The sequence below is a fragment of the Dipodomys merriami genome, unplaced genomic scaffold (genome assembly GCF_024711535.1).
Source record: "Dipodomys merriami isolate MVZ:Mamm:240054 unplaced genomic scaffold, mDipMer1.0.p SCAF_34, whole genome shotgun sequence".
NCBI lineage: Eukaryota > Metazoa > Chordata > Mammalia > Rodentia > Heteromyidae > Dipodomys > Dipodomys merriami.
This window is the reverse complement of record NW_027204937.1, coordinates 11825022-11893712: the sequence shown is the minus strand read 5'-3', so window position 1 is coordinate 11893712 and position 68691 is coordinate 11825022. Positions and strand designations below refer to the sequence as shown.

At 40.7% G+C, this 68691-nt stretch overlaps 3 protein-coding genes and 1 pseudogene across 4 annotated transcripts in view; 2 read left to right on the top strand and 2 right to left on the bottom strand.

Annotated features, from left to right (window-relative positions):
• Positions 1-168, top strand: part of LOC138803374 (cytochrome P450 4A12-like) — a 10466-nt gene extending 10298 nt beyond the window's left edge. For both annotated transcript variants that reach the window (XM_069987300.1, XM_069987299.1), the window contains one exon: positions 1-168. This exon is cut by the window's left edge and continues 398 nt beyond it. The gene's annotated coding sequence lies outside the window, so the exon portion shown is untranslated.
• A 20008-nt stretch (positions 169-20176) lies between these two features.
• LOC138803373 (septin-7-like) lies at positions 20177-21825 on the top strand. The gene is given in 2 exon segments (XM_069987298.1): positions 20177-20806; positions 21062-21825. Coding segments are annotated over 2 exon segments (1272 nt in total). The 5' UTR covers positions 20177-20218; the 3' UTR covers positions 21746-21825.
• An 8997-nt stretch (positions 21826-30822) lies between these two features.
• On the bottom strand, positions 30823-44706 carry LOC138803527 (cytochrome P450 4A4-like). The gene is made up of 9 exons (XM_069987632.1): positions 44585-44706; positions 41043-41116; positions 36141-36335; positions 35629-35735; positions 35354-35544; positions 35120-35253; positions 33797-33861; positions 33570-33646; positions 30823-31075 (listed from the first exon to the last, which is right to left on the bottom strand). The coding sequence occupies exons 1-9, from the start codon at positions 44704-44706 to the stop codon at positions 30907-30909; spliced, it is 1134 nt and encodes a 377-aa protein (XP_069843733.1). The 3' UTR covers positions 30823-30906.
• Positions 44707-48800: 4094 nt separating this feature from the next.
• On the bottom strand, positions 48801-58044 carry LOC138803372 (cytochrome P450 4A6-like; annotated as a pseudogene).
• Between the last annotated feature and the right edge of the window lie 10647 nt (positions 58045-68691).

The window sequence follows — 68691 nt, the reverse complement described above, 5'->3', positions numbered from 1 at the left end:
TGCTTAACACTATTCACATAATCCCTAATCACCTGACTGTCCTCAGACCTATCTGCACCTGAACATAAGGTTTCTCTTTCTGCTGCTTATCTGAGCTGAGCTTATCTACTTATGTATCGGAAGTATTAACTGCTTTATAATAAATTACAATCATGTTTGTGACAGAAATATAGTCTTGTGGTTTTAAAGATCAAAGTTTTAATATGGGTCTCAGAACAAACACAGGATATTGTGGGGCCGTAACTATTAGGGCTGTTGGTGTATCTCTTCTTTATCCCATTTCCAATATTTAAAGCTGCATTTCTGGAGTTTGGGCTGCTTTAATATTCAAATGTGACAGCACCTTCAGGTCTCTCTGCTTCTATGTTTACATTGCTTGTCCATTATAATGGTGATTTTTATTACATTGTGCCCACTGTGATAAAACAGATCATAGTAATTGTCCTCCTACAATTATGACATGTATATTGTGAGAAGCCATTATTCATATTACCTCAGTCTCTACATGATAGCCACCTGACTCTCCATTTGCATTTATCTCTCTCCTGAAAGGTCTCTATCTACCTGACAATTTCTTATATAAGCTCTTCTATCATATCTCTTCCTTGCAATAAATTCACAATATAAAATATACCTGATCAAGAAAGAGGTTCAGAAAGACAGAGAAGATACATCCTTTCTAAAGAAGTTCATGGCATCTGCCTGGAGTGCCAGGGCTCCAGTTGAGTGTTAGTTGGCCCACATGATCCAGGAAACCTCGCCTATGTGACCCCAGATGCCTGGCATCCACTCAGCTGCTGGGGCTAAGTTTGAACAAAGGGCTTGGCTCTAAGATCTCTAAGAATATGCCTCTGGTCCATTCTAAGGCTAACATTTTCTCACATTAATTTTTTTTTTTTTTGGTTGGTCGTGGGGTTTGAACTCTGGGCCTGGCGCTGTCCCTCAGCTTTTCAGCTCAAGGCTAGTGCTCTACCACTTGAGCTACAATGCCACTTCCAGTTTTCTGGTGGTTTATTGGAGATAAGAGTTTCATGGCCTTTCCTGCCCAGGCTGGCTTTGAACTGTGATCCTCAGATCTCAGCCTTCTGAATAGCTAGGAATATCAGCGTGAGCCACCAGCGCCCAGCTTTCACAATTTTTTAAGAAGAGCACCAAGCTAGAGACTGTCTTAAGTGGATCATAAGAGACTTCAGGTGTGGTCTGTCATAAAAGCCTTGGGGATCCTACAGCCCTACATTTCACAACCCCAATAAGAATAAGAGATGTCAGCCTGGCCATGTAATCAGGCAACTGTCAGCTTTCCTCACAGATACAGCTTGAAAATTCCTCATAAATCTCAGAGAATGAACCATGTCTAAAAGGGCTAGAAGAGCTCAAGTGGGCAAATGGGTCTAACTGGTGGATATCAGATCTTAAGCAGCAATTTCCATAGGACACTCCTTGGCAGAGGGTGAAAAAGACAAATATGGTCAATGTATTTGATGTACATACATGAAAACAGAGGTTGGACTCTGATCAAGATGCATTATATGCATGAAGGGACATTTTATTTTATTTATTTATTTTTAAGGGGGTCCGGTTGTAGGGCCTGAACACTGGGCCTGGGCGCTGTCCTTCAGCTCTTCAGCTCAAGGCTAGCGCTCTACCACTTGAGCCACAGTGCCACTTCCGGCTTTTTTCTTTTTTCTTATGTGGTGCTGAGGAATCCAACCCAGGGCCTCATGTGTGTAAGGCAAGCGCTCTACCACTGAGCCACCTTCCCAACCGCTGAACGGACATTTTAGAAAGAACCCTCCTCCTTGTACAACTAATTGATGCTAATTAAAATAACATTAAATATAATTTTTGTGCTGACATCCTGGTTCAATGGGAGAACTCTAGCCTGGCAAACACAAGACACTGAGATCAAACCTCAGTATCAATAATAATAATAATAATATTTTAAAGGAAAATATTAAATATTGTTTAGCAATATCAAGGGAAAAAGGCCAGATTTCTGTCTGTGTGTTCTTGTTTTCAAAAAGTGGTGTTAATTTTAATGGTTTAGCAAGTCACTATCCTTTTGAATTAAAGATAGAACCATATCATTATTTTTATTACTTGTGCTTCTATGTTAAATAAAAGGTACTATAAAAAATTTGAAATATTATGGTAATTAATTTTGGCTTTTGGAACACTGTTTGTATTAATGTTAGAAGTAAAATGTATGATTGCATATTACTTTTGTGTGTGTGTGCCAATATTGGAGCTTGAACTTGGGTCTGGTCACTGTACCTTAGCTTTTATGCTAAAGGCTGTCATTCTACCACTTGAACAACAACAGCTCTACTTTTGGCTCTTTGGTAGTAATTGGTGGTAAGAGTCTCAGAGATTCTTCTCTGGCTGGCTTCAAACTGCAATCTTCAGATCTCATCCTCCTAAGTAGTTAGGGTTACAGGCCTGAACCACTGGCACCTAGTGTCTATAAATTACTTTTTCATCTAATAATTACCTCTGAACAAATTGAACAAACCATTAATGGCAGCAAGCCACATAAGTTGCCTTACCTATGAAAGTTTCATTCTAAGATACCAAGCACATGCTTAAAACCACAGCTGGTATTGAGCTCTGTATCTGCTATACCATATTTGTCCTACACATATACCCTTATGACAGTTTGTAAGTGAAAACAATTACCAAAAAATATACTGAGCCGGGTGCCGGTGGCTCATGTCTATATCCTGACTACTGAAGAGGCTAAGATCTGAGGATCACAGTTCAAAGCCAGTCTGGGCAGGAAGGTCTGTGAGACTCTTACCTCCAACTAATCACAGAAAAAGCTGGAAATGGCGCTGTGGCTCAAAGGGTAGAGTGCTAGCTTTGAGCATAAAGGAGCTCAGGGACAGCACCCAGCCCAGACTTTGAGCTCCAGGACTAGCAATATATATACTGTATAAAAGTTTGATTTGGGAGCCACTGTTAAATAAAACAAGGTAACAAACCAAAGAACCACAGTCAGAACAATCTTCCTCAGAAGTGAGATGACTGCTACATGGTGGTATACATGCTTCATGGATACACTAACCAAAAGGATATTCACATCCTAGCAGGATAGTGCAAGATTTATCATAATATACAGAATGACACTCAATTTAAAACTTGTTTATAGTTGAAATTTTCCACAATATTTTTTAACTGCTGTTAAGTATAGTAGCTGAAACCATAGAAAGCTCAACTATAGAAAATAGGGACTTATGATACACTCAGGAACCTAAAGAACTAGTACTTTAATACACCTTTATTCATCCTCTCTACAAATGTAATTGCTTAGTTTTCAGTAAGGAGAAGCTGATGTGAGTTATTATTAGACAAGGATGTTTTTTATGAAAAGGAAAATAATGCTTGATACACTCATAGAATTCACAAACTTTATAGACCATGATAATGATAATTTCCCTTGTGAAGGTTAAAATGGGTTTGTGACTTTAACTATCACTATTCCACAATATTGCGAAATATGTGAAATTTATGTAATCACCTAATATCAATTAAAAAAAGGAGACAAGAAAAGTGAGAGAAGCGATGGATTAGGAACGACCGGGTGACAATGTTATCAGACACTTTGTACTCATATACTGTTTTGTAGAATGGGAACTTCCTTGTACAACCACTTAAAGATCATTTAAAAAATTTAAAAGAAAATAATGCTTTGATGCAATTCAAATTTAATTTCCACACTTGCCCTCCAAAGCTATTGGCATGGTAACTCTTTTATGGTACATGACAAATACTTCATTGTTCCCCTGGCACTAGGTAAGAGTTCAACCATGTGACAGGTTATTGTTTTTAATTTTAGTATTTTATTGTTATTATAGAGGTAATGTACTGAGGGGTTACAGTTTTATAAGTTGGATAATAAGTATATTTGTTTTTGGACTGCGTCACCCTTTATTTCACTCTAGCCCAGTTTTTCCCTACTATCCCACTCACAACTTGTATAGTTCATTTTCAACCAAGTGTCTAGTGAGTACCATTGCTGCATTTTTCCCTTTTGTCCCTCCATTTCTACCCCCCCGCCCCGCATTCCTCCAAATAGGAGGAAACAAGAGAAAAGGGAAAAGAAACAAAAACAACAAAGAAAAAAATCTCGTTTCCATTTCCTGGAGCTCATTTTGATAAATATTACTTTAAAATTTTTAAATTGTTCTTATAAAGATGATGTGCAGTAGGGTTACAGTTGCATATGTTAGGTTTAAAAATTACATTTCTTTTTGGATAATGTCATCTCTTTCTTCACTTTCTCCCAATTTTTTCCTCCCATCTCAACCCACAAGTTGTATAGTTCATTTTCACAATTGTGTCCAATGAGTGCCATCGGTGCATTTGTTTACCCTTTGTCCCTCCATTTCTGTGGTCCTCCTTATCCTCCTCAAGACAGATAAATGAATAAACAAGACATTACAAAAAAGAAAACAAAAACAGTAAAGAAAAAATCCTCTTATTTCCATTTCCTGGAGTTCATTTTTATATATATTATTATATATGATCAGAGGATTATAGACATTGTGCCTTTGTGTTTTAGGAACATCCTCCTTTGGTCTCATTATGTGTGAATGTCTAGAATCCTGTATTTTAATCATGTTCCTGGTCTATTAGGTCTAGCTTCCACATATGAGGGAAAACATATGCCTTTTGTCTGTCTGAACTCGGCTTACCTCATTTAACATGACTTGTTCTAGGTCAATCCATTTCCTTGAAAATGACATAATATTATTTTTTCTAATAACCATGTAAAATTCCACTGTGTATAGGTACCATAATTATTTTGATCTACTCATCTATTGCATGGCATAAGAAATGTTTCCATAACTTGACTATTGTGATTAGTGCACCAGTGAACATTGGTCAGTAAGTGTCTTTAATGTATCCTGGCTGGGTCATATGGAAGATCTATGTTTAGGTTTTTTTTGTTTGTTTGTTTGTTTTTCAAGGAATCTAGAGAATGTCGCGTAGAGTAGTTGTACTAATTTACCTTCCCACCAACAGTACAATAGGACTCCTTTATTCCCACATTCCCACCAACATTTGCTGTTGTTTGAATTCATGATATTGACCAATCAAACTGAGATAAGATTGGGCTGGGATGTAGCTCAGTGGCAAAGCGCTTGCCTAGCAAGTGCAACGTCCTGGGTTCAATCCCCAGTACCAAAAAAGAAAAGACAAAAAAAAAACAGTTAAAAAAAAAACCCAAACAAACTGAGATAAGATGGAATCTCATAGTTGTTTTGATTTGCATTTTCTTTATGGCCAAGATGTTGAGCATTTTCTTATATGCTTCTTTGACATTCTTACCTCTTTTTCTGAGAAGGCTTTCTTTGGGTTCTTTTTGCTTTTAATGATTGGTTTATTAGCTTAGGGAGGGGTTAGTTTCCTGAGCTGCTTTTATTTTTTGGATATTAGGTCTTTGTCAGATGTTTGGGAATCTATTATTTCTATTACTTTAGATAAATCCATGCTTTCTCTCTGGGGCAATAGATAATATGGACTCAGTTTTCTTTGATACTGTTTATTTTCTTTCTGATTGTAAGGTCTTCTGATGAAGTTGTCTTAGGGTCAGGAGGGACCATGTTGTACCTTTCTAGCAACATGGACTACTGGTCTGCCTTCCAAACCCCAGTGATATTTGATTTTCTGGAGCTAACTGGGTTTCCATTCATGGTTAAGCATCTCTCCACCGTATTTTTTTGGGGGGGAGGGGGGGTCCGGTCGTGGGACCTGAACTCTGGGCCTGGGCGCTGTCCCTCAGCTCTTCAGCTCAAGGCAAGTGCTCTACCACTTGAGCCACAGTGCCACTCCGGCTTTTTTCTTTTTGCTTATGTGGTGCTGAGGAATCGAGCCCAGGGCCTCATGCATGCAAGGCAAGCGCTCTACCACTGAGCCATTTTCCCAGCCCCATCTCTCTATCAATTTTTAACCCATTTATCCTGAAGCTTTCTGGGTTGCTTTCTTCTTCTCATACTGTAGCTGTGGGAATTCAAACATCCTTCTACCTAGTAAATTTTCTTTTTCTCTTGTTTCTGCTAACAGTGTTGAAATTGATTTCACAAGGCTCCCCAGTGTCATTACCTGAGGAATCTGCCATTTCCCGCCCTTGGGTAGGCTATACTGGCTTCAGTTCTAGGTGGGCACAGTAATACAGACTTTAGGCCCATGGTGTTTCAGTAGTATAAGCTGTAGGGGGTCTGTGGGCTTTACCTTACAGTTGAATGCAATGCCTTAAGAAGACAGATTCTCTTAGTTATGAGCATAATGCATATTGGCTCTATGTGGGGGACATCTATTAGTTTCCATAAATTCCATTAAGGTAAGGCAGGGCTGGCACAGCAATGGAAGTAGAGTACTGGTCAGTTTCTAAGGGCTTTGAGTAGCTAAGGCTACGTTGAACCCAGGAAGGTGCAAGCTTTGTGCCCAGCAGTGAAAGTAGTGTGTCTATTCATGTATCAGGGCTGTGTGTGGTCTGTGTCCTTTCAGTAGGTGTGGGTAGGCAGAATACAGCATGCCTAGAGCTCCTCCCTTAGTGTCTGAGGACCATATAGGAGCATAGATGCAGACATAGTTCATGTCTGTTTTCCTTGCTGACATGCACACCACCTAAACTTTCTGGAACACAGAAAGTACTCAGTGGAATGTTATCAGCAAGGCCACTGGCTCCTCTCCACAAACAAGGATCAATCCAAAGAACATTAATTATTACTCAGTTGGAATCACCTTCGAGAGAATAGCCTTTGAGTGTGGGCTACCCAATTGCTTCCCAGGCATGTTGGTGGGAGGGAAGGGCCCTCAACTGCTTCCTGTGGACTTGGTGGGCTGAGATGCTTAGAGAAAGCCATGTGACTGCTTCCTGGTACCTTAGGAAGTTGAGTGGGGTTGACAGTCTGGTATGCATGGGAGGAAAGCCTTACAATGGAGCTGTACCATAGACTTTTGGGCAGTGGAGGACACAGCATGGACTGTGCTTTCTCTGGTGTAATGTAGCAGTATAGATTCTCTGGCAGTTCTGCAAATTGGGCTCACAATCTCTAAGGGCTGCAGGTTTCTTTAGTTACAAATACTTCTGTTTTTTGCAAGTTTAGTGGGGACTACTGGGATCCTCCAACTTATTTATCTTCTATTGTGTGAAGTTTAAGTTTGATCTCATTTAGGAGATGTGATGCTAGATATACTCCATTTTCTTCTTTATAAAGAAGTGCATTTGGGTCTCTTGGCTCTGTGTAGTTTCTATTGCCTGTTACACGCCAGTGCTCTCTCTCAAAGGCTATTCCAGTGGAATAATAATTAATGTTCTTTGGATTTATCCTTGTTTGTGGAGAGAAGCTAGCATTCTTGCTGATGACATTCCACTGAGTACTTACTTTGTTCCAGGAAGACTAGGAGGTGTGCATGTCAGCAAGGAAAACAGACATGAACTCTAACATTAAATGAATTCACAATCTAGCTCCCCAATTGTTCAATATGAATGACTGTTACTATATCCTTATTTTATTGACAAGAAACTAAAGACAGAGAGGTAAAAGTATGCTCATGAAAGGAAAACAGTTACTGAGAGTCCAGGGTGAGATTAAAACTCTTCCCTATTGCACTACAAATAAGCCCTCTCAGCAGCTAATTATACTGAGTTATATGAGGGTAACTTTCAGAGTTCTTTTTTCCTCCTTTCTCATAAATTCTGGGTGATGGAAAAATCTAGAGCAAAGGTAAATGTAACTATTTACACTCTATTCCACTAAACTTTCCCCCAGTTTTCCTTTTTCTAGTTCTTCTTGGTATTTCTCCCCTATCTGGGACTTTGACTCTTGCCCTGTTTGGATCTGTACCAGGTTTTCCTTCAGTACAAAGGTCAAAGAGCTCTGGATTCCTTTTTATGGCTTCTCTCTCTGAAACTTGAGTTTTTTAAGAGTTGAGCTCACAATGTTGTAATAGTATAGTAGTGTGCATGTAACTATGCTCACAGGAGCAAATAAAGATTTCACATTCTTGCCTGCACAACCTATGACATGAGAGTTTTTTTTTTCTTTTTTGTTAGTCGTGGGACTTGAACTCTGGGCCTAGGCGCTGTCCTCAGCAATTCAGCTCAAGGTTAGCGCTCTACTACTTGAGCCATAGCACCACCTCTGGCTTTTTCTGCTTATGTGGTGCTGAGGAATCGAACCCAGGGCCTCATGCATGCAAGGCAAGCACTCTACCACTGAGCCACCTTCCTAACCCTGAGAATTTTTTAAAATCTCATAACATAGATTGGAAAATCTAAGGTAGAAAGAAATTTGGTGCTTGCCTAGGATCACCCAGTTAAGTGGTACAGCCAGATTCTAATCCACACAACCTGTTTCCAAAACTTTGCTATTAACTGTTAATGTAGAGGAGATAAAGATTAAGTTGAATAGCTGGTCACTACCATGGCCCTCAAAATATCCAGAGAGCATTTCCTATTTGCTATGTTTCACCCATTGTTTCCAAGTAGTAGGAAGATGTGACAGAGTATCTACTCCACAAATTGGCACAAATGCAGGCCTCCATATTTAGGGAAGCTCTTGTAAGAGGAGCATGCAAAACTATATGGCTAGATAGAAGTCCTGGTCTTTTCAAGTGACATTCATTGAGAACTTGGAAGGGTATGAGTAAGGCTTGTAAGAAAGCTACATGAAGGGTATAAACTATATTCAGAGAATTAACTCTTAAAAAAAGTTGTGCTTTGCATCATCAAGATTTATTAGCAAAAAAACATCTTTCCCATCCTTTCAGCATAGAGACAGCTCAACTAAGAATCTTGAAAGATTGTAAGGAGGCCTTGTGTGCTAATACTTCTCATGGCACGGAGGAGGTGTGTACCTATTGATGACATCCCACCAACACCAAGTCATTTGGTGTATGAAGCAGGAAGGGAATGAGTAAAACCCTGGCATGGTTGGATCTCTGTCTTGAACAGATCAAGTTTAGTTTGAGGTGCCATGTTTCTTTTCTGCTGTTAATTTTTAAATTTAATTTTCAAATGCTTGTACCAGGGGGTTACCATTTAATGTGTCCATTCATGGGCACAGACACCCCTTCCTTGTTTCCCCTCATCTTTCTTACCCCTTCCCCCTGAATCATATTGAGTTTCCTACTTCCTTTTACACATATGTCCATTGAGTATTATGATTATATTTGTCCTCTTTTCCATTCATACCTCTTCCCACTAACCCTTTTCCTATTCAAATAGTTTCAGCTTCCAGACATGCATTCATTTTGTTAAGTATTTACAGGGTTTACTCCATGCAGTTTTTCTGATTATGTATAGATGCATATGGATGGTATTGTTTAAGAGTGAGTTAATGTTTATTTCCCAGAACTTTCTTGACTCAGTTTGAAGTAAAGAAAAGCAGAGGTGAGGCTGTGGAAAACCAACTAAAAGCTTGAAGCAAATACTCCTGTGTGGGATCACTCCAGGAGCTTCCTGCTTTCTGGTTGTTTTGTTTGCTTGTTTGTTTTGTCGGTTGTGGAGCTTGAACTCTAGGCCTGGGTGCTGTCCCTCAGCTCTTCAGCTTAAGGCTAGCAGTCTATCATTTGAGCCACAGCACAACTTCCGGTTTTCTGGTGGTTTATTGGAGATAAAAGTCTCACAGGGAATTTCCTGCCCAGGCTAGCTTTGAACCATGATCCTCAGGTCTCAGCCTCCTGAGTAGCTAGGATTACAGGCATGAGCCACCAATATCCAGCTTGGTTTATGTTTTTTGGAAGTAAGTTTCATAGTGGCAAAAATCTGCATATTGTTCTCTTTTAAACCTGTATAAAGGCTGAATATCAACCAAGGAGACTTTTTGTATAAATATTTTTATTCAGATATAATGTGTGTGCCATATAATTTATACCCTTGCTTTTTAAAAAGATAGTGAAATACATTAGCAATTTAAACAAATTTTCCTATGTAGTTGATGCATTAATTACAAGTACAATGTTTTATAACTATTATCACTATTTTTGCCCCCTCAATATTTTTTTTCTTCAATCAAAACTTTATTTCATTAGGTAATAATCATCCCCCTTCTCCCTTCTTCTAGTACCTGGTAAGTTTTTTCTTTTTAGATCTATTTTTTAAGGTTTAAAAATTATCTTTAAGTAGTTATACACAGAAGTTGCTATTTAACAAAGCAGCTTATAAATACAGTACATCTTGATTAATGTCACCCCTTAACATTCTCACCTACCCCTCTTCAACGTACACTTTCACACACTTTTTTTAATTTTGTAGGATATACATTGAATTCTTGACTGCATTCTTCCCCTTTTCTTCTTCTTCTTCTTTTTTTTTGGGGGGGGGGCTCCGGTCATGGGGCCTGAACTCTGAGCCTGGGCGCTGTCCCTCAGCTCTTCAGCTCAGGGATAGAGCTCTATCACTTGAGCCACAGTGCCACTTCTGGTTTTCTGAATGGTTTATTGGAGCTAAGAGTCTCATTGACTTTCCTGCCCATACTGGCTTTGAACTGTGATCCTCAGATCTCAGCCTCCTGAGTAGTTAGGATTACAGGTGTGAGCCACCAGTACCCAGCCCACCACATTTTCTTGATCCATTCATCCTTGAGAAGCATCTGGGCTGATTTCTTACCTTGGCTACAGTGAATAATGCTGCAAAGTACATGATTGTACTAATGGCTTTACTGTATCCCCCGTGGTAATTTTTAATCTGTTTTCTATAAGCTATTACTAGCTCTCTGAATTTTTCTATTCTACTACTAATAAGGAGAATCATACAATATTTATCCATTTATTTTTGTGTTTATACTGAAGCTTGAACTCAGTGCCTTGTGCTCTTGCTCAGCTTTCTCGCTCATGGCTGGTGCTCTACTCTACCACTTAAGCCTCACCCCCAGTCCAGCCTACCCCTCCTTTGTTCCTTCCAGGGTTGGAAAAAGGAAGAGGAGTGAGAGAACAAATTGGACCTTAATGTCTAGAAGTGATTAAACTGAAGTATTTGTTTTGAGAATCAATGAAAGAAAATCTTCCCCTCTCAAAATTACTCACATGTATTTTTGCAACCATTAAATATGTATTAGGCAGTATGTCAGTTAATAAGTTACAATGCAGGGAATATAGACATGGATTGGATTTTAAAAGTTCTTTGTCTACATTATCAAATGTTCTAGAGTTATGGCAACTTATCTTATTATTTCAATTTAGTGATGATAAACTAATTACAAACAGGTAGAGATGTGTTCAAAGGAAGATAACCAATGAGATTTCCAAGGATGGATTAGAATCCCTTTTCTATTGGATTCTAAACTTCCTGCTCCATGGGGTTGGGAAGGTGGCTCAGTGGTAGAGCGCTTGTTTTGCATGCATGAGGCCCTGGGTTCCATTCCTCAGCACCACATAAGCAAAAAGAAAAAAGCTGGAAGTGGTGCTGTGGCTCAAGTGGTAGAGCGCTAGCCCTGAGCTGAAGAGATGAGGGACAGTGCCCAGGCCCAGAGTTCAGGCCCCACAACCGGACCAAAAAAAAACAACAAAAAAATCTTCCTGCTCCAGTTGCCTTTGCAATTTTTCTTTTTCTTTTCCTTTCTTTCTTTTTTTTTTTTTTTTTTTTTTTTTTTGTGGGTCGTGGGACCTGAACTCTGGGCCTGGGCACTGTCCTCAGCTCTTCAGCTCAAAGCTAGCACTCTACCACTTGAGCCCCAGGGCCACTTCTGGCTTTTTCTGTTTATGTGGTGCTGAGAAATCGAACCCTGGGGCTCACAGATGTGAGGCAAGCACTCTACCACTGAGCCACCTTCCCAGCCCTGCAATTTTTCTTGGAGTCTGGTCTATCCACTCTCCAGTTAAGACCCAGAGTGATTGTGCTGGTAGATGGAACCCTGGACTTGGATTCATGGGGCTCAGGCTGTTTGTTCCACCTTACTTCACAGGTAGGAAGCAACTTATTCTCTCAATGGCGTTTTCTGTGGGGTGTTATAATAATCCCTTTCCACAATACTTTATAGGTTGTTCCTTCTTTAAATCATTTTATAATTATTTCTTCACTTAACAAGTTTGATGAGTAAAGATTGACAGTGAAATCAGGTGGAGAGTAAACTACATTAAGGCTGCACTGAAAGAATAAAATATAGGCCAGGAAAGGAAAAGTACTTTGTATCCTCAGTATTGATATACATTTATCTGAATTAGGGAAAGGAAGGGAAACAACATAATAGTGAGTCAAAGGACAAAAAGTGAACCAATGCAACAGTGATACTCACAAGACAATATGTTGGAAGTGAACTGTACAACTTGAGGGTATGCGGAGAGGGAAAATTTGGAGAAAAATGAGGGAGGGGTAACAAGTTCAACAAGAAATGTACTCACTACCTTATGTATGTAACTGTAACCCCTCCATACATCAACTTGACAATAAAAGTAAATTTAAAAAATAGAATAGAATAATGACATCTTAAAAGATGAATAGAAGTCACCAAGGTGAAGTGTATAGCTAAAAGAATGGTGACCGACACAGTCATGTGGAGCAAGGAGAGGGGACATAGTCAATCTCCAAGTTCTTAACTCTGATTTCGTTCATGATTATCTCTCCAGGGTCAAATCCAATATGCCAAATGCAGATCGCTTAGAAGGGAAAAGGTGATTATAGGAGGAGTTCCTTTGAAGCCAGACTTTCCCAAACGTTATGAGCTTGTTCCCAACCTGAACTCTCACCTAGTCAAATACTTTTGTCAGTGTCCCTTTGTTTTACCTTTGAATCACCTAACATTACACAACCCATGTTGCAGAATTGTTTTTTACCCTCATGGTATCTCTATTCATGTAAAAACTGAAGGGTAAAGGGGCATGGAAGTATTTTATCACAATCTTTCTCCACTTTACCCTTGTTTGAAGGTTACTTTCTGTCATCCAATATGTGTTTAAAGAATGAATAACTGGTAGAAATAATGAGTTGATGCCCTGATATTAACTTCTACAGTATCCATAACAGGGACTCTTGGACTTCGACTCTTGCCCCCACAGAAGTCAGCACACACTACTTCCTTTTGTACCAAAATATAAAACAGATGATCTGCCGAATCTTCAGATTTGCCAAATCCTCAGCAAAAATGTCCTTACTGCAAAGGTCTATGGTAGCAGTCTGGCTTTGGTTTCTGGTTGTAACCATTTATTTCCCTTCCTGAATCCTGATCTCTTCTTTATACTTCGGTTCATAATGAAATAGTCTGTTCAGCACACTGAGCAAATAACTTGATGTGTTCTTCTCACTGCTAGTAGTTTGCTTTCTTTCTGCTAATCTTGAGAGAATGCTTTTTTTTAAAAGGTTCCTGCTTTGGCCAGGTGCCTTAGCCCTTGTTAATTACATCTTAGTTCCATACATCATTTTGCCTGAACATTTTAATTAAGACATCCTGTTAGAAGCTCCTTAGATTTTAATTATACCCTGTTAATTGAGCCACATCTTTTTGCATCTTGTGAGTCTCTCTCTGCTCAGCCAATGTGAGCAGAGGGGCAGGGCCTGCTAGGTTAGGGATGAAAAGGGTATAGCCTGCCTGCTGTGTGTGGTTGCTTGTCAGATTTTTAATCCATGGTGTGCCCTTTTGCAGAAGTAAACTTTGCCTTCCTGAGTTCTTTTTTTTTTTTTTTTGCCAGTCATGGGGCCTGAACTCTGGGCCTGGGCGCTGTCCCTCAGCTCTTCAGCTCAAGGCTAGCGCTCTACCACTAGAGCCACAGCGCCACTTCCGGCTTTTCTTTTTTCTGTTTATGTGGTGCTGAGGAATCGAACCCAGGGCCTCAGGCTTGCAAGGCATGCACTCTACCGCTGAGCTACCTTCCCAGCCCCATTCCTGAGTTCTTTTTGAGTTGTCCTTACCCTATGCGGCACTCCAACATTGGAGCTATTTCTAATATCACAACAGTACAAAATGTTATTGTTGGTTGTTTTTGGTTTTTGTTTTAGTTCAGGAAAATCAAACTCCAGGAAACAGATACTTGAAAAGGGCAGAGAGGGGCCAAGGGGAAATGGGTAAACAAATGAACATGAGAAGAGGGGGGAGAATCAGTCAAGAATCCAGTGCCTATCCTACAAAATTAAGAAGAATGAGGGATGGGTAAGGGAGAAATGAGTGAGAATGTTGGATAAGGTGGCACTCACCAAGATATATCCATGAACTGCTTTGTTAAATGGAAAGTCCTCTTAATGATAACAAAAATTTAAAAATAAATTAAATATTTAAATACAGATTGGAAATCAAACATTGAAAGAGGTTATGTGTTTGTACAGGTTCTATGGTTATACCCTAGCTAGTAAGAGGTACAACCAGGATTCTAACCCAGATAGTCTGGCTCAAGAGACTTTGCTGTTATTGTAATAAAGATGAAGATTAGGTTGAGCCTTTAGTGCAGGTGGAAACACAAAAAAAATTTGAGGAGAATTTGATATTTACTGTTTTATCCGGTGTTTCCAAGTAGCTAGAAGATTTGGCAGATCATCTGCTTTATATTTTGGCACAAAAGAAAGACATATCCAAGAGATCCCTATGAGAAGACATGTGGCTAACCTCATGAACAGATGCAACAATCTTTTCAAATATTTTTCATGGAAAATTTGTAAGGATATGAGTCATCTTTACAAGACAGTGATAAAAACAGAGTACAGAACTATATATGAAGGGCTGGGAAGGTGGCTCAGTGGTAGAGCACTTGCTTTGCATGCGCAAGGCCCTGGGTTCGATTCCTCAGTATCACATAAGCAAACAGAAAAAAGCCGGAAGTGGGCACTGTGGCTCAAGTGGTAGAGCGCTAGCCTTGAGCTGAAGAGCTGAGGGACAGTGCCCAGGCCCAGAGTTCAGGCTCCACGACCGGAAACCCCCCCCAAAAAAAGAACTATATATGAAATCAAAAATTGTTATTGACACTATCAAGATGGTATCCAAGGGGCTGGGAAGTTGGCTCAGTGGTAGAGCGTTTGCCTTGCATGCCTGAGGCCCTGGGTTCGATTCCTCAGCACCACATAAGAAAAAAGCCGGAAGTGGTGCTGTAGCTCAAGTGGTAGAGCGCTAGCCTTGAGCTGAAGAGCTGAGGGACAGTGCCCAGGCCCAGAGTTCAGGCCCCACAACTGGACCCCCTCCCCCCAAAAAAAGATGGTATCCAACACCTTTCACATCCATTTTGTATCCATCCATGTACCCTAATTCAATAATCCTGAAATGTTGAAAAGTGGGCACTTTGTGTCCTAAAATATTTAAACCAATTTCTGGGTTATAATAGCCTACATAGACTATATAAAAATAATAAAATTGAGTCAAAAATTGATCTCCTCCAACAATGACAACCTCAGAACCAGATATATTCATTGTTGTATTTCACCAAATCTTTAACAATTAATGTCATTTGTTTATTCCAAAGAGTTTAATGAGATGTAACTCTTCTGAACTCATTCTCTAATATCCTGTTATTCAAAATCAGAACTGAATTCAACAGCAGCAGCAGGAGCAGCTCGGGCAACTATTACCAAAAAATAAAATTACAACCAAAAATCTCAAATTAACATACATCTAAAATTTCAAGAAAATGCTAGAATATAGAATATGGTACAATATCAGATAGATCATTCACTGTGCTAAAGTTACTTTTTGTCGGTCATGAGGCTTGAACTCTGGGCCTGAGTGCTGTCCCTCAGCTCTTCAGTTCAAGGTGAGTGCTCTACCACTTGAGCCACAGCGCTACTTCTGGTTTTTTTTGGTGGTTAATTGGAGATTAGAGTCTCACGGACTTTCCTTCCAGGTTGGCTTTGAACCTTGATCCTCAGATTTTAGCCTCCTGAATAGCTAGGATTACAAGTGTGAGCCACTGATGCCCAGCTGCTAAAGTTACTTTTATACCAAAAATCCAAGGATTATTCAATATATGCAATCAATAAAAATAATATTCAGAATTGATGGAAAACCTAAAACCTTTCACAACAAACAAAAGCAAAAAGAATTCATGAACATTAAGCCAGCACTACAAAGGATACTAAGAGAAAAAAAAAACTATCTGAAGAAGATAAAGTCAATGAAACACAGCATTGAATAAAAATCACTAGAAGACTACTTTAGTACACACAAGAAGAAGAAAGGAGAAGCTACAGGGAAACAACACAACGGCAGGAAACACAACATATTTCTCCATCTTAATGTTAAATATCAACAGGTTCAACTCCCCAACCAAAATACATAGAGCAGCAGATTATATCAAAAGACAAAATCAAACCATCTCTTGACTCCAAGAAACACATCTCACAAAGATAAACAGAAACTCTAGGTGAAGGGAAAAAATACCTTTCATACAAAAGCATCCTGCAAGAAGACAGGACTAGCCATACTGTTATCTGATACAACAAATTTTTCATTAAAATCAATACAAAGAGACAAGGAAGGGCGTACATGTTAATAAAGGAAATGATCCACAAAGAGGATATCACAGTGGTTCATATTTATGCACCAAACAATTGGGCACCTAAATACATTAAACAAATATTCTTACACATATAGAACATGATAGACCCCCAAAACAATAATAGTGGGAGACTTTAAAACTTCACTCTTGCCAAGGAACAAGTCAACTAAATAAAAGATCATCAATGAAGCTTCTGAATTAAATGATACCATAACCCAAATGGACTTAGCAGATATCTATAGAGTATTTCACTCAACAACCAAACAATTCACGTTCTTCTCAGCAACCATGGAACATTCTCCAAAATTGATCATATCCTAGAATATGCAACAAGCCTAAACAAATACAAAGGATTGAGATAACTCCTTGCATCCTATCTGATCACAATGGAATTAAACTAGTTCTCAACAACAAAATGTACTGCAGAAAACACTCAAATACATGGAGACTGAACAATACACTGCTGAACAACATGTAGATCACTGAAGAAATAAAGGGAGAATCAGAAAGTTCTTAATTCAGTGAAAATGAAAGTACATCATACTGGAATCTCTGGGATACAGCAAAAGCATTGTTGAGAGGTAAGTTCATAGCTCTAAGCATGCAAATAAAGAAAATGGAAACAGCTCAGGCAGATAATGCTATGATGTGACTAAAGCTGCTAGGAAACAAAAACCAAACCCCAAACTTCTAGACAAAGATAGTAAAGATTAGTGCAGAAATTAATGAGTTAGAGACTCAAAAAAATTATAAAGTCAATGAAACAAAAAGCTAGTTCTTTGAGGAAAAAATACAATAAAATTGGCAAACCACTAGCTAAATTGAAGAGACTCAAATCCATAAAATCAGAAATGCTAAAGGAAACATTACAACAAACATCCAAGAAAACCAAAAAATGATGAAGGACTATGCCAAAATGTATACTCAAATAAGATAGAAAGTCTAGTAGGAGTGGATAAGTTCCCAGAGACATACAAAGAGCTACACACCATTTAAACAGATCCATAACACCTAATGAGACAGAGGAGAATAACACATGTCTCAATGGATTCATGGCTTAATTCTATAAGGTTTTTTTTAAGTTGAACTAACATCAGTACTTCTCAAATTTTACCATGCAATAGAAACAGAAAGATCAATTGCAAGCTCATCTTAAGAAGCCAGCATCACACTCATCCCAAAACCAGATGTTGATCCAACAAAAAAAGAGAACTATAGACCAATCTCTCTGATAAACACAGATGCAAAGCTCTTCAATAAAATTTTAGCCAACAGAATTCAACATCTAATCAAAAAAAGTCATATAAGCTGGGTGCTGGTGGTTCACTCCTATAATCCAAACTATTCAAGAGACTGAGATCTAAGGATCATGGTTCAAAGCCAGTGCAACAAGGAAAGCCTGCGAGACTCTTATCTCCAATGAACTACTCAGAAAAGGCGAGAAGTGGCACTTTGGCTCAAGTATTAGGATGCTAGCCTTGAACCAAAGAAGTTCAGGGGCAGCCTCTAGGCTCTGAATTCAAGGCCCAGGACCAGCACAAAAACAAAAACAAAAACAAAAGTCATAAATTTTGATCAAGTGAGTTTTAGCCCAGAGATACAAGGCTTATTTAACATACATAAATCAATAAACATAGTTGTTAGAGTGTATTAGACTTTTCCAGAAAACCACACAGACATCCAGGTACAAAGAACAAAGAAAAGGTTTATTGCCAGCAAAGGGACTGGCAAGACCTCTTCCACAAAGGAGGAATGAGAAGTGCCCACTGTTGTCTGAGGTGACCTATATAACCTACTGAGGCTAGGAGGGGCTAGAAGGGGCTAGGAGGTGGCGACCCTCAGGGTGGATGTGTGGACCAGGAACTTCATCATGGCTGACTAGGATTGAGGGCTGCTGCCCAAGTAGTAGATAAGGGGTTTTGCAGCTGCCCAGACCTGAAAGTCATTCTAAGGGGCTCTTGCTGCCTTATTTGGTGCTAGCCGCCCCAGAAGAGTGCCATCTCCAGGGGAAGGAGGGAGTTGGAGGCTGATTATTTACTGCCTTTACTAAATGGGCCTAGTGTTGCCTAGGAAGGGATCACGCCAAGCTGTGGAAGGAGGAAGGAGCATGCTAAGCTTTTGGGAAGGGAGCTCATTGGGCTAACAATAATGCATCATTTCAATAGAGCCAAAGACAAGAACCACATGATCACCTCAAAGATGCAGAAAAAGCCTTTAACAGAATCTAACATCCATTCATGTAAAAGCTATGGAGAAGCTAGGAATAAAGGGAAAAATACCTCAAAATAAGGATACATGACAGACCAACAGCCAACATCATACTGAATGGTGAAAAACTAAAACTATTTCCTCTAACATTAAGAACAAGGCAAGGATGCCCACTGTCTCCACCCCTCTTCAGTATAGCTCTGGAATGCCTAGTCTGAGCAAAAGGCAAGAAAAGGACATAAAAGGGATTCACATAGGGAAGAAGAAATCAAACTATCATTATCTGCATATGGCATGATATTATATCTAAAGGACCCCAAAGACTCCATCCCCAAGCTCTCGGGTCTGATCAATAACTGACAAAGTAGCAAGATATAAAATTAACCCACAGAAATCAGTAGTCTTTTTGTATAACAATGTACAAGTAGAGAGTGAAATCAGGAAAATGACTCCATTTGCAATCACTTCAAAAATAAATAAATATCTGTGAATAAACCTAACCAAGGAAGCAAAAGACCTTTATACTGAAAACTATGAATATTGGAAGAAAGAAATTAAAGACAACATCAGGAAATGGAAAGACCTTCCATGTTCATGGATAGATAGAATTAATATTACTACTGCTGCTATTCTTCCAAAAATTATCACAAATTTAACACAATCCCCATCAAAATCCCAATGACATTCTTTACTAAGATAGATAACATAATCCAAGAATTCATTTGGAGCAATAAAAGACCTTGAATAGCCAAAGCAATTCTAGGCAAAAAAAAGCAATTCTGGTGGTATCACAATCTCAGACTTCAAGCTCTACTGTAGAGCTATGATAATCAAAATAACTTAGTAAAGGCATAAAAATAGACCCAAAGATCAATGGAACAGACTAGAAGACAGAAACAAAACATTATATTTACAGTTATGAATATTTATAAGGGAGCTAAAGATACATAGTGGAAAAAAGATAATCTCTTTAATAATTGGTGTTGGGAAAACTGGGCATCTATATGCAGAAAACCAAAAGTGGATGTCTGCCTGTCACCATGCACTAATATCAACTCAATATGGATCAAAGACCTTAAATCACACCTGAAACCTTGAGATTACTGCAAGATGGAGTAGGAGAAACACTAGAACGTATAGGAATAGGCAGAAACTTTTAGAAAGGGTCACATGGGCACAGAAGATAGGCAAATTCACAAGTGGATTACCTCAAAATTTAAAGTTTCTGCACAGCAAAGGACATAGTTACTAAACTAGAAAGACAGCCAATCAACAAGGAGATCTTTAACAGCAATACTATTGACAAGAACCTAATATCCAAAATATAAAGGAGCTTAAGAAACTAACCCCTCTCAAAGCTAATAATCCAATCACTAATTAAATGGGCTAAGGTCTCAAGGAGAGACTTCTCAGAAGAAGAGGTAAGACTGATAAAGGCACCTATGAGGAAATGCTCACATACCTGGCCATGAAGGAAATAAAAATCCAAACAATTCCATCTCACCCCAGTTAGATTACCAACATCAAGAATTCAAAAAACCAGAGCGCGAGATCCGTTGCTGCCGAGGAGAGGAGCGTCAATAGTGGCACCATGGCTCAACAGAAGAACCTTGAAGGCTATGTGGGATTGGCCAATCTCTCAAATCAAGTATACAGAAAATCAGTGAAAAGAGGGTTTGAATTCACACTTATGATAGTAGATGAATCTGGACTGGGAAAGTCAACATTAATCAACTCATTATTTCTCACAGATTTGTATTCTCCAGAGTATCCAGGGCCTTCCCATAGAATAAAAAAGACTGTACAGGTGGAGCAATCCAAAGTTTTAATCAAGGAAGGTGGTGTTCAGTTGTTGCTCACAATAGTTGATACTCCAGGCTTTGGCGATGCAGTGGATAATAGTAATTGCTGGCAGCCTGTTATCGACTACATTGATAGTAAATCTGAGGATTATCTAAATGCGGAATCCCGGGTGAACAGGCGTCAGATGCCTGATAACAGGGTGCAGTGCTGCCTGTACTTCATCGCTCCCTCAGGACATGGACTTAAACCATTGGACATTGAGTTTATGAAACGTTTGCATGAAAAAGTGAATATCATCCCACTAATTGCCAAAGCAGACACACTCACACCAGAGGAAAGCCAGCAGTTTAAAAAACAGATAATGAGCCGGGCGCTGGTGGCTCACGCCTGTAATCATAGCTACTCAGGAGGCTGAGATCTGAGGATCGCGGTTCAAAGCCAGCCCAGGCAGGAGAGACCGTGAGACTCCTATCTCCAATAAACCACCAGAAAACCGGAAGTGGCGCTGTAGCTCAAGTGGTAGAGCGCTCGCCTTGAGCTGAAGAGCTGAGGGACAGCGCCCAGGCCCAGAGTTCAAGCCCCACGACCGACAAAAAAAAAAAAAAAAAAAAAGAAAAAGAAAAAAAAACAGATAATGAAAGAAATCCAAGAACATAAAATTAAAATATATGAATTTCCAGAAACAGATGATGAAGAAGAAAATAAGCTGGTTAAAAAGATAAAGGACTGTTTACCTCTCACTGTAGTAGGTAGTAACACGATCATTGAAGTTAACGGCAAGAGGGTCAGAGGAAGGCAGTATCCTTGGGGTGTGGCTGAAGTTGAAAATGGTGAACATTGTGATTTTACAACTCTAAGGAATATGTTGATAAGAACACACATGCAAGACTTAAAAGATGTCACTAATAATTTACACTATTAGAACTACCAAAGCAGAAAGCTGGCAGCTGTGATTTACAACCGTGTGGATAATAAAAAGAGTAAAGGACAGCTTACCAAAAGCCCTCTGGCACAAATGGAGGAAGAAAGAAGGGAACATGTAGCCAAGATGAAGAAAATGGAGATGGAGATGGAGCAGGTGTTTGAGATGAAGGTCAAGGAGAAAGTCCAGAAACTGAAGGACTCTGAGGCTGAGCTCCAACGGCGCCATGAGCAGATGAAAAAGAATTTGGAAGCCCAGCACAAAGAATTAGAGGAAAAACGGCATCAGTTTGAGAAGGAGAAAGCCAACTGGGAAGCTCAACAACGCATTTTAGAACAACAGAACTCTTCGCAAACCTTGGAAAAGAACAAGAAGAAAGGGAAGATCTTTTAAACTCTCCATTGACCACCAGTTACGTATTAGTTGCTAATATGCCAGCTTGGACATCAGTGTTTGTTGGATCCGTTTGACCAATTTGCACCAATTTTATCATTAATGATGGATTAACAGCATGACAAATAATATTTTTTGGTTGTTGTTCTCAATGGAGATTAAGATGCCTTGAATTGTCTAGGGTGTTCTGTACTTAGAAAGTAACAGCTCTAAGTACCTTTCTACATTTTCTTTTTTATTATTATTATTAAACAGATGTCTTCAATTTAATGCAAGAGAACATTTAACTGTTGTACAATCATGTTCTGGTGGTTTGATTGTTTACAGGATATTCCAAAATAAAGGACTCTGGAAGGTTTTCACTGAGGATAAATTGCCATACTATGATGCAGACTATGCTTCTCTATGATAATTATAATACAGAGGTTCAGTTGACCCTATTTTTGACACTTCCATTGTTTGAAAATACACATGGAAAAAAGAACGTATATGCTTACAGTGCACCTAGAGCTTTTTATAACAACCTTTTGTTTGTTTGTTTTGGATTCTTTATGTATATGTTATTCTCATTTAGTACCCTCTTTAGCCAGAATCTCATTACTGCTTCATTTTTGTAATAACATTTAATTTAGATATTTTCCATATATTGGCCCTGCTAAAATAGAATATAGCATCTTTTATATGGTAGGAACCAACAAGGAAACTTTCCTTTAACTCCCTTTTTACTCTTTATGGTAAGTAGCAGGGAGAAAATGCATTTATAGGTCATTTCTAGGCAAATTGTGGAGCTAACAACAAGTCTGTTTCCACCTATATGCAGTCTCTTATTTTACTAGAAATGGGAATCATGGCCTCTTGAAGAGAGAAAAAGTCACCATTCTGCATTTAGCTGTATCCATATATTGCATTTCTGTATTTTTTGTTTGTATTGTAAAAAATTCACATAATAAACAATGTTGTGATGTAAAAAAAAAAGAATTCAAAAAACCAATTTGGTGGGGTTGTAGAGAAAAAGGAACCCTATTGCATTGTTGGTGGGAATGTAATCTAGTTACAACCAGTCTGGATAGCAGTATGGAGGTTTCTAAACATAGATCTTTCCTATAACCCAGTCATACTACTCCTAGACCTCTACCCAGAACTTTACAAACCAGGATACTGTGAAGACACTTGCACATCCATGTTCATTGCTGCACTATTCACAGTAATCAAGTTATGGAAACAGCCCTGTAGAACTATTGTAGAACTACAATAGATGAGTGGGTTTTTTAAAAATGTGGTACCTATACATAATGGAATTTTACCCAGACTTCAGAAAGTATAGTATTATGTCATTTGCAGGGAAATGGATGGACCTAGAACAAAGCATGTTAGGTGAGGTAAGCCAAACTCAGAGAAACAAAAGGTGTAAGTTTTCTCTCATATATAGAAGGTGATGTACAGAAAAGTGATAGTTATAGAAGTCAGGTAATAAGAAGTACGTTTTTTTGGACTATGTCCCCCCCTTCCCGTGCTCCCTTCCAGTTTTTTCCTTCTGTCCCCACCTACAAACTGTATAGGTCATTTTAAACATAGTGTCTACTGAGTACCACTGCTGCATTTGTTCACCTTTTTTTTCTTTTTGTCAGTCATGGGGCTTGAACTCTGGGCCTGAACACTGTCCCTCAGCTCTTCAGCTCAAAGCAAGCACTCTACCACTTGAACCACAGCGCCACTTCTGGTTTTCTGGTGATTAATTTGAGATAAGAGTCTCTCAGACTTTCCTGTTCCAGATGGCTTTGAACCGCAATCCTCAGATCTCAGCTTCCTCAGTAGGATTATAGGCATGAGCCACTGGCACCTGGCTTCATTTTTTTTTTTTTTGTCAGTCATAGGGCTTGAACTCTGGGCCTAGGAGCTATCCCTCAGCTCTTCAGCTCCAGGTAAGCATTCCACCACTTAAGCCACAACACTACTTCCATTTGTTCACCCTTTGTAACTCCATTTCTGTGCACCCATTACAGTCCCCCTCAAAGACAGATAAGTGAACAAACAAGAGAAAAAGAAGAGGGACCAAAAGCAACAACAAAGAAAAATCCAATTAGGGGAGGAACACAAAGGGACCGTGCCTCCATGCCGCTAATCGCATAAAATAATATTTATAGAAATGAAATCCAGAAAATAAAAAATGGTTTTTATTTTTTTCTTTCTTTTTTCCTTTTGTCTTGTTTATTTTTCTTCGTTGGGGGGTGGTAAAAGGGTCACAAAAATGGAGGGATATAGGATGAAAAAAAGTAGCAATCATATTAGCAGAAACTATGTTGAAAATGAACTATATAACATGGGTAGGGAAGGAATGGAAAAACTGACAGAACGAGGGAAAGGTTGACATTGTCAAAAAAGAAATGTACTCATTACCTGACTTATGAAATTATAACCCCTGTGTGCATCATTTTGATAATAACAGTAAAACATTTTTAATAAGAAAAAAACAAGCAACTAAAGAAAATTTACACTCCTTTGTGATAAAAAAAAAAATCCCTGAACAAATTATCTTTCAGAGAAATGTCTTTCAAAATTACACTGAAGTTTTATATCAACCCATTAGAGTGACTATTACAAAACAAAATATAATAATAAACCCAGACATGTTGGTGATGTAGAGGAAAAGAAATTCTTTTGGTGTTGTTGGTCATGGGACTTGAATTCAGTGCCTGGTCTCTGTCTCTGAGCTCTTTTGCTCAAGGCTAGCATTCTATCACTTTGAGTCACAGCTCTACTTTTGATTTTCTGGTGGTTAATTGGAGATAAGTGTCTCACTGAATTTCCTGCCCAAGCTGGCTTCAAAACCTGATCTCAGATTTCAGCCTCCTGAGTAAGGAGGATTATAGGTGTGAGCCAATGGCGCCCAGCTAGAAATTCTTTTTTATTGTAAGTTATAGCAGTTATTAGTGAAGAATAGTATGAAGGGTCTTCAGAGAATTAAAAATAGAACTACCACATGATCCATACATATATGTTTACATATATATATATATATATATATATATATATATATATATACATCCAAAAGAAATGCAATTGTGTACCAAAGAGATACCTGCACAAACCATGTTTATTGCAGCACTATTCACAATAGCTAAGCAATAGCTTCAGTTCCAATCAACAGATGAATGACTAAGAAAAATGTGGTTTATATGCACATCCTCATAGTTTTAAGCCATAAAAGGAACTGAATCCAGTCAACAAAATGGACAGAAGTATGGAACCTTATGTTAAGTGAAATAAGCCAGATAGAGGCAGAGAAGAAAAAATTGTTGTCTGTCATATGTAGAGACTAAAATTTCCATCTGTATATGGAATAATGATTGCAGGTTATTAGATTGTTAGGTATGTGGGTGAGTGTTATAGATAAAGGGAGTTTGGATTTTATTAGTGCAGGCTATATACATGTGTGGAAATATTACACTGATCCACACCAAAGGACACAAGTCATAGGTGTTTAAATTAAGATAAAATACTATGAAAATAGACAGGATAGCCAAGATATGGAACCAACCCAAATGCCTCTCAGAAGATGAACGGATCAAGAAAATGTGGAATATATACACAATGCAATCCTATGCTTCCATCAGAAAGAATAGCATTGTTCCATGCATAGGGAAATGGAAAGACTTGGGAAAATTACATTAAGTGAAGTAAACCAGACCCAAAGAAAATCAGGTTGCATGATCTCCCTCATTTGTAGGAACTAGAATGTGTATATGATATTCTTAATAGAGGATCTCAATAACTCAAGTGTTTAATGCAAAGGACTATATATAATGAAGCATATTAACATGAACTCCAACTTATGGAAAGAAGAGGTTCTCATTAGACCCCCATATATAGTTTATCTTTCTCTATTGTTTTTTCTTTCTTCATTTCTCTTAGTTTTTTGTATCTTGTGTTTTGTATAATAGACAACACAATACATGAAAGGGAAAGGGAATCACAGAAACAGCAGAAGAGCAGATAAACCACAGCAACACTAATACTCACTTGACACTATGTGGGATATGAACATTACAACTGGGGGAGACAAGGAGGGGTAAATGGGAGATACAGAGGGACAGGGTAATGATGATTTAAAACAAACGTACATATTGCCTTACCTATGTAACTGTAACCCCCCAGCTCATCACTCCTTCAATTAAAAAATTAAAATTTAAAAGAAAATAGGGCTGGAAGTATATCTCAAGTGGTAAATCACCTGTCTGGCAAGCTGAAAGACCTGAGTTCAAAGCCTAGTACTGCCAATAAATAAATAATAAATACAAAAATAGGATTTAAACAATACTGTATTTAAATATTTTAATGCTGTATGACCTGGAGCTTTCTCAAGTGTAAATAAGATAAAAGTATGAGTTTAGTATTAAATTTATATTTAATTTCTAGACTATTGTAAATTGTTCACTTAAAAATATACATGGAAAGATCACAAGGTGGAGCTCTTACCTAGTGCCAAGGAACCACTGATATATGTATCATGTACCATAAAAGAATTGATATTCCAATAGCTTTGGGGGAGAAGTATGGAAATTAAGTTTGCATTGTATCAATCATTTTCTTTATGGTAAAAAAAATCCTTACCCAGTAACAATTCACATCTGCTTCTCCTTACTGAAAACTAAACAATTACATTTGTAGAGAGGAGGACTAAAAGTACATTAAACTACTAATTCTTTAGGTTCCTGAGTGTATCGTAAGTCCCTATTTTTCATAGTTGAGCTTTCTATACTTAACAGCAGTCCAAAAATATTAAGTAGAAAATTCCAGTTACAAACAAGTTTTAAATTGAGCGTCCTTCTGCATGTTGTGATGAAACTCTGAACCATCCTGCTAGGATGTGAATATTCCTTTTTGTTACTGTATCCATGAAGCATGTATATCACCACCTAGAGGTCATCTCACTTCTGAAGAGAATTGTTCCGACTTTGGTTCTTTCATTTGTTAGCCTTATTATTTTTTAATGTTTTTATTGTGAAAATATTGTACAGAGGGGTTACAGTTACAAGAGCAAGATAATGAGCATATTTCTTATCAAGCATTGTTGCCTCCTCCTTTGTTTTTCCCCTACATCCCTTCCTTTCCACTTCCACAACTACACTTCCACCCCCTCTCCCCTCCCTCCACCTAAATTGTAAAGTTCGCTTTTCAACATAGTGTTTTGTACATCTCATTTTTGCAAGGGGCCAACCTATATCCCTATTTTAAAAACTTGTTTTTTCCCTTCCCTTCCTCAAATTATAGCGGCATCAAATACAGTAAAACCAGGGCTTATACCGTGGAGGAGGAACATACAAAGCAACAAAAATAGCACATGGTATCTTATAAATATGTTAGAAACAATAGCAAGAAAGAAAAAAACCACTTGTATCCCTATCTTGGGGTTCATTTAAGCCTGGGCTGTCTTTGAACCATGATCCTCAGATCTCAGCCTTCTGAGTAGCTAGGATTACTGCATGAGCCACCAGCACTGGGCTATACAATGTATTTTCTATCATTGTTTTCCCTTACAAACTGTGCCATAAGTGTTAGGAAACTGAATCATGAGAGTGTTAGAATAAAGAAAGAAAAGGAAGCAAATACAACAGACCAGATCAACCTTAATAGAAAGTTGAAGAGGGATGCCATGGTCACCTGAGGAGAATCAGGAGATACCAGGTGTAAAGGCAGTAGGGGTGGAGGGACTTAAGTAGGGTAATGGGTGGTGGGCAGAGTCACGGGTAGCTTGAGGGTTCAAAGAGTGCCTCAGGTTTATGGTGAGTCTGGCTCTAGGAACTTATTGTTTGAGCAAGTCTCCTGCCCCTTCTCTCCAGCACCTATCACCTGACAGGGAAGGGGAATGGGCTTTCATATTTAGCTTACAATTCTGGGCTGGAGACTTTCGGGAAGATCCCCTGGGGGAAGGGGATTTTGCCATGGGAGCAACATTGAGTTTTGAGAACAAAGCAGATTCCCATCAGTAAGGGTGTAGGTATAGGGCAGATATGGTATAGCAGATATAGGGCTAAATACTAGCTGTGGTTTTAAACCTGTACATGGTAACTTGGAATATAACCTTCATAAGTACCATAATGTGGCTTTCTGCCATTCATTCAATTTGTTTGTATGTAATTATTAGAAGAAAAAGCAATATATAGCCACTGGATGCCTATGGCTCAGACCTGTAACCCTACTATTTAGGAGAATCATAGTTTGAAGCCAGCCTGGGAAGGAAAAGTTCATAAGATTCTTACACCAATAATCATGAAAAAGCTAGAAATCAGCTGTAGTTCATGTGGCAGAACACCAGCCTTTAGTATAAAAGCTAAGGTACTATGCCTTGGACTTGAGTTTAAGCCTCAGTACTGGCACACATACGCAGACACAGACACACAGACACACACACACAGACACACACACACACACACACACACACACGTGCGCGTGCAATTTGCAACCATACATTTTACTTTTAATAATGGGCTGGGAAGGTGGCTCAGTGGTAGAGCGCTTGCCTTGCAATGCATGAGGCCCTGGGTTCGATTCCTCAGCACCACATAAGCAAAAAAAGAAAGAAAGAAAGAAAGAAAAGAAAAGCCGGAAGTGGCGCTGTGGCTCAAGTGGTAGAGCGCTAGCCTTGAGCTGAAGAGCTGAGGGACAGCGCCCAGGCCCAGAGTTCAGGCCCCACAACTGGACCACAAAACATTATACTTTTAATATTAATTTAAATAGAGTTAAAAACCCAAAATTAACCACCATATTTCAAAATTTCCATAGTACCTTTTATTTAACACAAGTGACAAAAACATAGAAACACAAGTAATAAATGCTGTATCTTTAATTTAAAAGAAGAATGACTTAAAAAGTAATGTACTCATTACCTGACTTCTGTAACTGTAACCCCTCTGTAAATTACCTTTATAATAACAATAACATTTTTGAAAAAAGGATAATGATTTGCTAAATTCATTAAAATTAACATCACTTTTTGAAAACGAGAACACACAGAAAGAAATCTGGTGTTTTCTCTTGATATTGTTTTTATTTTTATTTTATTTATTTTTTCTTTTTTTTATTGTGAAAATACTGTACAGAGGAGTTACAATTACATGGGCAAGATAATCTTAAAATATTTTAATATTTTCCTAAACATATTATTAATATTAGTAGTAGTAGTGATACTGGGATTTGATCTCAGTGTCTTGTGTTTGTCAGGCTAGAATTCTCCCATTGAACCAGGACTCCAGCACAAAAATTATATTTAATGTTATTTTAATTAGCATCAACTAGTTGTACAAGGGGAGGGTTCTTTCTAAAATGTCCCTTCATGCTGATGGGTGACTGGTCACATGGCCAGGCTGACATCTCTTCTCATTCTTATTGGGGTTGTGAAATGTAGGATTGTAGGATCCCCAAGGCTTTTATGACAGACCACACCTGAGGTCTCTCCTCATGATCCACTCAAGACAGTCTCTAGCTTGGAGCTCTTATTAAAATATTAATGTGAAAAAATGTTAGCCTTGGAGTGGACCAGAAGCCAGTGGATTCCCCTGAGTGGTTTGAATTTCTTCCTCTGAGACCTTAGCAGAGCCTTTTGTTCAAACTTAGATATATGGCGCTGTAGCAGCTGGGTGGGTATGGGGCATCAGGGGTCACATGGGTGAGTTCTCTTGAATCATGTGGGCCATATAGCACTGCATGGAGTCCTGGTACTCAAGGCAAATAGCATGTACTTCTTCTTCAGAAGAGACATATCTTCTGTCTTTCTGAACCTCTATCTTTTTCTTTCCCCCTTATCTCCATCCAAGAGAAGACAGGTACATTTTATGTTGTGAACTTATTGCAAGGAGGAGAGAAGTTGAAGAAGCTTATGTGAGAAACTGTCAGGTATATAAAGACCTTTCAGAAGGGGGGGGGGAGGGAGATGGAGAAACTAAACTAGGATGCATAATGGCTTCCCTAGATAAAGTCATAATCCTGGAGGTAGGGGTCAAGGGTCCTAAAGAGGGTCATGTTTGGGCTGGGAAGGTGGCTCAGTGGTAGAGCGCTTGCCTTGCATGCCTGAAGCCCTGGGTTCGATTCTTCAGCACCACATAAGAAAAAAGAAAAAAGCCAGAAGTGGCGCTGTGGCTCGAGTGGTAGAGCGCTAGCCTTGAGCTGAAGAGCTGAGGGACAGCGCCCAGGCCCAGAGTTCAGGCCCCATGACCCGACCCCCCCAAAAAAAACAAAACAAAAAAAAGAGGGTCATGTTTAGCAAACAGGATCACAGGGTCCCAGGTAGAGTTCAGAGTCTTGTGAATTCATGGTACAGGTCTGGCAGGTCCAGGAACCTATTTCCTAACAACCACCCATGCTTCTAGGAATTCAAGAGCCAGTCACCTGGGGGTGGTGGTGGGGAAGTGGATTTCACCTGTAAGAGTTTTCAGAAGTCCCCTTCATATACCAAGATGCCAAGATGGCATCACTTAGACCCAATATCCATATTTCACTATGATCTGTGTTATCACAGTAGGCACAATGTAATCAAAAACATCATTATAAGTATTGTAAAGGCAGAAATGGGGAGATTTGAAGGAGCTGCCACATTTGACTATTAAAGCATCCCAAACTCCAGAAATGCAGCTTTAGATAATGGAAATGGGAAAAAAAAGAAAAAGCATATCAATAGCCCTAATGATTGTGGCCCTGCAATTTTCCGTGTTTGTCTCAACAAGACCCATGTTAAAATTCTAATCTTTAAAACCACAAAAGACTAAATTTTGGTCACAAACATGGTTGTAATTTATTATCAAGCAGTTAATACTTCAGATACTTAAGCAGAAAAGCTCACCTCAGATAAGCAGCAGAAAGGGAAACAATATGTTCAGGTGCAGATAGGTCTGAGGTCAGTGAGTGAGGTGATTGGGGACTATGAGAATAGTCTTAGGCAGGTAGGAAGGGGAAAGATAGCTTGTCACGCAGGTAGAGATCATGGACAAAGGTAGGAGAGAAAAGGAAAGCCAAGAAGACAAACTAGAAGCAAGACTGTCAAGCAGGCTGGAAGAAGGGCAAGTGGGAAGGGAAAACAGGACATAGATAGATAGGCTATGGATAGGAGCTGGTGACAGGAAGGCAATGCAGGCAGAAAGTTGACAGAACTTCTGTCCCCTGTAGAATTAGCTGAGTTTCCTAAGACGAAGGTGGATCCCATTCTTGGACTTCAACACAAGTCGAGGGATGAGGATGGGGACCCTGGTGGGATCTGGCAGCAGCTCAAAGCGGAGCAGGGTCAGAGCCACGGCCACCTTCATCTCATTCATGGCAAATTGTTTCCCAATGCAGTTCCTGGGCCAGGGAGAGACAATGAAAGGAGATGGGGGTCTCAGAATCTGTTCTGAGCTGGTCAGACATGGGCTCCTGAATCTCTACTAGAGTTGGACATTCAGAGTACTCTTTGCTGAGCCGGACTTCATCCGTCTCCTTACAGATCTCTCTGTCTCTCTGTCTCTCTGTCTCTCTCTCTGTCTCTCTGTCTCTCTGTCTCTCTGTCTCTCTGTCTCTCTCTCTCTCTCTCTCTCTCTCTCTCTCTCTCTCTCTCACACACACACACACACACACACACACACTTCTACCCCCAAGCCTTCATTCATACTCTCTTGACTTGCCTTATATTTTTAAAGAGCTCAATTTGAATCGTACTCTGATAGGCACGAAGACTCTGTTAGGACAGAGATAGTCTCGAACTGACAGAATCTATTACTATTTGTTATTTTAGAGTGAAGTCATTGTTACTTCACTCTTCCTACACTTCTTTGGTTCCCCCATGTAGATGCTACTGGTCAGTAACATGATCCAGTGCTTACATTCTGTGGGGGCAAAGGACTTAGGATCCTTCCCTACAGAGCACTCATAGAGGAGCAGAGTAGCTCATGAAAGAGGCTCTGGATCAAAAATTCTCCAGCTGCAGATGATCTGATTCTCCCTCCCTCCCTCAGTCCACCAGCATCCAAACCCAAAGCTATCTAATTCTGGTCCAGAAATATCTCCTCTTGTCACTGTCAATTTCCTCTCCCAGATTGCTCTGGTCTCCATGACCACCTACTCTCCACGCTGACATTCCCATACCACCCATTACAAAAGATAGTGTTCCACCCTCTCTGGACTGCTGACCCCACACACCCCATTTTACCTTCCCAGGCCCACTTCCTAACACATCTCATGTTGAGGTCATGGATAAAAGACCCCCTCCACCTCTGCCTGCACATTATAAAGGCTCAAGCCAATGACTATGGGGCCCTCACCCTTCTGCCACTTGTTCCTCCCTCTCTGTGACACCCAAGGCTCCATCCTTTATTCAAAGACTGTGCAGAGTGCCCGATTATGGGATGTTCCACAAGAAGCTCAATGAATGAATGAGTGTGAAGGAATGATGGAATGAAGTCTGGCTTGCACACAGGTTTATAGTTCTGAATAACTTGCTGCACTTGTCCCTGAGTCAAGGACAGAAGCATGTATCTCTGTATTCCTTCCCCTTAGCATAGCACAGAGAAATATACTTTGAATATAAATCATACTGTTTTACTTGTATAAATTCATGTAGTTAAATTTCAAAAATAAAAGAAAACAAAATACCTGGATTGTACATATTTCTAGCTAAAAATTGAGATACTTAGTCTTCTCTTCTCCTCCAATGGCTCTATCACCTGTGTAACTAATTTCTAGAAATCTGACTTCCATCAAACAGCAAGCTTAAAGGCCTGTTCTCTGAAACTGGATTAGCCTTATAACATTCATCAATTAACTGGATACTGGTGGCTTACATCTATAATCCTAGCTAGTGAGCAGACTGAGCTCTGAGGGTCACAGGTGGAATCAAGCCTATTATCTAGAGACTGTTATCTCCAATTAACACCCTGACAACTGGAAGTGAAGCTGTGGCTTAAAGTGGTAGAGCACCAAGATTGAAAAGAAGAGATCAGCGACAGTACACAGGTCCTGAGTTCAAGCCACATAACCAAGAAAAAATATTTTTTACAGAAATATTAACTCAAGAAAGGCTCCCTTCTCTTAATTAGTTGTAAGACTGATTTCGACCCATATTCCACAGACAAGTCTTGAAAACCTTGTGCACTTTTACAGTAGCTTTCACTGAGCATGACTGTCCATATCAACAGCACTTCCAGATCAACTTATCATAGTGCACACCAGAGTAGTTTACATGTCATAACTGAATAGTGATTTTTCTCTCAGAGACTATTGTCCTCATTCTTTCTCCCCAGTCTTGCACTAAGTAGTTCACAACATAATGATGTAGAAATACTTCTCTAAAGTCAGACTTTCACTCAAGCCCAAATGTGTGAGACAACACTGCCTGGTATTCAATAAATATCCTCTATGGTGAGCTGCAAACGTTCACATACATGACTTCAACAGTAGGCCTTCTGATTCTACATCTATGAAAATTTTGAAGGAAGGTGAGATACTACATGGAGAATATGGAAAAGACACACATGTACTTTACAGTATCTGACAACAAAGGAAAAGCAACACCCAAGGGTCCGTTTACATGACAAAATAGAATTTTGAAAGTGCATGTTCCAAGAATGGAAAAGCGCTACACTACAGTGAAATTTGGAGCAAACATTGACAAAATGTTTTGTCTGGTCATTGGAAAAGACAGTGGGTCAAGGTCCCTATGGGCTCAGATATAACTACAACCATTAACCAGGAAAGGCACAGTTGAAGATGGCACTCAGAAAACTGCAGAATTATGAGCACCAGGCAGGTGCCAGGACACTCGCCTTTTCTCACACCCATCACTCTGTGAGCAGCTTCTCACCTGGATCCTCCAGAGAAGGGTAGGAACGAGTGGCTGTGGCGGGAAGAATCTGGGGCAAACCTGAAAGGGTCAAACACCTGCAGAGACAATACCAGGACCCAGAAACAGAGGAGTCAAGCTCTGCTTCCAACCTAGGAAGGGACAGCATGCCTAGATGTGGGATTGATGGGAGGTGCAAGGCCTAGGAGTCAATTTCCCTCCCTCCTTTCTTCCCAGGACTCTCATACCTCTGGATTGGGCCACACCTTCGGGTTATGATGAAGGGAATAAAATGAGAGTGTAGCTATGACACCTGTAGGATGGGGGGGGGGGAGACAGAAAAGAATATTAATGCCAGTGGGGTAGATGTCTGGTCCCTCATTCAGCAGAGGCCATGTATACACAAATGGCATGGGTGACAAATAAAATCTCTTTGAGCAGAATTATAGCATTAATGGGAGGTGGATAGCCTCAGAGGTGGTGTTTGGAACAGCACCTAGTATGGCTTAGGAGAGAAAACCATGACATAGACAAGAAATCAAGAAGTATTGAGGCTCAGTGCTAATAGGAATTGAAGTGACAAATCACACTAACCAAGAATCTTCCATGACACTTAGAGAACATGCATTGAACCATTCAAGAATTAGAACTAGACCTCTGTAATAAAGTGCTTCCATTTTTTTCTTCAGTTTCTGTTGTCTTTCCCTTTAGCTATACTGAGGTTTCTGCCTTGCAGAAAAAGGTGCTATCACACCAAGTCCTCCAACTGGATTTCAGGACTGTGGACACTGTGTCCTTATTCTCATCACTGACCCAGGGCTACTTCCTTGCCTGTGCTTGTAACTTTGATTTCACCTCGTCCCGGCAGACAGGTTCCTTTTTTCTCTCTTGCTCTCATTCTCTATGCTTTGTAGCTTTTCTCTCACTTCTTTCATGGTTTTCTATACTATTCTTACTTTTCTCACTTGAAAATATGGTCTATTCATGGAACCACAGGAGCACCTAATAATCCACGCTCTTCCACTGGAATATACACAGCCTGACATCTACTTGATGACAAAAGATGAGATTCCAGAGTCTGAACAAGATCTATTATCTATCCTGTGTTTTCACAGCTTCAACGTAGCAGCACTGAGTTCATAGTGGGTGTGGGGTGAGTTAGTGGATGTTTTCCTACTATGGAATAAATCTCAGAACCAGACATCATCTGCTTTTCTATTAACTGGAAAGGTCCTCGGACATTATACATTTCACCTTTAACATAGGATCCCTGAACTTCCCCGATTTACCTTCACCTATGGAAGGAACCATAGCACTTAGCCAGGCTCCACTGCTCTGTCTATCTTAAAATGCACAGTAGTGAGAATTGGAGGAAGAGTGGTTTTGAGATTTTGTTGAGGTTCAATTGTGCTAGACATTTGCATTTCTCTCATTCTAACTTCAAAGTAAGAATCCAAATTACTTGCGAGGAAAGGGAGACTCACTGGGTTCCAAACTGTGGAAGCATATATGTATTTCTGTTCCGTCCTTGCTCTGCGGAGTGCTTGGTGAATGAGGGTGGGAACTCATACCTTTGGGTAGGGAGTGTCTATCTGGAAAGGTGACAGGTTTGCTCAGTTCTCTGCTCACCAGGGGTACTGGTGTATAGAGTCTCAGGGCCTCCTTAATGCACATGGTGGTGTAGGCCATCTTGTCAAGGATCTCCCTGAAATGAAGCCCATCTTCAGGGTCAGGTAGGGCCTGAGAAGACTAGAGTTTGCCCCAGTAGAGTGGTAGGGTTTCCCACACATTGAGCTCTCACTCACCAGGTGACAGAGGCTCCATCTCCCAGAAGGCTCTGGACCTCCTCCCTGCACTTCTGCTGGTGTTCAGGGTGTGTGGCCAGAATGTACAAGATCCAGGAGATGCCACTGGCTGTAGTGTCATGGCCCTCAAACATGAACGTGTCCACTTCGGCACGCAGGTCCTTGTCAGACAAGCTGCTTCCATCCTCCATCTAGGGGTGTTATAGTCAAGAGGGAAAATTTTCCCTCAGGCTGCGTTTCTCCACAAAGCCTCAGGGCTCTGCACAGGCACTCACTTTGGCAAACAGTAGGATATCCAAGAAGTCTAAGCGCCTTTTCATCTTGACCTTTTCCAGCTCTCCCTCATCTTGCAGCTGAGCCTTCCTCTGGTTGATCACCTTGTCTGTTCCAGGACAACAGTTACCAGGCAGGCAGAGTCAAATGTTACAGCACCTCCCAATAGCCTTCCCTTTCCCCAGTCTGGGTTCTCTGCAGGAAACAGGGTGCATTTCGTGGTGGCTATGTGGGTCAGGGCTGGAAGTCTAGCACATCAGCTGTGGGGAGCAAAGAACACAGAAGCCCTGATGAAAACTGCTAGGATGAGTGTTATTTAATATCACAGCACTAAGCACTGGTAATTCCTGTATGGTACCTGATATCCTGACCTCTCAGTGTCTATAACTTATACCGGCATAGTACTCTGGAAGAGTGTGTCTCTAGCTCAACAGAGGTATCTATGTGTGAGAGCCATGACTGTAATTTGGGTTAAGTCTGATAAAGGAAGAGAGATTGGAGGGACAGACAGAACCTGTATGCTCGTTGGCAAGCTGGCAGGCATGATGGTATGTGCGGCCATTAGAGGTCAGACTGTAGATGACATCATTCTGGTGAAAGACATTCCGCAATCGGGCAAAAACCAGGTTGTTCAGATCCCTGATAGCCTGGATGTAGGACTTGGATTTCCTGAGAAACAGAAGGCACAACACACTGGGGTTTGGGAAATCTCACACACAGAGTGAGCTCACTGTACAGAGTCCCACAATAATGGGAACAGACAACCCTGAGAAATATCTAAGTTCTATTTTAAGGGCCTTATGGAGATGGCATAAACATCCAGTGTACCACCTGTGTTGGAGATTAGTGGTGTATGTCTGGGCAGGAATGGGTCAGGTCAGGAATTTGAAATTCCCCTGAGTTTTGGATCCCAATCTTGGTTTTTGTTTGTTATGCTTTGTTTTTGAGGTGAGCATTGACGCTTTCCCATTTGCCTTTCAGTTGAGTAAGCCCCCTCAGCTAGTAAGAACAAAGACCCTGCAAATGAATGTCACTGACCTGTTCCTCTGACATACTCTTATTGGCCAAAGGCACATTTCATTATGGTATCCAGAGTCATCAAGGAAATGTGTTCAAAGATCTCCAGAGAGTTGTCCTGGATGCTGAGCTTCTCCCATTGGTCCTGTGATGGAGGGTGACATTGACAGTCTCATTTCCCACTGGAGTATCTATGCTAAATAGACTAGGTTCCTTTCCTGTATCTCCATCTATCTTGTTTTAAGTCCTTGGCTCAGATGCCCTTGTAGAAAATTAAGTGTGTGGAGCAATACTTGTAGTCTGCCTATCTGTCACAAAATGTTATTACAAACTTGAATATAGATACATCTAGAAACATTCTGAATTTTGAGAATAACTGTCACTTTTTTTTGGTTGATGAAAAAGTCCACAGTGTAAATACCCTTCTGTTTCCTGAAAGTTTTGTGGAGTAGACTTGAAAATTGTTTGAATCCAAAATATGAAAACACTAGTTAGCATGGAAAAGAAAGCCTGCTTGGCCTGCAGGAGCAATCCTATTGTTGGCTGTCTTGGACTCCAATTTTTTTTTCATTCATCAAAATCTTACAGAACCCTGCCAGGTTGGAAGTGACTGTAAGGTAGGATTGTCTGTGGCAATGTAGGCCTTGTGTCCATCTCAATGTATGGGTCAGCATGGCCATTCAGAAGCTCTGGGGCCCTGATGATTGAGTGACACCTTAGAAGCTCCCAATGCCACTGATGTGGTCATTTCCCAGTCCAGCCAGGGACAGGTAGCTTGCTTTTGGTGGGAGTTTCTATTCCCCCAGTTTGCTGAGCTGAGAAGGAAGGAGAGGGGCCTGTATCCACCGTGATACCTTCTGAGTAGGACAATGAGCAATTTGGCTCAGTCCTGGGTCCTGGATGCTTTCTAATGCACTTATTACAGAGGAACTGATTCTTACTGCAATTGGGTTGATAACATTAATTTCTGTGATTATGTCTGATGGTTTCTGTGTTAGAGCATGGAATATGAGTGAAGGGGGGGGTTGTCTGTTGTGGGGCTTCAACTCTGGGTTTGGGCGCTGTCCCTGGGCTCTTCAGCTCAAGGTGAGTGCTCTACATTCCTTAGCACCACATTAGCAAAAAGAAAAAAAGCCCGAAGTGGTGTTGTGGCTCATGTGGCAGAGTCCTAGCCTTGAGCTGAAGAGCTGAGGGACAGTGCCCAGGCCCAGAGTTTAGGCCCTACAACCGGACCCAAAAATAAATAAATAAATAAATAAAATAAATCTTTATGCTTTCTGTGTGCATGGAGCAGAGGCCTGAGCCTTTTGACTTACTAATTTGGTGAGAGATGGAGAAAGAGAATGAGTAAAACTAGGGACTTGCTAGGTATCATGATTGAACTCAGTTCCATTGAGGTGTTATGTTTTAAGAGTTTTATGTTTTTATTCATACCTGTTTTCTGGCTCATTTTATTTGGGAAACAAAGGCAGAAATGACTTCAGTTGATTCAGTTGATTCCATGACCGCCTCTTGTAGAGCGTCCTTCTGTAGATAGATCACTTGGACATTGCTTGCTTTCTTGGTTTTGATCAAGTTAAGCTTGCTACTGAGGCAATTTTACATTTCTCATTTACATTTACATTTCTACAAAAGCCAAATATGTAGGCATTGAGAAACTCAAATATTTATGGCTTTTGTTGATCATAGAAGAATGTTGAGTATGTTTATTTTAGGCATATTCGGTGCTACCACTTCTCTGAATATGGCAGAAGTGGATTGGAGAAAGGGATGATCCCTGGCCTGAACACCCGACACAGTGTCAGCAAGCAGGAGACCTGTAAAAAGCATTCTCTTTCATATTTGTAGTGCTTCCCTTTTGCAAAGCAAAAGTAATTGTCAGAATCAGACACATCCTATAAAATTCAAACCCCTCCTTGTTATACCATTTATCTGGTATAATGCTAGCACTATGCTAGATAGGTGACATGCTCTTACCCACGACCTTCCTCCCACTCTTGGGTGGTCTTTTATGAAACACCCTCCAAGAGCTTAAAAACCTCATCTCAATGACTCTCCTGCCCAGAAGGCAGCTCCTGGATGATACCATGTTTTTTTCCCCAGTCTAGACACTTTGTATTTGTTGTTCTTCTCTTCTTCCCCGATCTTGAATGTTCTTCTTTTATTCTACAGAAAACTAGTTCATTAATATCCTTCAGGTTTCACTGTGTTGTCTCCAACAGAAGACTTCCAAGGTTACCCTATCCAAACAAGTTCCTTTGATCCCCATCTTATTTCAATCCAGCATTTGTATTTCAATCCAGTAACCAATTATTGCATGTAATTATTACATTTAATAAGTAAAGGTCATAGAACTCATAAATGTTATAGACCATGATAGGCAATTTGCTCCATGAAAGTTCGAATGTGTTTGTGACTTTAACTAAGCATCACTATCCCACAATACTGTGAAATTTGGGAAATTAGGTAACCACTTAACCACAATAAAAAATTTGAAACAAAAAGATAACCAGAAGGAAAATTGTGAGGTACCTCCACTATCATGCCAGAAGAAGTTTCATTGAGTCAACAAAGATTCATCTAGTAACACAGAATTGACTAGTCTATCTTTGCATCAGTGCCACAAAAGCTGGTCCTGGGCTTCCAAAAGCTTGTAGCCTAGTGTTAATTTACTAGCAAGTTTCAATTGGCACAAAAATATAGGTAAACCTTTTTAAAAATATTAATATTATACTTGTCTAATAATACTTGTATAATAAGCAATTTCCCTCTTTTCTGTATGAAACAACAGAACACGGACATGTCTTTTCTCATTGCTTTGCATTGTCTCAAACAGAGCTTTGTACATGCTGATTCCTAACTAAAGTCTGTTGGCCAGCATAGTGGGTATCTAGAAGGGGAGAACTCAAGATGTTAGCTCCATCTTATAATAAGAAGGCAGCTACCATGTTCATGAATGAGCTTGTCACATTGAAAAGGAATCTCTCCCTGGTGGCAGTTGCCAAGTGGAGGCAGGATGACCAATTGGGATTGCTGAGCTAACTCCAATATATGAGAAGATGACTACTCTCAAGAGTAGCTATGGGGCTGCCATGTCCACTGTGCCACAGATTTTTCAGAATAGATGGGTATATAAAGAGAGCCCAAGAGACAGAGAGAGAGAGAGAGAGAAAGACAGAGACAGAGAGAAAAACACAGAGAGAACGAGAGAGAGAGATCCCACAGCCTGCTTGAGCCATAGCCAGGACCTGGGACCTGGCTATTGGTATTGACACTCAAGTGGTCCTGGAAACTATGACCATTTCGTAACCAACCTGGCCCACAGAGTGTCTTAGACTCACCAGTTCTGCTTTATTCACCCACTCTGGTTTGGACAATTCATTGCAAGTCATGTGAGCCTGACTACACCAATGTTGAGGGAATGAGAGTCCCCAAGGAAAGGAAGGGGCTTCCTGAGCGCAAAGTGCTCAGAGCCCAACTCCTTACCATCTGATCAATGAGCTTCCTATGCCCTCCTATGGGAATACTCTGTCCCAGCTTGGTCTACTTCTCCTTCAGCAGACATCAGGCTCCTGTATGACTTGTTGCTTCAAATTGAATTCCTAACCTTGTCATATGTCTTCTGATAAACTGAATGAATTAACTGGGAAGTTTTGGAAGCTTGATATTTGGATTGGGGACAGAGAAGATTTGATGAACCTAGGAATATTAACTCTCTAAATACTGCTGCATCTCCTTTGTCATTTCTGAGTACACGTATTTCAATTATCCAGTCTAGAGCCAGAGAAATATTGAGAATTGCTTTGGTGTACGGCATCAGCTAGGTGGCAATACCTTGTAAGGTTGGGTGTGTTTCTTTGGAGTTGTGTCTGCTGTAAATGAATGTCCCGGATATGACACTGGCCAAGGCTCCCGAGTTCAGAAGTGAAGGGATGAAAATGGTTATAGCAACAGTGCCTATTACCCTTAGTGATCCAACAGCCCAATAATCACTTTCTGGTTTACAGTGTATCAGCTTTTGGCCTAGAAGTCTTAGTATTAAATGGAAAAAAAAACTTCCATCCAAACATCATCATTATTGTGCTGACTTAATTTAAAAAAAAAAACTGTTCTCTTGCTAGTTGTGGCTCCTCAAACACAGTTGCTGTCCTGTATGAGTAATTAGTCTCATGTTTAAGTGAAAGTGGTAGACACCTTATCAGTTAAAGTGAGGAAGGATTGGAACACAAAAGATATACTAGAATATTTCCTGTATCCTGTACCCTAGAACATGCTCTGTATCTAAAGTAAGTGAAAAAATATACAACAACCTTATTCAACGGAGCTACACATGGCCCAGAAGTCACAAGGATGAAGCTTTGGCTCATCCACTCTGCCATGCAAAGACAACACCACTTACTAAGGAGCTTGCTACAGGCAGAAGGACTATGTACAGGGTAGTGATAAAAGATAGCATCAGACTTAACTGTGACCCTGCAAGAAGAAGAAAGACCATGTGGGAAGTGGAAGAAACAAGGAGTGTAATGGTAAGAATTACTTCTTCATTTTGTTATTAAATATATTGTGTATGTACTCAGCTTTCCCTTCTTCTCACCACAATAACATCTAACATGCAGTATATTGATAACATTTGGCATATATAAGTCAAGTATGGGTACACAGAATGCCAAGGAGAAGTATAAATACCATGCCCTAACTTTGCATTTTATTTCAGGGAGGTTAGTGTTTTTTTTCAATAGTATATTATCAAGGTAGTTGTCAGAAGAAATATCATTTGTTGTTATTGTAAAGGTTGAAAAGAACATCAAAGTGTTTTGGGGGAACCGTGAATAATGAGATGTAAATTAAATAAGTTTAAGGGGGTGAGATGTATGCCAAATTTGTTTAGTTTTAAAGTTTAGCATGTCTAGTCCAACTTATCTAGTTACTTAAGTATTAGTCCAGTTCTGTTGTGAAGAGTTGTTGTAGCTGTGGGTAATATGTACAATTAGTTGACTTCAAGTGTAGATGTTCCTTGATAATCTGGAGGGAGGGGGACAGTCTAATCACTTGGATACCTTGAGAGCAAAAAGTAGGAGGATAAAAGAAAGGGGATTCTTCCTGCGAGCTCAAGAAAATTTTGGGTATTGCCTAAGAAAATCACTGTAGACATCTGACCACTAGAATTATGAGATTATAAGTGTGTGTTGTTTTAAGCTATTAAAGTGGTGAGAGTTCATTTTTAGCAAAACAGGAAGTTCACACAGGCACAGGCAAATAGGTAGAAGGGCAGGCAGGCTAGAGGGTAGACAAGTGAACAGGCACTATATAAGCATTCAAAGATGTACAGGAAAGGATCCGTCACATCCATCCCAGGGGACCGTGGGGAGGCAGCAGGCATAGGAGAAAGATTATTACAAGGTGCATTAGAGGAGCCATATTTCCCCCAAGAGGGAGCACATGGCAGCCTCCACTGTCTAGGTAGCAGCAGGGTCTGGGCTAGGGGCAGTAAGTGAGGTAGATGGGAGCTCAGGTGGGTCTGGGCAGGGAGAGGGAGGGGCCAGCTGTATGGTGGGAACTCCAGGGCTGGGAGGAGCTCAGGTCTGGGTAGAGCTGAGGACCTAAGGTGGGCATAATGCTTACAGTAGATAGGTGGGAGATAGGTAGACACACAGAAAAAAATAGATCCTGGGAGAAGATAAGATCAAAAGTGGCTCACAGACAGGAAGTCCTGTGGCAGGGTAGTAGGAAGATGAGAAGGCAGTTTGTGTAAAAAAACAAGATATGGGCATATTGATATGGGACAAGGGAGGTGACAAGAAGTCAGAAAATGGCATGAAGGATGCCTTTTAAACCTTTCCCATTTTCCAGTAGGATTATTGAGAGAATCAGGTGGCTTCCAGTTCTGTACTTTAGTATAGCTCATATAACCACGATGGGGATCCAGATGAGGATCTGGCAGCAGCCAAACAGGTAGGAGGACCAAGGTCAGCTGTTCATGAAGTAAGGTTCTAGACAGTTAGAGAAGTGGCTTCACACTGTGTTCTGAGCCAGTCTGATGTTAGACCCTTAGTCCAGCCCAGAGCATGGTATTCCCATGTCCCTTTCAGGAGCTCAGCATGACCTATTTTCTTACAGGCCACACACACATCTCTACATTAGGCCTTGGTTTATACTCTCCTGAATTCTGTCAAGGCCTTGCTAACTCTAGGAATGTCCTGATCTCAGAGACATGATGCCTCTGTTCAGACATGGCTAGGATTCTGACAGAGTCCAACAACAGGAATCATTTCTTGACTTAATCAGTGATTCGTTCAGTTCCTCCATTAAGAGTGGTTCCTGGTGTGGAAAAACGCCCTAGAGAAGGGTGGGTCTTAGTCCCAGAAAAAATCAGGATATCTCCTGGAGGAGCTTTATAGTTCCAAAATTTCTGCTTGGTTCTGTTTTGGAATCTCTGTGCAACTGGGGATCTTCAAGCTGCAGCCCATCTGCATCCCACTCAGGGGTCAGGCTGTAGGCCCTCTTCTCCCAGTCCACTAGTGTTTGTGACTTTCTAATTCTCCTCCAGAAATGTCCATGCTTATCATCTTCAATTTCCTCTCCTGGACTCTTCTGGACTGCTCAACCCCACCTTCACACGGATTCTTCCAAACCCTGTCAGGTAGGACAGGGTTCCTGAGTCTTTCTCTACTTCTTATCTGTCAGTTCCACTTCCTATCTCAGATCATATTGTTGAGTGAAGTATCCCAACTTCCCAGGGCCAGTGGGACCTGAACACACGATTGGCAAAAGGAGTCATCAGCACTTAGTCAATCAGGCTAGGAATCTTTTAATAGCCATGGTGACTGACCTCCTCTTTGGAACAGTGAAGATCAGCAATAAAGTCAAATAGCTTAGGGTATTATAGGCAAGATTGGGGCAGGTACACTGGCAGGTGGTCAGTGGTAATTTCGTAATCAACAAGCAAGCTACAAAAGCAGAAGTAATGTGGATTATAATTCGGGTAACCAATGCTATAAGTTATCAAAGCAAAGTAACATGGCTGAGCATAGATAATTTGTTGCAGACATCCTGGTGCCTAGGCAGGAGATGGCTGTGCACCCAGCTCCAGCTCCAAGGCCTGCAGGTAAGGCAAACCGAGGTAAGGCCTAGACTTACATTTTCCACATAGCTGGGATGACAAGCATGAGCCATTACATCTGGCTTTTTTAAAATATATTTTTTGAAGATTTAAAATAACCTGATTTGTACATACAGAAAATTATTTGCAGATTAAGTGGATTTAGGGTAAAGTATATGCATGCCAAATTGACAAAGATTACAGTTCAGTATGGCTGTACTGAACTACTCAATTACTCCATTACTGAATTAAATACTAGTCCAAGTCTGCTGTGAAGAGTTGTAGCTGTAGATACTATCTTCAAGTACAAGAGATGATCCTTGATATTCTAGGTATAACAAATCCAGTCACTGTGAGTACTTGAAACAAACCTCCAGCAATAGAAATATGGAAGAAAAGGAAAACAATTATCCATATTCAACCTCCAGAATTGTGAGTTTTAAGTGTGTATAGTTTAAAGCCATCAAACTACCATTTGCTAAAATGGTAGTTCATTTTAGCAAAACAGGAAGATCATATAGACACAGGCAAATAGTGCAAAGAGAAGACAGGGCAGGGCAGGCAGACTAGAGGGTAGACAAGTGATCTGAGATTAAGAGGACATTCTAAAATAAAGACAATTAAGAAGAAAAATTGGTAGATAAGGAGGTGGGATCCTGGAGGAAGGTAAGAGAGAAAATAAGAGGACAAGTAGGGGGACAGAGATACCATATCAGGTAGATGCAAAGAAGGGAATGTGGGTAGACAGCCAAGGACAGAAGCAGGTGACAGGAAAACGAAACAGTGAGCAGGAGGTCCCCAGGGCCTGTCCTTGCTAGGATTGCTGCAGCTTCCGGAGATACAGGTGGATCCCACTGATAGACTTCAGTATAATTCTTGTGATGGGGACTGGAGTCCTGGTGGGATCTGGCAGCAGCTCAAAGCGGAGCAGGGTCAGGGCCACAGCCACCTTCAACTCATTCATGACAAATTGCTTCCCAATACAGTTCCTAGGCCAGGTAGAGAAAACAAAATGAGAAGTGCCTCAGGTCCTGTTCTATCCTGGGCAGGGATTGGCCCTGAGAGCCCTAGTCCATGTGAGCAGTCAGGGCCCTCATTCATGGATTCAGATAGAATCCGTCCCTTCCATAATGTGCTCTCTCCTCTCTCTCTCTCTCTCTCTCTCTCTCTCTCTCTCTCTCTCTCTCTCTCTCTCTCTCTCTCTCTCTCTCTCCCTCTCTCTCTCTCTCTCTCTCTCTCTCTCTCTCTCACTCTTTCCCTCCCTCTCTCTCTCCCTCCCTCCCTCCATCCCTCCTTCCCTCTCTGTATTTCTGTCTCTGTCTCTCTGTCTCTGTCTCTGTTTCTGTCTATCTCTCTCCCTCCCCCCTCTTTCTCTCTCTCCCTCCCTCCTTCCCTTTCTGTCTTTCAGTCTCTGTCTCTCTTTCTGTCTTGTCTGTCTGTCTGTTTGTCTCTGTCTCTGTCTCTGTCTCTCTCACACACACACCTTTATCCAAGGTCTTGGTTCATACATTTTTTTATTACTATTGTAAAGGTGATGTACAGAGGGATTACAGTTACATAAGTAAGGTAATGAGTACATTTTGTATTGAACAGTGTCACCTCTTCCCTCATTTTCTCCCAGTTTTTCCACCCTGACCCCCTATCCCACAAGTTCATTTTCAACATAGTGTCTAGTGAGTATCACTGCTGTATAGATCATCCTTTGTGGTTTATTATTTTTGACCTTTGAGAAAAATGTGCATTCTTCCAGAGCTAGATCACTCCCTACTTTTGATCTCAAAGATGAGATCTCTGTTTGAATAAGTTACAACACTTTAAGGGATAGAAGCTAATAATGATTATCATTTTAAGAGTTATTGTTTAACTCCTCCATTAAGGGTTTCTGGTTCTCTAATGTGAAAACTACTGGTTTGGGCCATACAAGAAGGTATTGGAGGTATTGCCATCTATAGCCTAAAAAGATCTTTGATTATGAGAAGGAAGCCAAATATCGATGAGTAACTCCTAGAAAACACATTGAGTTGGAGATCTCCAAGCTGAAGCCTCCTCTACCTCCCATTGACTGGTCAAACTCCACACATAACCCACAGTCCATCAGCATATATAGGTAGCTTTTGAATTTTAATCCAGAAATGTCTTTGCTTGCCATCTTCAGTCCTTCTGGATTTCACTGGTCTCTCTGGCCCCCACCATCCCCTGTGACCCTCAAGGCCCTCTATTAGATAGGATATTGTGCAGATGCATCCATACCGACTGCACCTTACTTTCGTAGTCCCACTTCTCACTTCAGATCATGTTGAGGCTGCTGTTATCACCACTCCCTGCAAATCCTAAGGGCCAAGGGCTAATGACCAGCTGGCTCTCTCACTTCTTGGCCAACAGTCCTTTTCTTTCCAGATATTCAAGGGAAATTCTTTATTGAAGGACCCTCCACAGTCCAAAGCCTGAGACAGTATCAGGAACATGGAATATTCCACAACAGCTCAATGAGTGACTGAAAGGGTGAAGGAAGGAGAAAGGATGATGTCTGTCTCAAGTGTAGGTATCTGATTCTGCACAAAACCTCTCCTATCTCCAATTAACTGCCAAATGTCTAAAAGTGGAGGTATGGCTCAAGTGGTAGACTGACAGCCTTGAGTGATAAAGCTAAGGTACAATACCCAGGCCCTGAGTACAAGACCCAACATTGTACCCCCCCCCCAAAAAGAGCAACACCCCCTCTCCTCCTCCCATCTCCCTCCCCGCCTCCCTCCCTCCCCGCTTAAAACCTCACCATATGGGAATGCATAGAAAGTGTAAGGTCTGCCCCGGGCTCTGCAGGCCCTGGCTTCCACACCTCCAGCATAAGTCTCTGCCCAGTACCTGATTCACCTAGGTAACTGGCAGACCTGGAAGCAATTACCTCCCCCTCCTCCAAGATCACATCCTAAGCAGCCCCCTCATGCCTCCCATGGGACTGAGGGAGGGTCCCAGGCTTTGAAGTCACAACCCCATTCAGTGTGGCCACACCTTCCCTCATCTGACGGCACCTTCTCCCTGCCCCTTCCCTATTTAAACCAAGGTGGGACATCAGCCCACCCTTTCAGTATATGCATCTCCACCATGCATGGTGGGGCAGCAGTTTGGTAATAAAACTTTTCTTCTTGCCTGAATACCCCATGGTGTTCTCTTCATCAGCTACCTAATTAAACCTACCTATTTAATTTACCTTACAGAAAGTAAATCTTAGGTATGTCTAAGCATTTGCCTAACTTTACTGTACCTAGTACAAGCAACATTATTTACAGCCAATATCTAGAAGGAAATACGTAACTCTAGGATAATCCAAATACTGGAAGTCTAATTGATGGATGAATAGTTTGCTTTAAAGCCTATTTGTAGAAAGATGATGCTGCCCTGGGAGAATTCACATCATCATGATTCTAACAGTCCTGTTTCCTACTAATACTACCAGGTTTATGGCAATTCACACTCCACAGGGGACTCCTTGAGCCTTTGTTGATTATTACAGCAGAATGTTTACAATTGTTTGGGGTTTTTTTTGTTTTTTGTTTGGTCGGTTGTGGGGCTTGAACTCTGGGCTTGGGCACTATCTCCACATTCTTCAGCTCAAGGCGAGCGCTCTACCACTTGAGCCACAGCACCACTTCCACTTTTCTAGTAGTATTTATTACAGATAAGAGTCTCACGGACTTTTCTGCCTGGGCTGGCTTTGAACCGCAATCCTCACTCAGATCTCAGCCTCCAGAGTAGTTAGGATTACAAGCTTGAGCCACCAGTGCCCGGCTACAATTGTTTGTTTATAGCTGCTTTACTGGGTTTCAACTGGATGTGTTAGGGACCTTTCATTGTAATCTTTCAAGTAAAAATAGTGAGGTCTTCCTTAGAGGCAGTAAACTGTCCTGGTTTTCATACTTTTTGAAGTTGATTAGTGATCATTAGCAAATTGAAACAAATTAGTAGTGTAATTTCAAAATATACAGATATTGTTTCATCTAAACAATTTGGACAAAGGAAAAAGTATAAGGGGAATAGGAAGCTTAACATAGAGTCTAAAACTGAATTAGGAGATACTACAAATGAAGTGCTGTAGACTGCTGTAAACCTTTCTTTGAGATGAAGTAGGGAGAGACCAGATCTAGATGACGCCACAACATCCTGGCACCTAGCTGTGTGATGGGGGCTTTCTACTCAGTTTCAGTGAGAGAAGCCATCCATTGAGTTGTAGATGACTAGCTCAGTTGCTAGAGCAAGGGAGGCTCTGTTTAGAGGATGTGCAAATGTATCACGTTGTTTAGACCCAAAGAGGATATGTAAACACCCTTGGAAGGCCTGCTCCTGATGCCTTTGTTTATGTTGGGGCTTTGTCACCACCCAAACATGTGGTTTTGTCTTTAAAACCTTGGTGTAGGCTCTGTATGGGGCTGCAAGTCTTTGTGACAAGAATCCACCTACAGACTCCAGATTTCTAATAGACTCCCAATACGACTCCTCAAAATGTGGCTTTGTTTTCTTGTGACTGAGATTTTACCTTACAACAGAGGGGCTACCTACAACCTCTCAGATATCTGACTGGAAAATTTATATGCCAGACATCAAGTAAAGAAACCCAAACAACCAACCACTTTCTGCAATGGTTGTGGGACTAGAGAATAAGCAGAAAAGTGGTGAGCTGGGTTGAGAATGTGTAGAAAGACAAGAGTACACCATTGAAGCATTGTGGCACCTAAAAACACATGCCTGAGATTCAATTTCCATGAAAAAAAGAATCTAATTTCTACCATCCCACTCCTAAAGTGAAAGGAAACATAAGAACGCTATCAACACTAGCATTTGGGAGGCCATTGGGGAGGGCAGTAGGCCAGCCTTTCTTGGATATGTTCAGAAATACCACTTCTTTTCAGGGACAGACATACCCCCAAGAGGCTTCTTCCCCACAAACAACAACAAGCAGCCACATGCCTGACTTTACCACAAAACAATGTAGAGAATGCCTAATGTTGGGAATGTGCCCAGAGACTACTCTTTTCCCCTACTCCATTAACAACAAAAGAGGCCTCACCTTGATCCTTCGGAGAAGGGCAGGAAGGAGTGGCTGTGTCTTGAAGAACCAGGTGCAAACTGCAAAGGATCAAACACCTGTAAGGAAGCACAAGGGCCAGGAAGGAATGAGATCAAGTTTCTTTGCAATGCATGAGGGGCGTAACACTACAGGTGGGAGTCAGAGGAGGTGGTGGTCCTCAGAGATCTTCCCCTCCTACTTTGCAGGGTCCTCATACCTCTGGGTTTGGCCACACCTTTGGGTTATGGTGAAGGGCATAAAAGCTGAGAAAGAGCATGACACCTGTGGGGCAGGTAAGGAGACAAAGAGAAGACTTGTTATGCCCAAGAGCTGTGTGTTTTTTGTCTTTCAACAAGATGGAGCTATGCATGCATAAAACTATTGGCTTCACTGATCATCATTTTGAGCAGTTGAGAACCTATATTAATTCACTTAGCACTCACAATCACCTTCCCAGAAAGGTATTCATATCTTCTTCTTTTAGATAAGGCATCAAAGGCTCAGAGGTACTGAATGAAACCTATTGTCACAAAACTAGAGTGTTACGAGGCAGAGACAAAACCCAGTAGCAGATGAGGCAGTAGTGTCTTTCTATTGTAATAGGACTCTCAGATATGGCCATTAGCTTCTCTGTGCCATCAAGCCAAGACTTATTATAGTCAACACTACATCTAATTTATAACACCTTCATTTACCTCCACTTGAGAAAAGAAAAGAACCAGATCTCCCTAGTATCCCAACCTCAGATCCTGACAATTAGGTCATCATTATGTCAACTGATAATTTATTTTGCATGTATCACAATGGATATATATATATATATATATATATATATATATATCCCCTGTCCAATATAAAGAATGTGCTTCTTCTTTTTTATTATTATTAAAAATGTATACAGTGAAGGGAGAAGTGGTCTGTGTGTGTTGTGATGTTTTGGTCAGAAATAAAAGCTTAGAGCATTAGAATCTGAAATACCATATAATTCAATCAAGGGAGCTACAATCACAAGATCAAAGACTCCAAAGTTGATTGTTAACAGTGGAGAATTAAAGAACCTTATGATTTTGTTCCAATAAATAACAGAATTGAAGGCCATCTTACAAATGATTTATGCCAATGTTCTGAAATGAAAATTTCCTTAGATTTTAAAGGGGAACTAATAGGTATTGAAGTTTCTCTAACCAAGTTCCCCTATTTCATACATGTGATACTAACTACTGACAAGGAAAGTAGGACTGAAGGAGATTCAGAACTGAAGTACACATGGGCTTTCCATCCTCTCTTGTCTTTGCTGAGTGCCTAAAAATCCTCCGTTATTATCCATAGGAAGGGCATAGGAGAGTGAGTCAAGGAAGTTAGTACCTTTGGGTAGGGAACGTCCATCAGGGAAGGTGACAGGTTTGCTCAGCGTTCTGCCCACAGCTGGTACTGGTGGATAGAGTCTCAGGGCTTCCTTAGTGCACATAGTAGTATAGGGCATCTGGTCCAAGTGGTCCCTGAACCAAAGCTCACCCTGAAGGACAGACACAGCCTGGGAATCACAGTGGTTCCCCCTACCAGACAGGTAGTATGTTCCTACCTCTTATGTAGTCACTTACCAAGTGATGGAGGCTCCATCTCCCAGGAGGCTCTCTACCTCTTCCCTGCACCTCTGCTGATGCTGTGGGTTTGTAGCCAGAGCATACAAGATCCAGGAGAAGCCACTGGCTGTGGTATCATGTCCCTCAAACATAAAAGTGTCCACCTCAGCACACAGGTCTTCATCAGACAAGCTGCTCCCGTTCTCCAGCTGTAAGAGATTATAGTAAAAAAAAAAAAAAAAAAAACCGCAGGTTTTACCTCACTCTGCACTTCTGGGCAAAGCCTTAGACTTCTGCCACACAAACCTACTTTGGCAAACAGGAGGATATCCAAGAAATCCAAGTGCCTCTTCTTCTTGATCTTCTCCAGCTCCCCCTCATCCTGTAACTGAGCCTTCCTCATCTTGATCACTCGATCTGTTCCAGGACAGTGATTAATAAATTTTTCCAAACACTATAGCAAACCCCAGAAACCCTGTGTACTTCTTGCCCCATTCTGGGTGCCCTATAAGCAATCAAGGTACGAGGGAATAAGGTTTGGAGTATGGCACCTTTTGATTCAGGTCAGGAATTCCCTCCAAAGCACAGGCAACAGAGGCCAAGTTTGAGCTTACTGGAATGGGTCTCATGCAACATCACCAATTTCATAGCAACATCTGCAACATCTTAGCTCCCAACATTTGCACTAATGAAGTACCCAGCATGAATGAGTATGTCCCAGATCCTTAAGGGCATCAGAGTAGTTGCCTCTGGAAATGAGATCATGGCTAGCTCATTTTGCCTGTGCCTGGTACAGAAAGGAGACAGAATGCACAGATAGGACCTGTATGCTCATGGGCAATCTGGCCAGCACGATTGGCCCAGCAGCCATCAGAGCTCAGACTGTATATGATGTCATTGTGATGAAAGATACTTCTCAGACGGGAAAATGACAGGTTTTTCAGATCTTCAATGGCCTGAATGTAGGACTGGGAATTCCTGGAGGATAGAAGGCAAACAGGTAGACAGATGAGGGAAGGCCTTGACATAGAATGAATTCTGGGTGGAAACTCTCTTTATGGTAAGGTACACAAATCACTGAGACACCTATCAGTTTTATCTGGTTCTTTAGAAGATGGCATAAGCAGTCAGATTTATGCCTATATCAGTGGTCTGTAGCTGAGCAGAATTTGGTCTTGTCTGGAATTACAGCTTAGCTTAAGTCTGGGATCAAAAATCTCATCTTTTTGGGGGTATCCAAACTGATTCATTTCAGGTGAGTCCCCACCAGTTAGTAATTATAGGACCCAGTAGTTTTAAGGGTGTCACTGACCCATCCAACTGGACGCTACCCTGGTAGCTAAAGGCGCACTTCATGAGGGTGTCCAGGGTCATCAATGAGATGTGTTGGAAGATCTCCAGAGGGGACTCTTGGCTGCTGAGCTTCTCCCATTTGTCCTGTGGTGGGAGAGGGACATTGACCCATTCATTTCCTCCACATGGCCAATGCTATAAAAAGCTCAGCTTGCTTCTGTTTCTCTACATATTCTAATAGGATGTCTTTACTTTATAAAGTAGATATATCCCAATGAATTTTGGCCCTAAAACAAGTATTAGTAAAGGGATGCAGATTTCCTCACAAACTTGTTTCATAAAATTAAGCATGTTTTTCATAGTAGTCATTAGTTTGAATTTGGGGAAATTAGGAAAATTGTCTTTGTTAAGTCAGAAAATATCATTTTAGAACAAAAAGCAGTCCATATGTTTTGCTGAGGGCTCAGCTAGGATACAAGGGCAAGAAGCATCCATTTGAAGGGGGAAAACATTTAAAATTGTTTTCAAAGTAATATAAAGCTGGCAGAGCCAGACTGTAACTTCTAAGGGAGCCATATGGTCCCATATGGCAAACTTTGAGTAAGCTTGTGCTGCTAAAAAGAAATAAGCAAAAGTAATCCTGTTGGATGGTGATGGCATTGCACATTGAGAATGTAGAATAGAATTATATCTCACTATGTGAGTACTCACATCAATGCAGAAGGCCTAGAACCTGGGGCTTATTGAGTGACATCTTTGGAATTCTCTCCTGATACTGATGCTACCATGGACTTGGCCAGCAAGGGACATGCAGTCCTGATGTCTGGCAGGATTGACTACACCCCTTGAACACACTGATACAGACTTGGGCATATGTCAACTATGATGCTCTCTGCCTTGGACAATGTGGAAACAGTGTTATTAAGATCCATTCTAAGCTGGGCACTGGTGGCTCACGCCTGTAATCCTAGCTACGCAGGGGGCTGAGATATGAGGATCACAGTTCAAAGCCAGCCCAGGCAGGAAAGTCCGTGAGACTTTTATCTCCAATAAACCACTAGAAAACCAGAAGTGGTGCTGTGGCTTAAGCGATAGAGTGCTTGCCTTGAGCTAAAGAGCGCAGGGACAGCGCCCAAGCCCAGAGTTCAAGCCCCATGACCGACCAAAAAAAAAAAAAAAAGATCCATTCTAATCGCTTTCTGTCCTTTCTGTCTGTTACCTTTGAGGATTGTGGCATCACCTTAGTGGCCTAAAAGTCTTATTCCATAATGGCTTCTGTGTTAAGGAATCAAATCTGTCTGTGGGCTGTGATTGGGTATTTGAACATGAGAGAACTAGACAGACTCACCAGCAGCACCTGGACAGAATTCACCATGATTCCCACATAGGGCTTCAGGATGTCATAGTGGAAAGCTGGGGTCAACATCCGCCGGTGCTCAAACCATGTCTGCCCATTCAGCAGACGCAAACCATTGCCTGGGCCAGAAATGGTTGGTACATGAATGTGTCAGTGGTGGAATCAGAAAGAAAACTGGGGAGATAAAGGGGATAGGGATTCTGGGAAAAGATAATAGCTAAGAGAATTTCTTGGACTCATTAAAGAGTTTGCATTTTCAAGAATGTGAATTTCCCTGTTGGGCTCATACAATTGAGAGCTGTCAAACTTGAAAGTGGTCAAACTTGTCAAGCAATGTCAGGTTAAGACTGTATGTAGCTAACTCAGGACATATGGAGGTTAGAGCCTAATCATGCAAATATGGTGACAAGGTGCAGGTCTGGTTAGATGAAGAGAAACAAGACCACATTTAGGGATGTGTCTTGACAGCAGTAGCCCATCAATTCTTGCTCTCTACGAGGCTGAAAAATATATCTTGCCAAGGGGAGTGACCACACTTAGATGTACGTACCAAGCCAGGGAGCTAGGACTCTGTAGCTGCAAAGAGATTTTGGGTCTGAAAAAAAAAGAAAAACTTAAAAGGAAACTGGCATATGCAATATAAGGCAGCTTGTAAGCAGCTGTATTTCTACAGTTGGTAGTGGCCCAGCCAACCCATTACAAGGACAACTAACAATTTGAGGTTTCAATCCCAAATCAATGTAGATGGGTGCTTTTCTTACAAATGTGGACACTTTACAAAACAAAGAACCTCAATAGGAAGGAAGGGGAAAAGGAAGGAAGGAAAGATGAAAGGAAGGGAGGGAGGTAGTAAAGGAGAAAGAAAAAGGAGAGAGGGAGAAAAGGAGGGAAGGATGGAAGGAATGAGGGAGGGGAAAGAGGAAGGAAAGAAGGAAGGAAGGAAGGAAGGAAGGAAGGAAGGAAGGAAGGAAGGAAGGAAGGAAGGAAGGAAGGAAGGGGGAAGGAAGGGAGGTCAAGATGAAAATCAATTCAGGCCCACATAGAACTTAAGATATTTAGTTCTCAGTAAATATTATTGGCTCTGGATTAGTTTGTGGTCTGGGAAAGAGATAGGAATGAGAAGGTTTACATATTTCCACATATGGATATTTTAATTGTACCTTTCTTCTGAAATTTTGAGATTGTAGAGCATGCAGTCAAGAGAGAAGAGCTACTGCTGCTGGGATAGGGTTCACTCTCACCTGATCTCCCCCAAATCACCTTCATGTAGTCAGGATCATAGATCAAAAGAAAGGCATCACTTCCCCATAGCCAGCGAGGACAGGCACTAGGGAATTTCTCTACCCTTTTCATCAGTTGCTGCAACTCCTGGTCCTTTAGGAACTGTCACCAAAGGAACATAAAACCAATGATACCTTTTTTAAAAGTCTCATTCTTGAAGTATAAGAATGGCTAAACAACAAGGGAGATCCAGTGTTGGATCTAGCCACAGAAATCAGAGACTCACATGGTTAATGAAGACCTGGATTATAATCCAGAGTTTTGCTATATCCACAGAACTATAAACTAAGGTTCTTTCCACTGTTGGACCATTTACATATCCTTGCTTAGAAATGTTCTTAGAATCTTTCCTGCAGCACTGGACCAAGCATTGCTTGATCAGTGTTCAGAGCTGGACTCAGTGGTGCATAAAAAAAAAATTTGGGGGGGGGGTCTGGTCGTGGGGCCTGAACTCTGGGCCTGGGCACTGTCCCTCAGCTCTTTAGCTCAAGGCTAGCGTTCTACCACTTAAGCCACAGTGCCACTTCTGGCTTTTTTTCCCTTTTTGCTTATGTGGGGCTGGGGAATCAAACCCAGGGCCTCATGCATGCAAGGCAAGCGCTCTACCACTGAGCCACCTTCCCAGCCTGCATAAAAAATTTTTTAACAGACCTAATTACATTAAAGCTATGGATAAATTGTATACTTTCCAAATTTATGTGTTCAGGATGTGATATTATTTGGATATAGGTTTTTATAGGTAAATAAGGCATTCAGGTAGCCCTAGATTTAATATGATACTGCCCTTATGAAAAGAAACATTTTGGACACAGTGATACGTGCATGGAGCTTATATAGGAAGATGTTCAATTTCAATCTAAGGAGGCACATAGACAACAGATACTGCTTTCATAATTCATGGAAGTAACCAACCCTGTCAACACCATGACCTAGGAATTCCGATCTCCATGCTGTGAGACTGCATTTTCGTTGCTTTTGAGACTTAGTCTGTGATATTTTGGTGTGGCAGCCAGCACAAACTGGTACAGTTATGTAACTCTTCAGGAAATTTTGTGCTCAAGGAGTGGTTATAAGTTTAGCCTGTTTTACTGAAGAACGAGGAATGTCCAAGGACATGCCCATGGGATTAGATGAAACTCATCCTTGCTGAGTCCTCCCCTGGGTTCTCAGAGCTTCCTGGTATGTGATCTCAACATTTCACTCTGATATTCTAATCCTTTACCTCATGCTGGCAAACTAATCTTGAAACCTGTCATTTCTGGGTCATTTCTTAGAGTGCAGCATACAACAGACCTTGCAGATATCCTACCTTTTTCCCCCAAAGTAATAAGTAATACCAGGATGAAATTAATAAATACTTATGGGGAGACTGAATGAGTAACTCTTCAGCAAAACTCTTCCTGAAGGAACAGACACGATCTTGAGCAAGAGCAAGAAGTGAAAAGATAAAAAAAAAAAAACTGGCATAGCCAGGGTGTACAGGGTCACAACTAGGGACTATGAACTGTGGATCACTGAATCCTTTCTCATGCACATCAACACATTCCTCCACCTAGCAAATAGTTACTGTGCATCAGACCTTTTTCTAGAAGCAGGTAATACATCCATGAAGCAACAAAAACCATTCTGTTCTCCTTCAGTTCAGGGTTACAGGGTGGCCAGGCCATTCTTGCCCTTCCTGCATTGACATATAACCATGATTCTGGAGGACCTATTGGTGTGATGTGATGATTCTTGTTCTGAGGATCAGGATCAGACTGTAACCCTATGGCCTCCTAATCATGTTTGGCTGGGATTTGAAGGGGGCTTTTAGGATTCACCTGTTAGGATAATAGAAATCTGAACTAAGAGTGAACTAGGCCGAAGTATGAGAAGGTCATTGAGAGTGGAAAAGGTCAATACAAAGTAGAAGCTCAGACAGATTCATTCATGACTATTTACTGAACACTCACTTTGTGTGAATTCCCTCTGGGGAGCTAGGGATTAATCAGTGAACAAGCAGAACTTTCACTGTCATCAAGCTGATGTTCCAGTAGGAATAAGCTTGCGTTGGGCATGGGACAGTCAATCATCTGAACTGAGAATAGTTCTGATATAATTCCTTGAAAAGGTTACTCTGTTTCCCCGTCTCTTTCATCACGAAGCTTCCCTTATCCTTAGATTCAGTGCAGAGACTGACCAAGGAATGGAGCCTGTAATCTCTCAGCTAGCTACATTTTCTTTTGTCCCCTAGGATCCTCTCATGCCGTGCCTGAAGGAATCTAGGGACCCTGTTCAGCACTGTAGAATTCCTTCTTTCTGATTGCTTTGTGGCCAAGACAATCTGCTGCCTGCGTACTACCAATGGTTCAACCTACTTACATGTGGCATTCTTGTTCCTAATTTACCCAATGGTAGAGGTTTTGAATAGCTGAAAAATCTCAGTATTGTAAGAGCTATTGGGCTGCAATTGATATTAGCCAACAAAGTTAAGAAGTAATTTAGCACCATGAATAATAGTGTTTATGAAAATAGAAATTATATACATACTGATTCTAGAGACTAATGGTCATCAGTGGAATGAAAACATCATGAATACTTTAGTGGTTCTTTTTTTTTTTTTTTTGGTCAGTTGTGGGGCTTGAACTTTGGGCTTGGGTGCTGTCCCTATGCTCTCCAGCTCAAGGTGAGTACTCTACCGCTTGAGCCACAGAGCCACTTCCAGTTTTCTAGTGGTTTATTGGAGATAAGAGTCTCACAGACTTTCCTGCGTGAGCTGGCTTTGAACCTTGATCCTCAGATCTCTCCTGAGTAGCTAGGATTACAGGCGTGAGCCACCAGCGCCCGGCTTTAGTGGTTCTTTATGCCAACTGCTATCTCAGAATAAAACCTTCAGCTGGGTGCTGGTAGCTCATGCCTGTAATCCTAGCTCCTCAGGACATTGAGATCAGAGGATCAAGTTTTGAAGCCAACCTGAGCATAAAAGTCCATGCAATTCTTATCTAGCCATCAAAAAGCTGGAAGTATAGTTGTGGCTCATGCGGTTGAGTGAAAATAGTTAAGCAAGTTTAAGTTCCAGTGCCAGAAGAATTAAAAAAGGAAAGAATAGAAAAGAAAAGATCTCCACTTAACTAGTGCTAGTGACACCAAATAAAAGCCACAATGTCTTGAAATCAACAAGTAATCTGGAAGTTATCAAACTATTTTCATGACCAAACTTTGGTTATTGGGCTTTGGTTATTTCTGCATAGCCAGTTTAGGGAGGTGCTCAGCCTAAGAGGTAAGACTGATTTTCCTCAGAGTCCTCATTCATGCTTGTCCTATAGCCACCAAGGTGGCTTTATCCTCCAGGAATGAGGATTAGCTCAGTAAGACAACACTTCACTGGCATGCATGAAGTCCTGGGTTTGATACCTAGAATTCCCCCAAACAAACAAAAAAATAAATGCCAAAAACATTAAAAGTTCAAAAGAAGTTTTGACCTATAGACTTCTTCATCAGGTAGTAGAGCTGGTAGAGCTATAGCTCTAACCCTTCCTCCTCACCGGTTCTTACCTCATTCTTGTGCCCAAAGAACCAGTGGGAGGGTGGACTTGGGAACTGCTGGAAGGCTTTGAGCAGCCACTGCCTTTGCAGATAGAATTGAAGTGCCTTGAACAGCAGAAGCAGGCTGAGCAGCGAGGCCACTTGGAGGAGCCCAAAGAGGCTGCCCAGGAGCCTGGTGTGGCTCAGTGCAGAGTCACTCATGGTGCACAAGCTTCTGGATCACTGACTGCTCCTCACTGTAACAGATCCTTCTCAATTCCCCTAAAAGCTGGAATGATTGCCCCACCTAACTGTAGGAGGGAGAAGGGTGTGTACAGAGGCTGGCCTTAGATTCTAGAGTTGAATTTTCACTTGGAAAAGCTAAATACTAAATAAAACCCTTCACCAGCTGACACTCTCTTTTCTTTGTGTTCCCCACAAGTATTTCACAAACACTTTACTATGTGCCACACAGGATATTAAGTAGTGAATCAGAACAACCAACACACATGAATCTCAGCCCCACAGGATTAATAGTCTAGTTTTCCAAGAGTTCAACAATGTGTGGGTGATACCATTACCATGAGCTCAGTGACAAGAAATTAACTGTTGTGAAGTAAATGGGAAAAGAAAGGTCAAGGGATAAGAACAATTGAGAGCTCAAGGTAAGATTAGAAGCCTTTCATGTTAGGTTGTTAGCTCTTGACGCAGCAGCCTGTTAGTTGTTCTGTGGGTCTTATCATCTCTACTCTCGTTATAGCCTGCTTGAAATTTTAGCATATTACATGCATTGGATGCCTGGCATATATGCAAATTTCATAACACTTTAAAACTTTCATGTGTTTCCTCAGGGATGCATCAATTCATATACTGTAAAGAACTTCCAATAGAACACCTGCCCAGGAATAGCACCTCTACCCAGGATCCTATATCAACTCCTGCCTCATGTCTTTAGGACCAACAAACTTGTATCTGAAGCAGGTTAGGTATAGAAAAGTATGGAGAAACTAACCCCCCGTCCTGTCTCTCTCCTAGTATCTCCCATGGCTACTCCTCCTTGGGGGTAATTAGTGGTCAGTTTTAGTTAGGACTTTACCCTAGGGGATGGAAAAACTACAGGTCAGTTCAAACCAACCTTAGGCACCTGCACAGTTTAACACTTTGAGTCCTGAACCTGGCCTTTGCACAACAACTCCTACTTCAGGCTTTAGATATATATAGGTTGTTTCTCATACGTATGGGTTGGCAACCTTGTACATAAGCAGATTCTCTTCCAAAAAGGACACCAGCCATGTGTCCTCATTTTCCACTATGAGTTATCATTATTATGAGCTCTTTTCATATCCCCTAAATCTTAGAAGACTGAACAGTTTCATCGTGTTCTTGCTCTCAAGCCACCTAGTTTGGACTCTCATTTCTCTTACAAGTATAGTCTTTCTCTTTCTCTCTGTCTCTGCCTCTCTCTTAACATCCTTGCTTTGCCACGTTACTTTTGTTTATGTGCCTTTATTCAGTTCTTTGTTAGACAAATATTCTTACCTCAAAATCTTGTAGGTTTTAGCAGAAAATTAAATCAGTGCAATCAAGTATGACAATGCTAGAGGAATGAAATGTCCATCTTGGTAGTAGAATATTTACAACAAAAATTTTTAAAGGGTGTATGAAAAGGTAATGAAGAGTTAAGTAAGTGGAGGGTTAAGTAGGAGGAGGTGGATGAAGATTGTACATATGGAGCCAATGATGAAAATACGTTCCTCTATACATTTATAGTCCTTGCTTTTTCCATGATTATTGCTCCCAAGAAAAAGTTCAATGCTCCCACTTTGGAAAGTAAAACACGGAAGATACTCCAGAAAAAATTCTAGAAAGTCAGTTCTTGTGGGGGTTGGAGTTTCTTCTGCTCCACTTCCTCTAATACCCTACTCCTTGTTTACTTCAGGGCCTGTGGTCTGTTCGTTACACATCATGTGTTCAGAGTTCCTTTGTTTCCTTCTCCAATCCTGAGTTATATTCAAAACCAGGCAAAAATGAGCTAATGTCTTATTCATGATTCCATGCTTTGCTTGCTTGCTTCTTTCTCTCTCTTCTTTCTTTCTTCCTCTCTCTCTCTTCTTTCTTTCTTTCTTTCTTCCTTCCTTCCTTCCTTCCTTTCTTTCTTTCTTTCTTTCTCTCTCTTCTTCCTTCCTTCCTTCCTTTCTTTCTTTCTTTCTCTCTCTCTCCTTCCTTCCTTCCTTCCTTCCTTCCTTCCTTCCTTTCTTTCTTTCTCTCTTCTTCCTTTCTTTCTTTCTTTCTTTCTTTCTTTCTTTCTTTCTTTCTTTCTTTCTTTCTTTCTTTCTTTCTCTCTTTCTCTCTCTCTCTCTTTCTCTCTCTCTCTCTTTCTTTCTCTCTCTCTTTCTTTCTTTCTTTCTTTCTTTCTTTCTTTCTTTCTTTCTTTCTTTCTTTCTTTCTTTCTTTCTTTCTTTCTTTCTTTCTTTCTGCCAGTCCTGGGGCTTGAACAGCGCCTGGGCACTGTCCCTGAGCTTCTTTTGCTCAAGGCTAGCACTCTACCACTAAGCCACATTCCCAGCCCTCTTCCATTTTTTTAAAAACTTACTCTCAGGTCTTTATTTTCACTGGGACTCAGAACACTGAGAGTTTTTGTAAAAGCTACTGATTTAATATAAATCATTCTTGTTAAACTTATGCAAAATTAGAACTAAGAGATAATAAAAGGATTTTCTCATACTTGCCTATTTGAAATAATTACTGTTTTGTTGTTGTTGTTGTGCTGGTCCTAAGGCTTGAACTCAGTGTCTGCACATTGCCACTCAGCTCTACCACTTCAGCCACAGCTCCACTTCTGGCTTTTTTGGTCGTTAATTGGAGAATAAGAGTCTATTGGGATTTCCTGCCTGGGCTGGCTTCAAACCACAATTCTCAGAACTCAGCCTCCTGAGTAGCTAGCATTATAGGCCAGAACCACTAATACCTGGTGAAAGTAGTGTTTTAAGGAATTTATTTAAGAAATCTTTTATGTTAACATGCAACTCATCCTTTACATGTCACGTATATGTGTACAAGTTTCTGCACCAAACTAGATCTTTAATGTCTCTTTTTAAGACTGTAGCAATACTTAGCAGAACACCTGTCCAACCACAGCACTAGCACAAATGGGCCTACTTCAACTTCTGCTCCAGGTCTCTGATACCAATGAAATTGGTGTTATCTCAAAGCACAGTCTGACATTCATTTTGTTAGCAGTTGTATTAATAAGAATTTCGACAGGCAACAGGTACAAAGACAAAATTTTAAATGTACAATAATAGCATAAGAGAAACAGTTTGCATGGTAGCTTTGGGCCAGGAGTTTGGCTTAGAGCTACCAAATGGGTAAGTCAAGTGACTAGAGGGAATGAAGTGAGATCTGTTAGGGTCCTCAAACTCAATCTCTTATTCCATACTGACTTTTTGGGTATAGTTGGGCTCATAATTGATTAATTTTAGTGAGCACTGTGTGTTCAGGTTAATGATTAATCTACTGCTTTCTCTCCCCCTAATTCTATGAAACAGTTTATTTGGTTTTTTTTTTAAAATATCACACAACAGCCAAATTGTGGAAACACCCCAGATGCTCTACAGTAGATGAGTGGATCCAAAAACCGTGGTACCTATATGCAATGGAATTTTGTATAGCCACTAGAAAGAATAATATTGTACAATTGCAGGGAAATGGATAGACCTAGGACAAATCACATTAGGTGAGGTAATCCAAGCTCAGTGAGACAAATGGTGCATGTTTTCTCTCATATGCAAAAGCTAAGTCTAAAATATACCAGGATGTAATAAATGTAGGCATTCACACACAAAAGGAGACAAAAGGAGGATACTCTTAGGAGAGGAACACAAAGGTGCAATGCCTATGTGCATCTGATCATACAAAATAATACTTATTGAAATGAACTCCAGGAAATGGAAGCAAGAGGTTTTCTCTTTTTTTTTTTTTTTACTGTTTTTCTTTTCTTTTCTTTACTTTTCTTTTCTTTTCTGTCTTGTTTGTTCATTTATATGTCTTTGGAAGTATAAGGGGAGCACAAAAAATGGAGGGACAAAGGATAAAAAAATGCAGCAATGGTACTCTCTGGACACTATGTTGAAAATAAACTTTAGAACTTGTGGGTAGGGATAAGAGGGAAAAACTGGGAGAGAGCAAGGGAAGGGGTGACATTGTCCAAAAAGAAATGTACTCTTTACCGCCCTGTATATCACCTTAAAGAAACTGCAATTTTTTCTCAATGTAAATGGTAAAGGTAAAACGAGGTTGGCTGCTTGCCCAGGATCACCCAGAATTCTAACCTAGGAAGTTTGGTGCTAGGATGTTAGTTATTAACCGTTAATGTGGAGAAGGTGAGGATTAGGTTGAGTACCTGAACCACAGAGAAGCCCATAACTTTACACGGAGCATTGCGTATCTGATATGTTTCAACCAGTGTTTCCAAGGGGCTGGAAGGCATAATAGCACATTTACTCCATATCTCAGCACAGACACAAGCCTCACTATCCAGGGAAGCTTCTGGGAGAAAGTGGGTGGCTAACTACGTTGCCAGGATCACCAAATCCAAGCAGGCCTTCTCATAGCACCATTTTTATTTCCGTTCAGCCTTTACTATTGTCAGTGGCTATTACCCTTACTTGTCTACTTGTAGATTTTCCCCTTTTTTCATCAAACAAATGGGCAGAATTATGTCTTTCTAATTGCCCTGAGGTATCTAGAACATATACCTGCGCATGTAGGTCCTCAAGAAAAGCCTGATGAATAATAAATACATTGTGCAGGGTGGGGTAGAGGAGAACTAGGTGGCTTTTCTATTGCACAATAAGCTGGAGCTACTTTCGTTATTAAGAAGGAAGCTTGTATTAAGAAGGAAGCTCTCCTTGACTGAAATGACAGGAGGGTTGATGGCAGGTGCCAGATGGAGACAGAGTGGCCCCTTGGTATTGTTGAGTTAAGCTAGGTGTGGAAAGACGGTGGCTTGGACTTAAAGCAGTGACTTTGGCAATGGAGTGGCCACCGTGCTAGAACTATTTAGGGGATGGAGGATACAGGGGATGGAAGGGAGACTCCTGAGCCTGCTTGTACAGCATCTTCCCTTCTCTCCTTCTTGGTGACACTGGGCTCCTGAGTGGTCCTGTTCTTCTGTTACTATTTCCAGTCCAGCACAAAGGGAGCCTAGAAAGGTGTTCTAGTCCCACCACTTCCCTTATACATGCCTACTCTGGCTTAGGTATATGCTAGCTTCACATCTATGAGCCTAACTATGTCAGAGCTGAGTTCATCCCTTGGAGGCAGGGGGGACCGGGGAGAGGCCCCAGGAAAGGACAAATGACTTGGAACACAAGGTGAAGAGGAAGTGAAAGTGTGTGTCCCAAACTAAGAACATAGACAAGTCCCCACATTATTGTTCCAGAGACTTCTCTGGGATTCCTCTTTCCTCCCTTTCCCCACTTCTCCTGCAGACTCTAAGGACTCAAATGGGTGTGACGTTTCTTCCAGAGGATGGGAGAGCTAGTTCCTCCCTCCTGGCTCTTCCCTTTCCAGTTTTGTTGCTGAAAGGTTGTTTGTGACATAACGTAGTAAACAAGTTCAGCAAAATACCACCACTTGGTACCATTAGTCAAACATATGCTGAAAGGGAAGCACATACAAAGGCAAGGTTACCTTGGAAAATTTCGTAAAAATAAGAGATTTATTCAGATTGGCTCCCTGTTTCTACCTACACAAAAGTCAGGAAAGAAAAGTTTACAACAAGGATTGAAATCAAGACTATGCATCCATGACTTGGAAGCTTCCATTTTGTCCATGGAGAAACCCTTATGACCTACCACTGCAAGGATGAGATTTCTGAAAACTGACCTCAGAGTCTCATCTTTCCACCTATACCTACCCCTTTCATGGTTATCACAAGATGTATTGTACTACTTAATTTTTTTTTAACTTGACAGTATGAAAGGCACAGAATATCAAGAAGAGTGAATACCTTGTCATGACTTTGCATTATTTCAGGAGAAAGGTTAATGTATTTTCAATACTATGAAGAATAGTTGCCAAAATTTATTTTAAATGTATTATGATTTTGAAGGTTAAAAATAACCTCAGGGTGGTTTCGTGATACAAAAGATCTTTATTTGCAGATTAAGTATGTCTAAGGGGATGTGAATGAATGCTAAGATAACAGGGTTGGATGTCAAATTTAGTTTTCAAGTTCAACAGAATTGTGCTGAATTGTTATTCAATTGCCTACTAGTCCAGTTCTGCTCTAAAACGCTATTGTAGTTGTGGATAGTATCTATTATTAGTTGATTTCAAGTACAGGAAATAGGGAGGGCTGAATCTAATCACAGAGAGATTTTGAGGAAAAAAAGCTCTAGAATTAGGAAGATGGAAAATCAAAGATGAGATTCTCCCTGAAAGCTGTTTTTAAAAAATCTTGCTTTTAGTTAGAGAAATCCATTGTAGAGAGATAACCTTCAAAACTATGAAATTATAAATATGTATTGTTTTAAACTGTGAAAGTATGGTAGTGTATTATATCAAAACAAAAACATCATACTGGCACAGGCAAAAAGTCCAAAGAAAAAAAAGATAGGTAGAAGGGTAAGCAGGATAGAAGGCAGGCAGGTGATCAGACATTAATAAGAATATTCAAAGACACAGGCAGGTGGGAGACAGGTAGGTAGATTAGCAAGTAGGAGAGAAAAGAACAGACAGACGAGATTAAGATAAACCAGAGCAATCAGGTGAAATGAAGGGGGACAGGAGCAGAGGACTGGAAGACAAGATAGAATCAGTCCTTATTCTCACTAAGATTATTGGGACTTCCCAAGGTAGGTAGCACTCATTTGGGGTAAAGGTCCTGGCTACTAAAGCTCATTCATGGAAAACTGGCTCCTGACAGGGGAACAGTGAAATGAGAAGTGGCCTTTGGCCATGTTCTCAGCTAGGCAGCCCATGTCAATGCTGTGAATTCAAGGCACTCCATGATGGGTCCCAGACTAAACATTTTCCTTGTAGGTTACACACATACTTATTTAACTCAGGTCTTGGTCCTCACACTCCTGACGTTTGACACGGTCTCTCAGGCTCTTAAGGCTATTTTGGAACTACTCCTGATCTCAGAGGCAAGAAGTCTGTGTTCAGGCAGGAACAGCACTATAAGGGACAGAGTCTAATAACATAGATCATTTAGGTGAGTCATTGGTTAGTTCACCTCCTCTACTAGTAGTGTCTGGTTTCTGAGTATGGATACTATTGTGCAGGGCTCCATGGGGATTTCATTCTTCAACATCACCATTTATGTCCAAAATCTGTGGCTCTGAGGGGCTAGGAAGGTGGCTCAGTGGTAAAGTACTAGCCTTGCATGCATGAGGCCCTGAGTTCAGTTCCTCAGCACCACATAAGCAGAAAAAGCTGGAAGTGGTACTGTGGCTCAAATGGAAGAGTGCTAGCCTTGAGCTGAAGAGCTGAGGGACAGCATCTAGACCAAGAGTTCAGGCCCCATGACTGACAAAAAAAAAAAATCTATGGTCCTGAAAAGGGAGTCAGATATTAGTGCCGAATCTCTTAGAGAAGGTATCTGGTTAGGTTTCCTCTTCTTTTCCCCCTTCCCACTCAGTGGTTAGTTTCCAGGCCCTTCTTTGACCTGCTCTCTCTACCAGTATTATTCTTCTCTTTCTACTCCACAATCATCCCTTCTAATTCTGAATGTCCTCTCCCAGGCAATTCCTCTCTCCAGCATGACCCTCTCATCTCTCCTGACAGGTGGGAGAGAGTCCAAATGTCACAGCTACATCCCACATCCTGTCCAGCCCCGCTTCCTACCTCAACTCATGTTATAGAGGATATCTTTTGCCCATCTCTGCCTTATATCCTGTCTCCCAAAGTACCCCCAGGGCTTTATTCAAGGACTTTCCCACAGTCAAGAGCCTGAAATAGTGTCGGGAACATAAAACCTTCCACAGACTGCTCAGTGAGTGATGAGTTAGCAACAGAAAGAAAGGAAGAGGACTCCCATCCAAGTGCAGGAGTGTAGTTACACACATCACATTTTTGTTATCACTGAACTAGAGGAAGTAAGCTTCATCTCAGTGTCCTTAATCTTAGCACATGACTTCACAAAGAAACAAATTTTAATGCTTTGTGATTGAATTAAGTTTGAAAAATAGAACAATCTATATTGGCAGGTGAATACAATAAAAAATAAACACCAGGAAATGGATACTTGAGTGGGATTGATGGGAGAGGGAGGTGAGACAAATAAAGAGGACAAGTAGCAGAGAATGTAGTAAAAACATTCAATGCATATCCTACAAAAGTAAGAAATGTGAGGAAGGAAGAGGGTTGGGAAGGATGGGTGAGAATGTTGGAAGGGGTGACATAGATCAAAATGCACTGTGTGCATAAACTGCTTTGTCAAATAGCAACTCCTTTTTACAACTGCCTAAAGATAATAAAGGTATTTTTCAAAACTATGTCAGAACACGTTGAAGGTAAATATAAGTTCTCCCTGTGTGAGCTTCACGTTTCCCTAGGGTCAGCAACAGTGCTTTCATCAAGTAACAGAAAAAATATTCAGCCCTGGAATAATCCAAACATCGGAAACCAGTGTATGGATGAACAATATACTCAAAGCCTGTGAAAGTTGATTCAGCATTTGAAGAATATACATAATCCTAATCCTAATAATCCTTCTTACTTCTAATACGACAAGGTTTATGGCAATTGTTTTCCACATTGAACCTTTGTGAAATACATGTCACAGTAGACCCTTTCATAGCTGCCTGTCTCACGTTGTTTCATTGAATATAAATTGTACACTAGGACCTTTTCAAATGTTTTGTTGCAAATAAAAATAGTGGGTTTTTCAATACTGGCAATTTCTGGCTTGTTTTTTATGTTTTTCTTGTATAATTGGACTATGTGGTCTCTAAGAAACATTTCAAGGCATAAAGCACTCACATCGTATGTTTTGACAAAAGGAAAGTTGTATGGGGGATACGAACATTAACACAGTCAAAAAGAAAGTTAGGAGAGACTACAAACACTGAGTCCACATATTGTTACAAAACTTTCTAAAGGGCTAGTGTAGCCATTCACCTATCTGACCAAATGGTTGATATATGCTAGGCATCAAGAACAGAAACCCAGACAAAGCAACCACTTGCCATAGTAGTTCTGGGACTATACACTTTTTTTAACCAAAAAAGGTGATGGGCTGGATTGAGAATGTATAGAAAGAAAGGAATGCACCACTGAAGAATTTTGGCAACTGAAAAGCATAACATCTGAGATTAAATTTCTATGAAAAAAAACTAAAGTCTCACTCATGGACAATCGGTCAAGTATGATTGGCCCAGAGGCCAGCAGAGGTAGGCCTGTAGATGATGTCATTTTTGGTGAAGGGCAGTCCTTACACAGAAAACACCATTCAGATCCCATTGATGTAGGACTAGAAAGACTGAAGCAAAAGAACAGGTGGGGTCATCTGACTTACACAGAGAACAGACTGGATAGAGATTCCTTATTTTACAGACAGACAACACTGAGGAACCTATCTATCTGTTCTGTTGTACATATGTTGAAAGATCTCAGAATCACATTTATATAGTCAATTCATGGACCAAGACAAAGAGATGACTCCTCCATACCAAGCAAGAACAGGCACTTAGGAATTTCTCTACTCATTGTAGCAGCTATTGTAGTTCCTGGTCCTTTAGAATTATCCTCAGGAAAAATAAAACAAATAATGCCTTCCTTTATAAGTTCAATTCTTGATCTAGGATGAATGACTGACAGCCATGGGATATGGTACTTGACCTATCTATAGAGTTCAGAGAGTCAGACTGTTGGTGAGGACCTCAGTTATGGACCTCTCCACTTAAAGAAGGCTCTGCCTCTGTTGGTCCATTTTGGAGTCCTCACTCAGAAACATTCTTTTAACATTGATCAAACAAGAGCTTGATCATGGTCCAGGGCTGAACTTCTTGGTGCTCAAAACTTTGTTGTTGTTGTTGTTGTTTTGGTTGTGGAGCTTGAACTCTGGGCCTGGGTGTTGTCCCTCAGCTCTTCAGCTCAAGGATTGCACTCTACCATTTGAGCCACAGTGCCACTTCCTCAAAACTTTTTTTAAAACAGACTTTTACTACAGTAATGGGTTAATTGTGATTTTCCAAATTCATATGTTGAAGTGCTAATGCTTTATTCATTCATTCATCTTTTTGAGAAAGACTCTCATTGTAACCCAGAATGTCAAAATGTAACATTATTTGAGACAGAGGGTCTTTATAGCGTCAATTCAAGTAAGATTAAGCCATTAGAATGGACCTTAATTAGTATGATGGTGCCATATGAAATGAGAAATTTTAGACACAATGATATACATGGAGAAAAGGAATGCAAAGGGACATAGGGAGAAGATGACCATTTACAAAGCAAGGAGTCAAGTCTCCTCTGAAATCCTCAGGAGGAACCAACACTATAAACAGTAGGCCCTTCTGGTCTCCACACTGTGAGACAATACATTTCTGTTATTTTAACTACTCAGTCTAAGTTATTTTTGTATGGCAGCCCAATCCAACTGGTATAACTACATAACTCTCCAGGTAATGCTGTGGTCAAAGGCGGATTATGAGTTTAATCTATTTTATTGAAGAATGAGGAAAGCTGTGTTTAGTAATATACCCATGTAATTTTATTAAATCAACTCTCCCTAGACTCTCATAGTTTCTGTGTCTATTATCATATTTCATCTTTGTGTTCTAATCCTTTGCTGTGTATTGGTAAACTTAGCCTTTAACATTTTGTTTGTGGAGGCTAGCCTACAACATAGCTTATAGG

Coding starts and splice junctions, on each gene's coding strand:
- LOC138803527 (XM_069987632.1), bottom strand. CDS start 44,706: ATGAATGAGTTGAAGGTGGCTGTGGCCCTGACCCTGCTCCGCTTTGAG. Junction 36,336..41,042: donor TGCCTGTAGCAAGCTCCTTA/GTAAGTGGTGTT, acceptor TCTGTGTGTGAG/ATTTCCCAAACCCCAGTGTG. Junction 35,254..35,353: donor GATGGAGCCTCTGTCACCTG/GTGAGTGAGAGC, acceptor GCTTCATTTCAG/GGAGATCCTTGACAAGATGG.